Source organism: Pelobates fuscus, chromosome 5 (genome assembly GCF_036172605.1).
Source record: "Pelobates fuscus isolate aPelFus1 chromosome 5, aPelFus1.pri, whole genome shotgun sequence".
Classification (NCBI taxonomy): domain Eukaryota; kingdom Metazoa; phylum Chordata; class Amphibia; order Anura; family Pelobatidae; genus Pelobates; species Pelobates fuscus.
The window spans coordinates 376,372,921-376,445,009 of NC_086321.1; the positions used below are offsets into that span (position 1 = coordinate 376,372,921).

General features: G+C 43.9%; 1 protein-coding gene across 3 annotated transcripts; it reads right to left on the minus strand.

Annotated features, from left to right (window-relative positions):
• Positions 1-1,544: 1,544 nt before the first annotated feature.
• USP36 (ubiquitin specific peptidase 36) lies at positions 1,545-44,072 on the minus strand. 3 transcript variants are annotated; one of them, XM_063456247.1, is made up of 19 exons: positions 44,009-44,072; positions 32,779-33,037; positions 28,439-28,654; positions 24,479-24,589; positions 22,425-22,527; positions 21,538-21,605; positions 21,366-21,436; positions 18,006-18,088; positions 15,148-15,259; positions 14,911-15,051; positions 14,646-14,746; positions 14,355-14,493; positions 13,628-14,248; positions 12,499-12,629; positions 10,468-10,998; positions 9,090-9,244; positions 8,839-9,003; positions 5,809-5,924; positions 1,545-5,540 (listed from the first exon to the last, which is right to left on the minus strand). In XM_063456247.1, exons 2-19 carry the CDS (start codon positions 33,026-33,028, stop codon positions 5,412-5,414), a joined length of 3,243 nt encoding a protein of 1,080 aa, XP_063312317.1. In that variant the 5' UTR covers positions 33,029-33,037; positions 44,009-44,072; the 3' UTR covers positions 1,545-5,411. The 3 variants fall into 3 exon arrangements, with proteins under 3 accessions (XP_063312317.1, XP_063312320.1, XP_063312318.1); XM_063456250.1 differs by lacking the exon at positions 44,009-44,072 and adding an exon at positions 40,858-40,897; XM_063456248.1 differs by lacking the exon at positions 44,009-44,072 and adding an exon at positions 33,545-33,649.
• Positions 44,073-72,089: the final 28,017 nt, after the last annotated feature.

Here is a 72,089-nt window from a genome sequence, read left to right on the forward strand (position 1 = left end):
TAGATTTGTTGAGATACAGATCAACAGTAATCCACAGCCAAAACGTTACTGACTGCTATTTGTGTTTAAATCATTTTGTCTACATCAATAGCGGAATGAGTAGCTATTTCATAACAGGCTCATCATGCAAAATATCCTGTGTTTGGTCTTGAAATTGTGCTGTGTATGTATGATTTACGGGTTTTAATACTTTTATTTAGCATTTTACAATTACCTACAAATAGTAAGAATCAGTAAAAATCTAAATATTTAAATCAAATCTGTTATTTTGGTCTGAAACCTGAATAATTTGTATATATTTTCATATCAAGTGAATAAACACACTAGTTTATCACTGGTTTAGTAACACACACAGACCTTTCTATTAGACACCGAGAGGATGGAGAACGCATGTTTCTTCTAATGTAAGTTATTGAGTTGAATCAAAGCACAAGGTAACAACGTCAGACATGTGTCTTTTTGCTCCTACAGGAAAAACATTATCTCTGTGGCTCCGAACCTTCCCGTGGCAGCTTAGTGCTTTTGCTTCAGTTTATCACTTCCTGTTTTAACTATCCGATGCTCCTGGTATCAGTTTCCTGGCTGCAACTAGGTTACCATCTATATAGCACCATAGAGCAGACCAGTCCGGGACTTAGGGATTACCCATTTAGAAAGAAAAAAGCAAACACCTTGACACAACAAGGTAATGCCTAAATCCTGGACTGGTTGGCATGCCCTGAGGACTGGCTTGGAAACCATTTATGGAAAGGGGGTATTTAGAGGTGAAGAAGGCCCTGCTCAAACTATTTTACAATCTGAGGATTTGATGTATGCAGATCGTTAACGCACTTGCCCAAGCACGCTTACTGGCGAGGTGGTTTGACCGGGATTCGAACCTGGGTCTCCCAGTAGTAAGTTATGTTACCACCGTTATAGACAGCTGATATATATATATAAAATGATATGTTCCTGCTTTTAATGTAGCTATTTGCAGGATTGGCTGCAGAGCTTTGTGAAGAGATCTAGAGATTACCGTTACAAAAATGCAGCAAAGTAAAAAACAAACAAAAGGGAATTGGGGGGCACACCAGAAACATATGTTTCACAGAAATGGTGCTGCTGTAGAGACCACAATATATTCAAAATGCAGTTAAAGGAACAGCAGGAATACGGTTTTAAATTTTACAAGTACTTAAAATCCCCTCTCTCAGCCAACATATATGGGGACTCCGTTCCACCATATGGCCATACAGTACCCCAATATCGTGGGTCTTACACCAATTCTAATGAAGGAGATAAATTAAATAGTGCTAAATTATTGTGTGCGCTAATTCCTCAATCTGTAATGGCACAAGACATGGGGTTCTAAACCCAATGCCTGTCTCCCTATCAATACTGACACACACTGAACCAGAAACGGAGGATTATGGACGCTCTATGAAATGTTCCTGGTGTTTTAAAACTTTTCAGAGCAAGCTTTCGTTCCATACCCCCAAGTATTGAATTTTATACAATCTTAAAACAAGTCACATACCCTTCAATAATAACTACCAGACAATGGATTCCACAAATATCTTCTTTATTGCAAGATGGGATTATTTTCCCACATGTAACAGCAGAGGATACATCTTGAGTTAATCTTACACAGCCCTTCTAGAACACAGAACATCTCGATTAGCAGTCAAAGATATTTATAGAATATATACATTTAAAATGTCTTGTAAAACAGGCAGATTAATTAACGTTGAAAATCAGATTGCCAGGGAGACAATCCGTGACATCGGGAATCCTTTCTTTCCTTGTAAAAAAAATAAAAATAAAGTTTTCAAAGCTTATCTAAAGTCTAAATCACAAAGTGTTAAATCGTCAGTAATTTCTTTTAACATTGACTTAGTGATTTTTATACGAAATAAATTAATCACGATCATATTAAAGATATGCTTTGCATGGGGGATACTAATCCAATATGCAAATAGTAGGAAGTTTTTGCTTCAGTGAACGACCCAAGCGACAGTCTCTAGTTTGGCATATATTAAGGTTATGATGAACTCTGGTGCTGTACTTTGCCAGTTAGAATTTAGATTTCATTTTAAATTACTAGTACAGTATAGAAAATATATGTCCTATTCTGAGGTTTTCTGTGCAGCTCTGCAATGTTGGTTAAATAAACGGAAATCCAGTGAAAGGTGAAGAGATCATCATTAATGTTGATGGCTCGATTTGTTAATGTAAAATCAGAACAGATCAGATTCTGGGAGTGATGGACATGAAGCTGCCATAGATGGCAGAAATTTGGGATTTAAAAGTGAAGCAGTGTTTTAAAAGGCAGGATAATGTTCAGTGCTCGAGTATTTATGGTAGTACTCCCAGAACCCCTCAAATTGGGACACGTGGCGTAATAAAGGCCTTAATCGTTCACAAAGAGATATCAGTCCCTTGTTCCTGTTATAGACATTCAATATCCCACCGATATAAACTTTTCAAAAAAAATATACAAGCTCTAGTATAATAAAATTATTTAACATTTCAATGATTTTGGGTGGTTGTAAAATTGCGAGCCTCTCTCGAGACCTTACCCTGCAGTCTGTTATATAACTAACATATCCCCATACAAAACAGGGGCACGGCTCAACTCTAAAAAGAAAGAAAAAACATAACAAAAAGTGTAAAATAGCTTTTGCAGGTTTGCCGCTAGCCAGAAGAATTGCACTCATAAGATAAAATAAAAAAATGGAGCCTCCTCCTGTTATCCTGGGAGGCAGAGATATTTTGCTCTCTGTGCTCCTTAGTAGACACCTCGTTTCTCTTCTCCAAAAATAACTTAACGGGGACCAGCAGGTACAAGTAGAATTACTTTTATTATAAAAAAAACAATAGTTAAATAAATAACGCAAACGGTCCAACATCTTTCATCCTGTACACAGTGTTTCTTCAGGGATGCCCATATTATGAAAGATAAATACAACCATAAAGAAACATAATCTACCAATCTGCTATTATAATAGGTTGTACGTATTTGCTTTGCGTAACGAAGTGTCCCTTAAAAAGCACTTTGTACAGGACGAACAGCTTTGGACCGTTTGCTTTTTTTTTTTATACAATTATTGACTTTTTTATAATATAAATAATAAATATTTTATATTTGTACCTGCTGACGTTCTTCTCGGAGAGGAGAAATGCGGTGTCTAAGGAGCACAATACCCAGCCCACCAGGATATCGGAGAGGTACCACAATGCTGACTTGTTCCTTTTAGTCTGGTGTGAGTCTAGTAGTTTACAGCTCAACAGACCTCACAAACCTGCTTCAGCCAAGCTATATGTAAACTCTACCAGAGTAAAGAACCAGGTCTTGGGAGCTGAACCAACAGGTGAAAGCCACTAGTGAAATCTTGGACCGTCTTAAATAGGCAGAAAACAAACATTCACAGGAGTAGTGGTTGCATAGGCCTGCCCTAATGATGGCTGTGTTTGTATTTAATACAACAAAAATTAGAAAGTAGTGGTATGACTAGGGGTCAGGCACTTCCCGAAGGTAAAATAACTAAATGAAAATAAATAACAATTCCGACATTACAGACTAATTCACGTAAGGAATGAGTACATAACCACACGGCCCTTTAACATCCAAAGGGAAGTCACACCTAGTACATAACTGGGGATTCCATTAAATACGTTCTCTGATGTGCACTATTGCAATATTCTGATATCATTTCCAATATTTATATACAAATATATTATACTTTATCTGCTTCATGGGATACCCTCTCCCTCACACAAATTTTGTAGTGAAATGCAATCTGAGTCTTCTCACTGTGTGAATTGCCTGTGTATGATAATCATTCGAATGTATATACAGGCTGCGTTAACCGTGTGTCTCACAGTCCATGAACTAAACAGCGCAGGGAGTTTGATACATAAACGGATTTCACTAAACGTTCCGATGTTAAAGGGTGGCTGCCATCAATCTGTCTGGGGTTAATGAGAAATGGCAGAAGAGTGAGGATTTTGAAATGATAAATTATGACAAATATTATTGGGGTACGATTCAACGTTATCCCTTTGAAAAGGGTTGCAGCATTTGGTAATTATAATGTTTATATATAGCAGCATCAGACATTATGTTTGAGTTTAGGGCCCGTCAGTAGAGGCTGGGATGGCCAGAAACCAGTTATACTTACAAGTGGCATATTCGCTAAACGGTGAACTGAAATAAACTGAAAACACAAATTCAACATCTAGGCAAAAATATTTCCCTTTTAACATATTCTCCAACTCAGGAAAAGTCACAGCTTGGCTATTAAGGGCTAACTTTTGCAATTTGTTTTTTTAATTGACAGCAGTTCGGTGTGAATAAATTTTTAGTTTTAAAACTTCAAATAGTGGTAACGGAAATGAAAAAGTATTAAATCTCATCAAAACTCCACCAGGCACCTCATCTAGCAAACAACTCCAAACAAATCCCTTAATCGATTCTAGTAAGAAATGGAGCGTTCCCACAAAGGCAAGATTTTGGGAAGGTGCATAGAGAAGACCGCAAACGACCACCTTTAGTCTCGGGTTTTTAAATGATCGCTATATAGTGGATATAGAACATGAACTAGAGCAGTGTTAGGAATACAGGCTGCGCTAGTGTGGCTGTTAAACGACAAATCTCAAAATTGTTTGCAGTTTGGCAGGTGCCTAGTGACCTGCTGCCTACCCCAGTGCTAAGTGATCTGGAGGAAGAAATGAAAGCAAAAGCTGATTATGTATAGAGTAGACCTGTTGAGGATGTCTCAAACCTCTCCTGAATTAATAGCTAGCGTCATCTGAGCATTCCAACATAGGTTTAATCTACGTCAGGGCTTTAAATTTCAACATGAAATACCGACCAGGTGTGGATCTCTCCTCGCTGGTTCTCAATTTTCATAAAAAAAAATCAAGTGGAAATGTTGAGCACTGTCTACATATATTTGGTGTTGTCATGTGGTCAGCCAATATTCTCTCCTCTTCATTGACTGGTACATACTAAGTTTTTTCTTGCAGATACGTCCTCTTATTTATTGGTAGAAGAATACAGACGAGTGCCTCTTGAACTGACAAGCTGCACTACGAGAGGATAGGGGTAAGGGTTACTGGTAAAGGACTCCTAAACTGAATGGTCAGTGAAACAGACGGATAAACCAAAATAACAGCACTTTGTGGGTTTATACATTCCAGACTGAAAGACACACTCTTAACAAGAATTGGAACACTCCCATCTTCTCTCTCTGATCCTGCTGAACAATGACACATGTATGGGCGTCTATACAGGTGTTCTGGCACAAGACGTGTATTTCTGCAAAATGTTCCCTTTTAAAATGCAGCCATGTAGACACAACTCCTCTTGTCCTCTTGCTGTTTTATGTTGTTGTATATTTGCTGATTCTTTAAATAATTTTATTTTCCATTTAGAACCGGTATGCCAAGCTGGAGAAATGTCGTGGACGCGTCACCGACCAGAAGTTGCGCCGGTTCTGCAGAGATTGGAAACTGTTGTTCATTCGCCATCTTTCCCTCTTGAACTTTATCTTTTTCACCTGTTTCAAAGAAAAAAAAGCTGTTATAAAGAAAGCAAATCTTCTATATGCCAACAACGTATCCCCATGGCATTACTCATCTGTAAAACTTTTCTAGGGGCTCATTCCAAGATAGTGTTTTTAACACAATGGGGTCAGGAATACACGTTTGTGTTCCTGACCCTATATTGTTCCTTTAAATCTTATTGTTCTGTAAAAGAGGTGTCGGATTGAAGGTGATTCCACCCTTTTCTAAATACTGGGACATCATTCTATCCCCCAACATTACCTTTCCGCTGTCAAAGTCTTCATCCCATTCATCTGTCACCCTATCATATCTGGCGTCTTCTGCATCATAAGCTGCATCTCTGCTCACAGCAGATGCTTCGCCGTCCCAGGTAAGCACTGAGGAGAAAAGCAAGAGGTCACATCACAGTTTGTCCCCCACAGATTGCTAACAAGGCAACAAAACCCCAGGGATTCTACATACAAATCCTAACTACATCAAGGAAGTGCTGCTTAAACATTCTTTAGCTCTGGATCAGTAGTGACTGGACTAGTGATACGATAAAGACTGGCCGTTATTATGCTTTGTAGCAGCTGTGCTTTCTGAATGACCACAGATGTTTCAAATTTATACCACATTCTAACATGGCACAGATTTAACCCCTTAAGGACCGGACTTTTTTTGCGATGTTGTACATTTGCGACCAGGCATCTTTTTACACTTTTGTGGTGTTTGTGTTTAGCTGTAATTTTCCGCTCTCTCATTTACTGTTCCCATACAAATTATATATTGTTTTTATCAGGACAAAAGGGGCTTTCTTTACATACCATTATTTATATAATCTCATGCAATTTAATTTTTAAAAAATGAAAAAATATGATGAAAAATTGAAAAAAATACACGTTTTTTGACTTTTATGTGAAAAATCTTATTCATCTACAAAAGCGAATGAAAAAAACTGCTAAATAGATTCAAAATTTTGTCCTGAGTTTAAAAATACCCAGTGTTTACATGCTTTTTGCTATTTTTTTGCATGTTATAGGGCTATAAGTACAAGTAGGATATTGCGGTTTCAAAACATACATTTTTAAAATGTATCAATAGTGACATTGTAACACTATTATCTGTCATAAATCTCTGAATAACATCCCACATGTACATATTTTTTTTAAAGTAGACAACCCAGGGTATTCAATATGGGGTATGTCCAGACTTTTTTAGTAGCCAGTTAGTCGCAAACACTGGCCAAAGTTAGCGTTCATATTTGTTTGTGTGTGAAAAAAGTAAAAAACTAAATTGAACGCTAATTTTGGCCAGTGTTTGTGACTAAGTGGTTACTAAAAAAGACTGGACATACCCCATTTGCAATACCTTGGGTTGTCTTCTTTTGCAAATGGTATGCCATCATGGGGGTAATTCTCATTCCTGGGCTACCATACGATCTCAAAGGCACGTAACCAACCTGGCCATTTTCAATGTAAAAATATTTGACCCATATATTTGACCCTGTAACTTTCAAAAACGCTATAAAACCTGTACATGGGGGGTACTGTTATACTCAGGAGACTTTGCTGAACACAAATATTAGTGTTTCAAAACTGGAAAATGTATCACAACAATTATATCATCAGTAAAAGTGCTGTTTGTGTGTGAAAAATGCAAAAAAAGTCACTTTCACTGACAATATCATCGCTGTGATATGTTTTACTGTTTTGAATCACTAATATTTGTGTTTAGCGAAGTCTCCCGAGTAAAACAGTACCCCCATGTACAGGTTTTAGGGTGTCATAGAACGTTACAGGGTAAAATACAGTGATAGCAAATTAAATTCTCTGGACTTTCGGCCTGGGTTGGCAGGCAGGTCCCTTAAATTGCAATCAATAAAATAACTTCATTATGTAAAAATATTACATAAATACGCACGTAGAATTTAAATATATATGCATATTTATATATTTGAAGTCTACGTGTATATTTATATAATTATTTATGTAATTTTTTATATGGACATATGAATAGTTCGTATTCTTTTTATTTATTTATATATACATAGATATATATACAATTTCATTCTAAGTGTATTTTGATATAAATATATATATATATTAATATCAAAATACAGTTAGAATAAAATTTCGTATAGATATAATTTTTTTTTAATTTTGTATTATTATTTTTATTTTTTTTTATTTAATTTAATTTACTTATTATTTGTATTTTATAATAATATATATATACAATATATATAGTTATTATATATATTATATATATACGTGTGTAATTTAATTATAAGTGTATTTTTATATTAATATATGTACATATTAATATAAAAATACACTTAGCATGACATTATATATATGATATATAGACATATATTATATAGGTATAATATATGTCTATATATCATATATATATATATACACATATATAATAATATTTTTTTTTTTATTAACTTTAACTTTAATTTTTTTTTCATGATTTTACAGTTGCAGGGAGACTGCCTGTCAGCACAGACAGTCCCCCTGCAGGCAGACACTAGGACACCTATTGTGACCATGTGGTCGCCCTGTTGGGCGATCACATGGCCACAGGGGTCCTAATTCGCCATGGGGAGACTGTCTGGGCTGCAGGCAGTCTCCCCACAACGGGAGCACCACCGATCGCCGCCGGGGGAACGACGGCGATCGGGTAAGTACATTTTAAATTAAGGACAGTTCAGGACCGTCGTCGGTCGGCAATGGGAAAATGCCGATGACGGTCCTGAACCATCCCGCGTCCTTAAGGGGTTAAAATATTTTTTTTTGTAAATCTTGTTTTTATTATGGCAATCATATTATGGGGTACAGAAAAGAGAAGGAGGCACTGTGGGGGTAATACAAATCAAAGTTAACAAGTCGAATTTTAGTACACTCCTACTTAAAACAGCCATATTGTCGTAATCCAGTAAAGCGGAATAATACACATTGATAAAGAGATAAGAAAATGGGTACACAGTTTAGCGAACCCTAGCTCTAATGGCTAATTTTGTTTGTACTTTATACAAGTTGTGGATCCTGGGATCCGGTTGGTAACTCGTGTGAGTAGTAACTTTGCAGTAGGTAAAGCGGTGGCGAGCCGTAACTAGGGGTTCACCTCACTGCCTATTGCGTTTGTGGTGTAGAAGTCTCGCTTAAGTGCATATAGGTTAGATAAACAGATTGAACTCTCTTTTGGGTCTTTCCCCATTGTTAGTTGTTCCCGGGTCTGCGCCCACAGATTTAAAATATTAACAGGAATGTCAGGCACGGTTAAATTATTCATAGTTCTTCTTACCTTGTTTCCCATATGCTTTGTCTTTGGAGCCCTTAATTAGCTCCTGGACCACATGTGACTCTTTGGTGCCGTCCCATGCAGGTCGTACTGCTTTCTCTGGTTTTGGCATCTCTGTGGGACGCTTGTAGCCATCCCGGACCTGACTGTCCCACACATAAACTTGGGCTGAGAGGGAAAAGAAGACATCACGTAAGATGAAATAAGCTGGTTTAGAACCCTAGTGAACCCATCCATGCCTAGTGACACCGTACCGGAGGTCTTCTCTTCCTTTACAGGTTTCTGCTCTTTGGAGACGTCCCCTCCCAGGTCTTGCGGGGTCTCCTCTTCATGCAGGCGTTTCTTTTTCTTCTTTTTTTTCCTGACTACTTGATCAACTTCCCTTTCATGGTCAGAAATGTTACAATTGCTAGAAAAGAGAAGTTTATACATCATTTGATTCAACAAGGAAAGAACACTAAGGTTTCTAAACAGGTCACGCTTTGGATGCGTCTGAATAAAAAAAGTCAGCATATATATTATAGAAAACTTTTTCCAGTTTTTATGCAGTTTCAGGATTTGTGGTTAGGCTTTCTGGAAATAAATCTTAGGGGGTGGAAAAGCTATTTTTGTATGTTCTTAAATATATAAAGGTAAAATGTATAAATTAGCGCTAAAGTATACATATAGTGTGTGTCTGGTGTACAGTGTTTTGCCATACATGTAGTCTAGAATGATGGTCAGCGTCCTTGGATTAAGACCAAGAACCAGGGAATAAGTCAATGATCTGGGATTAGATCAAGGGTCTGTTTTGTTGCTAGTTCTTCTGCCAACAGCCTCTAGCATACATGAACGAAACGATGGCTCTGGAATAAGGTCAATTCTGGAATTTCCCATTTTTAAGACATTTTAACAGAGAAGAGAAATAGATTTTAGACATGTCACATTTACACAAAAGGTTACAGGTCCCTTTAGCCATTAATACACTTTATTAATAGGGGGGGTCTCCGTTCTTTAGGTTTGTTTCGGGAATATTTCTGTTACCGTCACGGTGCCTGATCAGCACCTCCGTGCGACCGCACCATATCGGTGCGGTCAGACTATCGCAGTGCCAGATTAGCACCACGATGTGACCGCATCTGATGGGTGCGGTCACACTAAAGGAGGGAGAGGTTACTCATCTTACCTCCAGAGCCTCTCCCTCCTTGCAGTTTGTAATTCAGTGGCCGGGTCCAGTGTTAGGAAGGCCACCGCAAGTTGGCGCTATTTAATAACGCCGCCCACAATGACGTCACTAGTCACGTGAACGTGCGTGTGGCGTTATATTTTTGGTGTGCACGCACGTTCTGATGTCATGGGACCCAAATCAGTCAATAGCAGGATTTACTGGGTTATTTAAACCCAAGCCTGCAGTTGATCAGTGCCCTTTCGTGGTTTACATCCTGTTGGTTATCCGAGAGCGCGTTCATGATATTTGGTTATCTTGGTTTGACTTGACTTCCCATATTTCTGGTATCCCTGACCATTTACGGTTTATTCTATTACGTTAATTCCGGCCATTCTAAGGCCCAGTAATACGTTGTTACTGTTTGTATTTGTTACGCGTTTTACTTAATTCTGCGTGTTGGGCCACTGGTTCGTCCTGACAGTTACCTTTCAGAGGGTGCATGGATCTGGTCATCCAGTTCTTGCTCATCTTTCTCTCTTTTACGCTTTCTTTTACGTTCTGTCTTCTGTAGATTGTTGATTTCTGGTTTTGGGGAGCTGGTGGACTGACCGGATTGGATTTCACGTTTCTTTTGGACCTCTCTGTCCAAGGTAGAGATATTCTGAACAGCGATATCCATTTTCCTTTTTCTCCTCTTTCGCTTCTTTTTGGGCATGGTTCCCTCCGCGGCCCCATTGCTGCTGAGGACATGTACACTTGATTTTGATATTTTTTCTGGCTGTGAGGGACTGGGTGAGGTTTCAGCCTTGGAATTCTTCACTGTTTTCCCCTGAGTGGTTGGGATGGGTGAGGTTTTATTGGAAAGATAGTGAGATGATTGATTTACTGGGTTGATGTGGTCAGATCCCCCTGGAATTTGTTTTAGCGGCTTCGTGCTGTTTTTGGCTGGCTTTTGTTTACAAGCATCAAGCATGGTACAAATTCCAGGAGAACCCTCTGCAGATTTGGAGTGTCCCCTGTCAGAGAAAAAAAATATTGAAGATGTTAACCAATACAAAACAGCCTGTAAAGCAGTAAACTATAGAGTGCCTTAGGTTATATCCTTTCAGACCTTCACATCGTTCTCACTGCGCACTACGTTTTAGAAAGGGTTCTGGTGTCAAGCCACACAGAAACTTAACATAAAACAGTAAATGCAGTGAGAAGAAATGCACTGTGTTAAGCCTAAATATCCTCCATCAGATTTTCATCTCATTTGTTCTGCTGTGTGCCTTCAATGTTTCTAATTCAGCCTGCCACAGCAGGTCACGCTACTGCTATCACTCTCAGCCACAGGGGAAGGCATATGATGAGAGTTGTAGACAAATGGGGAGCCTGAAGTAAAGCTGGCTGGCCTGGAGTTAGATCATCAGAAATGCTCGTTAGAGGGATGTGAAGGTCATAGGAGGCCATCCCTTGCAGCTGGGATTTATTGAAATCTGCCAAAACTCAGACACCACTAGATAAATATTTATTTATGGCGACGTAGGAACGCTGCTCAGGAATCCTTTCAGAAAGCACACCAGGAAAATTTCATGAAAACTGCATTAATACAGTGAAGAATTTCCAGCTTTCAGATCTCCGAGCTAAAATATACCCCAAACAATCTAAAAATCATGTCAAGTTATCATCATTTAAAACTCTCCAACGCGCAAAAGCACAAAATAAAGAAATACATACTTTGGTGCAGATCCCTTACATTTTGTTTTGATTCAGCAATCAGAACATGTGCGTAATATGGATTTACCGGATGCACAGGGCGGATCTCCCTTTTGGGAGTCAGATTATTTGGTTTTTGTAACGGTAACCTTATGTTATTTTGCTATAGTGCAATATATTCTAACAACGCATCCAAACCGTAGGCTGGCTATAGACCATGTGCTTTATTAGTATACTGGAGCAGTGCCTTTTTACTTTCAAGCAGAGCTTAAAACTGGGATATTAATTGGATTCCCCCGACTCCATAGAGCCCCACATCGTTGCTAACACGTGGATACATTCGATTCTTATCAATCTGGGATTGGGAGGATACAACCTACAGTCTCTGTTGGACGCACTATTTGCAGCTCACACCCGACGTTTTTCTATGAGATTTGATACAATAACCTCCTTGGGTAACATACCCATGGGTACGCACAGTGTCAAGGATTTTCATCTTGATTTGAGAGGCCTGATTTTTTTTTATAAAATCAATTGGTCCATTTTTAATGCAACATTGTAACAATTTTTGTGCAACATTTGTAATGAGCTATAACTGCCATTGTGCATAATGTAACTGTTTCATATACTATATGCACATAACAGTAACCCCAGATGTTACAGGGGCTCTCTAACTAAGCACCTTGTATGGTCGGATTTCAGCTCACAGCAGGGATCTCTTTACCCTTTGTAGTATTACAACGCTGCGGAATATGTAATAACTAATGAAGGTTAAACTGGCTTTCAATTCACACACATGACAATTTCGCTTGACTTACCCATGCATATGGAGCAGTCTAGGTGTGGTGGGACCAGGGGAAGCGAAGGTGGGACGAACGGAACTGGCAGTGTGGGATGGAGACGGAGTGGGGTAAGCATCATTTCTGCTTCCCCTCTGCGGATTGCTGCCCTGCAGTTATTGACATAAATAAAATCTTGGTGGTATAAACAAAAAAGGGTTTTGTGGCAAAAACAAAAAACAAAACAAAAAAACAACAACCAAGGAATGATGAAACCAGACCAAAAGAAATGGTGAAAGTGGAATAGTGATGGTGAAATGGAAGAAAGAGGTTTGTTTTGTTAGAAACCAAAAAAAATCTAAATTAAAATTTAAACAGAGATCGGTAAAGGGGTTGCCTTGTCTGTGTGCTAGCATTATACGGTTTGTTGCAGGGAAAAGACGTGGGGAAAATACTGGTTACACAAACAGAAAATTCCTACATCTCAACTTCCATTTTGCCAAACTATTCCGGACAATGAAACATCGGGAGATACAAAGTGACTCGTTAACCGCCACAGAGTGTCCATAATTCTGAACGAACAGGAAAATACTAAGTCCCCCAGCCTCTTTCTGGTACCCCTGTGTGCTCTTTTTATATGAACTCCTGCTCAAGAGGATATGACTAGGGGTAGCACATGGTAATGTAAGGAATATTATCTGTTCTCTTTATTCCTGTATTTTTCTTGATTCCTAGCGACAAAGACTGTTGACCAACAAACCTTAGTCACCAATATCCATCAGATTTGCTTTGCTAGTAAAATATATAGCTTGTTCTGCTTTTGTGGTTTGTTTGTTTTTGTTTTACATACCCCGACGGAATCAATTCTCACAAAACACTCTTGTTTACAGGAAAAGTGTTAACCTTTAATGCTGAGTTCTTAGAGGGATGCCAATGACAATCTCCCATTCAGTTCACAAAAGCTGCATTACATGTGAAGCCAGCTCTAACATATTAGAAGGCTGACGTGAGGCTAAATGTATTAAATACAAAACAGCCGGTGAACTAGGCTATCACGACAATACAGACATCTAAAGTCTTCTAACAGAGAGACAAGGCAGAACAAGACAAGAACTATCAAGCATTATCTGTTACCATAATTATAAAGACTGAGGACATGGGGACTCACCTTTTTGGCAGATAGAGCTAGTTTCTTGGCAGGTGGGGGTGACATGGTGGACAAAACCTCACAAACGCTGGCTAGTGTGGGGGATCTGCATTTCAGAGAACTAGTGCCAGACTGCTCGGCTTCCAAAACCCCAGAACTCTGCAGGGAATTCGAGGATGTTGCAGTCCTGACCGGGGAAGGGCTGGGAGAAGAGTCCTGGCCATTTGTGAGGGACTCCGATTTTGATGCATCATCCCCCTCCTCTTGAAGTAGAGGTTCTTTGCCACCAACTGTGTGAGGTTTTGGGTTTCTTGTCAAAGTTTTGGGGGAGGTAGATGGACTGGGACCAGTGGCCTCCCAGTTCTGTTTTGGAATATCCTGTCTGTTCCTTTCAGTCGTTGCCCCCTGAGTAGCTTTCAATTGAGGGTGAAGAGGCTTCTTTACTCTGCTTACTGGTTCATCCAAGAAGAATGGGTTGTGAAGTGACTTGGAACTCAGCTTGGGGAAAGGTTCAGCACTCATAGGCCTTGGACGGGGCATTCCATTCTGCTCTTTATTCCCTGATGGTTGTGGGGTGCGGGAGACTGGCACTCCCATTTCTTCCAAACCTGGTGATTTCTTCAAATGCTGTCCTTCGGGCCTCTGGAAGGTAAAACAAAACATAAAAATGCTGAGACAATACCTGAGAAACATAGGCTAACCAAAAGCATGGGGTGCACCGCCAAATGTCTTGTACAAGATCACCCACCTTTCCAATGAGTGGGGAGTAAAGGTTTCCATTAGACATGGTCTTCTTTATGCTGGGAGGAACAGAACTGGGACGTGCAATTTGTGAGTGAGGAACCTTGCACATGGATGCATCAGGACTTTTTCTAGATTCTGGAAGCCTGTTGAAGGGTGAAATGAAATTCACATGTGATGCTAATCATTCTACTACAAGACCAAAAAAATTAGAAATTAGAATAGCTGTTTATTTTATGGTAGCAAGTGTAATATTAGGGCTTGTAAAAAGACTGAAACTTTGGCAGAGTGGACATACCTCAGGTAGAAGAGGACATACGCTTGTTGGTTCAACACAACCTTAATATTACTGGCATGAACCAGGGAATCATTCATCTGATACCACTGTCCGTTGCTTGCCTGGAAGGGTAAAAGCACACTTTTAAACTGGATGCACACCGGCTGAGACAGATAAAGGGCGTTTGGAAATATCGTCCTGATTCTCTATGAATACAGCATAACTTTGGGTACAGTGTTACAGCTTTTCATAGGACATGGAGAGGAGATGTACTGAAAGGACTCACCTTGACATAGCAGTAATAGTGCCCAGCATGGCAACTGTACCCGGAATGCACCAGCACTGCATAGAGGGCATACATGACAGGTTCCCCATTACTCTGGGACATATATGGGCGGATGTTCAAAAATTCAGGGTAGCCCACATCCTGTAAGGGAAATGAAAAGTGAGTTAAATGTCATAAAGACGTTAACATATCCTCCATATCCTTTGGACCCCACATGTGGTTGTACAATGTTCTCACCTTACTGATTTTGCCACCACTAAAGTTTGCAAACCGTTTCAGAGACAGAGTGAGGACATTGGACGCTCGATGAACACTGAATCTCTTACTAGCTGGAACCTTCTTCTTGCATCTAAAAAATAAAGAAACCACAAAAAAACTTAACAAAAAGTCAATAAAATAGGGGGCAAGTGATTTCATTAAAGGGACATTTCACTCTCTAAACACAAAAATAAATAAAAATCACAGTTTAGAGATATACCCCAATGAAAACATGCTTTAACCCCTTAAGGACACATGACATGTGTGACATGTCATGATTCCCTTTTATTCCAGAAGTTTGGTCCTTAAGGGGTTAAAGGACCACTATAGGGTCAGGAACACAAACATGTATTAGTGTTAAAATCCCCATCTAGCCCCCCTGGCCTCCCTAAATATAGAAAAATCTTACATGTATTCAAGTTTGGAGCTGCTGCCTCTGAACTATGACATCATCAGAAGTGGTGATCTGAGCCAATCCCAATGCTTCCCCATAGGATTGGCTGAGACTGCCATGGAGGCAGATCAGGGGCAGAGCCAGCACAAGTCAAACACAGTCCTAGCCAATCAACATCTCCTCAAATAGATTAACTGAATCAATGCATCTCTATGAGGAAAGTTCAGTGTCTGCATGCAGAAGGTGGAAAATGGCAGTGCTGTACATTAGGAAGTACAGACTCTCCTCACTTACCGACCGGGTTCCGTTCCTACGACCCGGTCGTAGAACGAATTGGTCCGTAAGTAAGGAGCTAAGCGATTCCCTGCTCTGGTACGTTCATCTATGTTCAGGGAAACTTCCCTGAACATAGATTAGAGGGATTCCCTGTTCTTGTGCGTTCGTTTATGTTCGGGGAAGCATCCCAGAACAAGACATGAGCAGGGAATCCCCACGACGGCTCGCACTTACGCCTGGTCGTTCGTGCGAGCCGTCGTAAAACAGGTAGGTGGCTAAATAAGGACCAGATGTACTGACCCAGGAAGCACCTCTAGCAGCCATCTGATGAGTGGCCAATGAAGTTATCACTAGGCTGTAATGTAAACACTGCATTTTCTCTGAAAAGACAGTGTTTACAGCAAAAAGCCTGAAGGTAATGATTCTACTCACCAGAACAAATGCAATAAGCTGTAGTTGTTCTGTTGACTATAGGGTCCTTTTAATTTAATTATGCAATTTTTTTTCATTAGGGTATATTTAAAATCAGCTTGCAAAATCTTGCAAACTCTGGGCGACATTCTAATGGAAGAATGGTCAACAGGATGTTAAATAAAACAAACATTAAGGTAAAGTGTAGAGTGTTATTCATACAACCAATATTAACCTCTTAATAAAGTGCTTGTCTGTTACTAACTGCCTACACACTAAACACTTTAGAGCGATCATTGTGGCACACAAATATCTTTTAAGGAGTAAGCCGTTTAGAATATAATTACTGCTTTGACAAAGTGGAGGGGCGAAATGCGATGGCATACTCGGTCATTGGTTAAACATCACGGTGTGGATATGCCCCAATCAAAATAGGAATCTTTGGAGACAAGGAGTTCCACTATTGCACAAGAGTGATTAGTATGTATGCACTTAACAGAGAGGTAATTTAATATATAATGGTTGCATTAATAACACTCTACACACCTTACCTATATGTTGGTTTTATGTATTTTGAACAGCTTAAGTGTCGTATACTTTGGGGGACACAGGTGTGAGTGTTTGGTTTAAATCAGACCTAATATAAGGAAGATTTAAATGCTTTCCAATAAATCACTCTTTATAAATAACATCTTAATGGGTGTCTACTGGCGAGACGAATATTCAGAAGCATAGTGCAGCTTTGACAACAACTTGTGAAAATACATTTTCATGCTTAGAGTATATTTTAGATGTATACAAAGAGTTTATTTTTAGCCTTTTAATAGCCTTTTAGCCTATAATACAAAAAGAAGAACTGTCCTATGACAGCCCCCGTTATGTCCCAAATAGTACAAGATAACACGGCAGTACCCAGGAACAATAGTCAGGGATATTTTACACCCCACTAGCCTGACCTCCACAAGTCACCAGCCTGAATTTAAGGAGATCGGGGACTAAGGACATTCGGGAATGTGTGAAATGGTCTGATGGAGAGCTTGCTTGTCAAAAACAAGAGAAAGGGATGATTGTGGAATATAAGTTATAAACTTTAATATTATTAATTCTATGGGCTATATTACTGTAACCGACAATGTTTACAGAAAAACAATGGCCCAAATCTCCCCAAATGTATGTGGTTAGATGGAGAAACAGTAAATTAAGCAAAAAACAGATGTTGGAGAAAATACAAATTTCTACTTAAGGAAATAGTAGCACAGCATTATAAACCTTTTTAGACCTTTCAAATGAGTATGGCTAGGGAGAACACATCCAGGACTGGGGAGAACGCACTCAGGGCTTGGGGGCTGAAGGGGGGGGGGGAAGACGCACTCAGGGCTGGGGGAGACACATTCAGGGTTAATACGGCTGAGCGCAGTTACTGGGTGGATGACATGTGAATTCTCACCCTGCTCTATCTCCTTTAGATGTTCTTCTTTTGTGGTTTGGAAAGTCTGTATCAGTGCTTCTTTACCTTTTTAAAAGGGACCCAAATGATGTACATGGCAATAGTTTGGTAACCCATTCTTAAATTGGAAAATGTACTCAGTGCCTCATTAGTAAATGGAATACAATATATACTTAATAATTCTGTCTGTCAGATAAAGGATATCATAAAACAATGTGATCCCAGGAATTTAAAACAATATATTAATTTATTTACTCCACAGTCTGCATATTCCCACTAAAACCCAGAGTCCAGACACTGTACTCTTACTTGGCACACATGTAGGCATTCTCTCCACTGAGGACATCGGACTTCACAAAGAGCTCCAGAGCGCGGACAATGTTCACTGCATGCTGCAGATAACACACAAACAGAGAGAAAAAGTCAAACGACAAATAGACATTTTATATATACACATACATACATCCTATCAGTCACAAGTTTGGACACACACAGCCACACATACAGGTACAATACATGTCGGAACTAGTGGGCAAGCGGTAAGTTAGCCATCCCTCAGAACTGATAGCTAGCTCTTATATTCAGCTCTTAATGGTGCGCTACTGCTCTGGCTGCATTTAGCAAAATGTGTGACTGCGCATGTCCAAACCTATGACTGATAATATCCAAAATATACATACATTTGTGTACGGGATTATGGAAGGGGGCGCACATTTAAAGTGAGTGTAGTTTTGATAAATAAGAGTCGGTTGAGGTGTGCCGAAACCGACGAGAGGTTAGGCCTGCAAAAAGAGGGCCCACCTGGATATAATGATATGTAAAGAGGGTGTGGTGGGAGGGGAATTTCCGGAATCGACGAAGACAGGTAAGCAAGGGGTTTGCTGGGTTTACATAGGCCTTAAATCCCTCCCACAACTTCAGGCATACGCCTTCTATTTATATACCTCCACTAAAAAACAGAAGAGGGGTAGCACAGGTAGTTAGAGGAGGTTGGGAAGTAGATTTGGCGGTTACATTTTCAGCACTTTATGTAAACATCATATACAAACACAAAGATAAAGCACCGCGCTTACAGCAGCAGTAGCTTAGTATCCTAAAACAGCTTAAAATACATAGTAAAAACAAAGAGAACGTTACCTGCGCTCTGGCCTAAATCCCTATGTACATTTAACCCCTTAATGACCAAACTTCTGGAATAAAAGGGAATCATGACATGTAACACATGTCACGTGTCCTTAAGGGGTTAAACAAAATGGAGGCTCTTTAGTTTTATTCCAATGGCCATTTGAATATATAAGCTCACCAGCCACGTCAAGGCAAGACTCAATAGGTGAGTTCCTACACTAGTCATTAGATATGCTGATATCAGCCAAGAATCTCCAGTGAGACAGGAAGGGGTATTTTATAAACCCTTTCACATTTAACCCTTTATAGGGCTTCTACACATACAATAAACTTTGCTGGTATCAGACAAAGTGTAAACATCTCTAATGAGACATGAAGGGGTGTTTTATAAACCCCTACATACCCTGAATAGGGCTATAACACATACAAATCACCTTGCCGGTATCAGCTAAAAGGCAAATTTCTCTGTTGATACAGGAAGGGGTGCTGCCCCTACATACTTATAAACTCGTAATAAGACAAACGTGGGGAGGCCGGCAGCAATGTAACATAGCTGTGTGATACAAACATCATATACAAATACCCCTTCCTGTCTCACTGGAGATTCTTGGCTGATTTCAGCATATCTAATGGCTAGTGTAGGAACTCACCTATTGAGGCTTGCCTTGACGTGGCTGGTGAGCTTATATATTCAAATGGCCATTGGAATAAAACTAAAGAGCCTCCATTTTGTTTAACCCCTTAAGGACACGTGACATGTGTTACATGTCATGATTCTCTTTTATTCCAGAAGTTTGGTCCTTAAGGGGTTAAATGTACATAGGGATTTAGGCCAGAGCACAGGTAACATTATCTTTGTTTTTACTATGTATTTTAAGCTGTTTTAGGATACTAAGCTACTGCTGCTGTAAGTGCGGTGCTTTATCTTTGTGTTTGTATATGATGTTTGTATCACACAGCTATGTTACATTGCTGCCGGCCTCCCCACGTTTGTCTTATTACGAGTTTATAAGTATGTAGGGGCAGCACCCCTTCCTGTATCAACAGAGAAATTTGCCTTTTAGCTGATACCGGCAAGGTGATTTGTATGTGTTATAGCCCTATTCAGGGTATGTAGGGGTTTATAAAACACCCCTTCATGTCTCATTAGAGATGTTTACACTTTGTCTGATACCAGCAAAGTTTATTGTATGTGTAGAAGCCCTATAAAGGGTTAAATGTGAAAGGGTTTATAAAACACCCCTTCCTGTCTCACTGGAGATTCTTGGCTGATATCAGCATATCTAATGGCTAGTGTAGGAACTCACCTATTGAGTCTTGCCTTGACGTGGCAGGTGAGCTTATATTCAAATGGCCATTGGAATAAAACTAAAGAGCCTCCATTTTGTTTAAATGTACATGGGGATTTAGGCCAGAGCGCAAGTAACGTTCTCTTTGTTTTCACTTTATGTAAACAACTCATGTCTTTGCCCGGCTCTAACCTGGAATCCTGTCCACTATTCCAAGTGTGAAGAATTTAAGGTGAGTTAACTTTTTTTTTTTTTTTGAGATAAAAAATACAAAATAAAAAACAACCCAAGAACAGTTTAAGACATTAATGTAAAACAGAGAAACTCGCTAAGCAGGTTGGAGTGACCCTTTAAGTAGTAGCAGTGTATGAAATACACATTCACAGAGTATATATATCTCATTAAAAGTGAAGTTTCAGCAATAATGTTAATCCCCCTAGCAACAAAACTAGAAACTGTGGCCAGCTAGTATAAAGCCACACGGCATTTCAAAACACACCACTTCCTTTCCACAATACTGGTGATTAGCTTGCTTAGAAATCAAAGAATTAAAAATGTGGTATCCTCTCTCAATCACTGCACAGCTTTTATTTTTTTTTACTGAATAATACATTTTCTTCATTTTTCTACTTTGCGATATGGATGCACTAGCCATTCTTGTAATGTTACCAGATAACTGGATTTCTCTTTTTGGCATAAAATGCTTCATTTGACATTGCTTTATATTTTATTCGATGTTTTACATGGTTTCTGCTGTCTTGATCAGTGAGGCGAGTGACTCACTGCATTTAGCAGCTCTGACACCTTCTGGGGTCTTTGCATATTTAGCACGGTGACTTCTTTGTTACTTGCAGTGAGGTGGCTGCGAGTTGCAGGAAAGGTGAGCTTTGCTCCTGTCCCTCACGGCTGCTGCCATCGTTCTCCACAACGACCTGTTCAGATCCTGGAGCGTTATCTGCCAGGAGCCGATGTCAGGGATGTGTGCTCACGCAAGTTCAAGGGTACAACACTGACATCTATGGAGGAACTCACGAGGCCGCAGGGAAAACTTGAAAACACAAGCTCTGTTTTTTGTCAGGTATTGGAAAGATACATAAGACAAAGTAGTCTTATGGTTATCTTTCAACTGCTTTGGAAGTTCAGTGTAATTTCAACAAGTCTTTATGATTTGGGGGAAGGGGGGGGGGAGTGGTGGTGGTTGTTACAGAGTCCCTACAACCAAACAAGCTTCAGGCGGACAAAATGGAAAACATACCCGTATTTCCAGTGCAATATCCAGATAAGGGTCGTACGTGTCTGACACGCTCTTACAAACAGAACATTTCACTGGAAGAAAAGTTGCAAAAAGATGTAAGTAATATGTAAGTACAACAGCAAGTGTCAACGAACACAATATCACAGTGAAAGCGACTGTAAGCATCACTCACCCCGAGAACGTAGGTAACCCCCGAATATTTGGTGAACTAAAGTTGTAGCCTGACTCTGGCGATCCAACCTACATGGAGGAAGAAGAAAAAAAGTATTTAATGAGGTGGGGTTTTGTGGACGTCCATGGTCTGCGCTCCACACAAGAAATAAAATTCACCAGGAAATTGATATAGTAAGTATACAGAATTATAATTCTGACTTTTAGAAATGATTCCTCACAATGAGCATCATTTCATATTGTTATAATTCATGAATGGATTTGCAGTGCCCCCTGCTGTGTTATTTAACAATGTTTAAAAGGACAGCTCCAATCTCCATAACCAATGCAGCCCAAATGTTTTAACAGGTTGACAACTTGGGTACCACTGGGCACCTGCTGCCAGAAACTCCTGCCAATGAGCAAAGCAAAGCCTGTCCATGCAGGGCCGCTCTAAATGGAGAATAAAGCTCACTTGACGTGCCACTTCCAGAAACACTGCATCACTGATTCTCAGTGTTGACTCTCAAACATTCACAAGCGCCAACGCTGAGCTCAGTGTAAGCCACCGGATCTCCTGGACATGTGCGTGATTTCATACATATGCCCGGGGAAGTACAAAAAAACAAAAAACCCTGTTTCTGTGCACCATCATCTTAGAAACTTTACGATGGAGGCGCTAAGAAAGAAGACTTAGTTTATCCCTTTAAACTATCTATTGCTATCTATATTCTAAGTACAATACCATTTATGTAACAAAGAAATGAGAAAACACACACGTTGGCAAGGCCCCGGATAGTACATTTTGAGGGATGTGCAGAGTGCTAAACACACAGGATAACTTGCCCCAATGTTAAGACAGTGGATTAATACGCAGACAGCGGCTGCAGAACTTGTTTGAAGACTTACCTAGCATAGCCATTAAGGCAGGCCTTCTGCATAGCATCTATTGTATAGCGCAAGAATTCATGCGCATCCTCCTGGCTGCCAAAGCGGAAATGACGAGCAATTTCTGTAAAAGAGAAAAACGTTAAAGAAGCTCTTTATTGAGTAAAGTTTCCTAACAAAGGGACACGAAATATGGAGTAAGAAATTATAGATTGAAACCTGCATTTTGACACAATGCAATGATATTATATTATATATACACATAGTGAATAACAAGCATGGGATTAATTCATTTTATAATTTCATTGTTCATTGGGGTGAAATGTTGTCAAACTGTGTAACTTCCATAAAGGGACAATATAGTCACTAGAACAACTACAGCTTATTGAATTTGTTCTGGTGAGTAGAATCATTACCTTCAGGCTTTTTGCTGTAAACACTTTTCAGAGAAAATGCAGTGTTTACATGACAGCCTAGTGATAGCTTCACTGGCCACTCCTCAGATGGCTGCTAGAGATCCTTCCTGGGTCATGGCTGCCTAAAACGCATCCAAACATTCAGTGTCTCCTCCCTCTGCATGCAGACACTGAACTTTCCTCATAGAGATTCATTGATTCAATTCATCTCTATGAGGAGATGCTGATTGGCCAGGGCTGTGTTTGAATCATGCTGGCTCTGCCCCTGATCTGCCTCCTTGTCAGTCTCAGTCAATGGGGAAGCACTGTGATTGGATCAGGCTACCACTTCTGATGATGTCAGCAGGCAGTGGGCAGGTCTAAAGGAAAGAGCCAGATCTAGCTGCTCCAGACTAGAATACAAGTAAGATTTTGCTATGTTTAGGGAGGGATGAGGGGACCAGGGTTTCTAGATGGTGGTTTTAACCCTATCGTGTCAGAAATACATGTTTGTGTTCCTGACCCTATAGTGTTCCTTTAACCCCTTAAGGACACATGACGTGTGTGACATATCATGATTCCCTTTTATTCCAGAAGTTTGGTCCTTAAGGGGGTTAAAGGACCACTCAAAGTAACCTGATGTTGCATAGACTCTCCTGGAGGAATCCCACAGTTTCACATCAAACCATTTATGAATAGTTTGACAAAAGCCAGGGTTCTTTCTGGCCCCAATGGACTGTTACCATCTTGGGGAAAAAAAAAAAACACTTCAATTCTATTTTATCCAGCATGGACAACTGTCTGAGTTTGGGTGAAACCAGCACTTTTAGCCAATTAATATCTTCCAGGTTGGACGACTTATGGTGATTATGCAGATTATTGCCAACGTGGTCGAGCTGCAGGTTGTCCATTGGCGCTAGACAGTGCCAGGAGACTCTGTGCATCCTAACCACTACAGTGAGATTTAGGACCAGGTTGCTCAGAGCGTCCAGTGAGCTATTAACTCCTATCCTGGGTCTGTGTCCTCTCCCCCATTCGGTTCCAGACCAATACTAGTGTTTTCCCCACAGGAAGAAAGGGAAATTATTCTTCTGACTGAATGCCTGGACCTTGAAAGCAGTTAATTGCTTCACTGTTCTGACTGTAATAAATAAAATTGCTAGTTTTGTGTAACAGGATAGGTGTTATTTTCATTATAGTTAAGATTAGCGCTATACGAGTTCCTGTCCATCACACGGATTATCGAAAAGTATCGTTTATATACCCAATAAATATACAAAGCCGAGGGGGTTGTAGTTTACAAATCCCAGCACGGCGTAATCCCCACTGTGACTAGCAAAGGATAAACTTCAGAAGGCACACAAGATTATTCGCTATGTACCCAATGTTAGTGGAATGAAAACGGTATTGCACCATTTAGGCCAAAACATGTGACTCAGAAAGGTTCTCAAACTTTTTAGTCAGTTTGGCTATTTTTGCCCAAATTCAGGTTCCTATTTACTACAAATCGATGTTTATTGAATAAACCAAACCAATTAGAAAACCTTTTGGGCTGCCCCTAGTGGCCAGGAATGGAAGTTCTACCACAACTGTATCTCTTTCTTTTCCCTGCATTTCACTATCGTCTCCCTCTCTTTGTGAGGTCATAAAGCATCTGTGCTGTTCCATAGACATCCTTACTTTTTAACTCTCGGATGAACGAGACTGGTTTGATGGCGTTTCCGCTGTTTGCAAATGCCTGGATGAGGTGATTCTGCATGATGCAGAGCATGCAAAATCCGCCCTGCTGACCTGAAGGAGAGAGGAGTTAAAGAGCAGAACGAGAGTTAGGTTTCCAATAGATTCCACAGAAATATAACTATATATACACATGTTTATAGTCTGTTTGTAGTGTCCTCTCGCGAGCCGCGGCAGTAAGACTGTTGCTGCGCGTTGCCATGGCAATGCATGCAGAGCTCGCGGGAGAAGGAGAGAACCTGCTGCTGGAGGTGGAAGATGAGACTTCTGGGACTTATTTCACTATACAAGCTGCACTGTGCCACTGGGCCAGAAGGAAACCTCGTATTCCCACTCCCTGGCCATAGGTAACAGGCAGATAGGGGGAATAAACAGTTATTACAAAATAAATAATGCTCACCACCCCACAGCATTTATCCAACAACAAACACCGCATCCACTATACACACACACACACACACACCCCGCATCCACTATACACACACACACACACACTGCATCCACTATACACACACACACACACACTGCATCCACTATACACACACACACACTGCATCCACTATACACACACACACACACCCCGCATCCACTATACACACACACACACACCGCATCCACTATACACACACACACACACACCGCATCCACTATACACACATACACTATACACACACACCATCCACTATACACACACACACACACTTCATCCACTATACACACACACACCCCGCATGCACTATATACACACACACACACTGCATCCACTATACACACACACACACCGCATCCACTATACACACACACACACCGCATCCACTATACACACACACACACCGCATCCACTATACACACACACACACCGCATCCACTATACACACACACACACACCGCATCCACTATACACACACACACACACCGCATCCACTATACACACACACACACACACACACTGCATCCACTATACACACACACACACACACACACTGCATCCACTATACACACACACACACCGCATCCACTATACACACACACACACACCGCATCCACTATACACACACACACACTTCATCCACTATACACACACACCCCGCATGCACTATATACACACACACACACTGCATCCACTATACACACACACACACACACACACCGCATCCACTATACACACACACACACCGCATCCACTATACACACACCGCATCCACTATACACACACCGCATCCACTATACACACACACACACACACACACACCGCATCCACTATACACACACACACACACCGCATCCACTATACACACACACACACACACCGCATCCACTATACACACACACACATACACCGCATCCACTATACACACACACACCGCATCCACTATACACACACACACACACCGCATCCACTATACACACACACACACACCGCATCCACTACACACACACACACACCGCATCCACTACACACACACACACACCGCATCCACTACACACACACACACACACCCTGCATCCACTATACACACCCTGCATCCACTATACACACACTGCATCCACTATATACACACTGCATCCACTATATACACACACACACACTGCATCCACTATACACACACACACACACACTGCATCCACTATACACACACTGCATCCACTATACACACCGCATCCACTATACACACACACAAACCGCATTCACTATACACACACACACACACCGCATCCACTATACACACACACACACCGCATCCACTATACACACACACACACCGCATCCACTATACACACACACACACCGCATCCACTATACACACACACACACCGCATCCACTATACACACACACACACCGCATCCACTATACACACACACCGCATCCACTATACACACACACCGCATCCACTATACACACACACCACATCCACTATACACACACACCGCATCCACTATACACACACACCGCATCCACTATACACACACACACACACACCCCGCATCCACTATACACACACACCATCCACTATACACACACACACCATCCACTATACACACACACACCATCCACTATACACACACACACCATCCACTATACACACACACACCATCCACTATACACACACACCATCCACTATACACACACACACACACCATCCACTATACACACACACACCCCGCATCCACTATACACACACACCCCACATCCACTATACACACACACCCCACATCCACTATATACACACACACACACACTGCATCCACTACACACACACACACACTGCATCCACTATACACACACACACACCGCATCCACTATACACACACACACCGCATCCACTATACACACACACACCGCATCCACTATACACACACACACCGCATCCACTATACACACACACACACCGCATCCACTATACACACACACACACACCACATCCACTATACACACACACACCGCATCCACTATACACACACACACACCGCATCCACTATACACACACCGCATCCACTATATACACACACACCGCATCCACTATATACACACACACCGCATCCACTATATACACACACACCGCATCCACTATACACACACTGCATCCACTATACACACACTGCATCCACTATATACACACACACACACACACACTGCATCCACTATATACACACACACACTGCATCCACTATATACACACACACACTGCATCCACTATATACACACACACACTGCATCCACTATACACACACACTGCATCCACTATATACACACACTGCATCCACTATACACACACACACACAAATACACACTGCATCCACTATACACACACACACACAAATACACACTGCATCCACTACACACACACACACACACAAATACACACTGCATCCACTACACACACACACAAATACACGCTGCATCCACTACACACACACACACACAAATACACACCGCATCCACTATATACACACACACTGCATCCACTATACACACACACACTGCATCCACTATACACACACACACTGCATCCACTATACACACACACACTGCATCCACTACACACACACACACACTGCATCCACTACACACACACACACTGCATCCACTACACACACACACACTGCATCCACTACACACACACTGCATCCACTACACACACACTGCATCCACTACACACACACACACACTGCATCCACTACACACACACTGCATCCACTACACACACACACACACTGCATCCACTACACACACACACACACACTGCATCCACTACACACACACACTGCATCCACTACACACACACACACACACACACACACACTGCATCCACTACACACACTGCATCCACTACACACACTGCATCCACTACACACACTGCATCCACTTTATACACACACTGCATCCACTATATACACACACACACACAGCATCCACTATACACACACACAAATACACACCGCATCCACACTGCATCCACAATAAATACACTCTGTATCATATTTGACAATTTTTGCATATGTGTTTGTATCACGTCTACAGTAAGGGAAAATAATTGATTTTTTTTTTTTAAATCTTATACTAACATTTCATATTGTTAAATAAATGAAAACTACAAATTGCGTAAATTAACATGATTTAAATTTTACCGTTTGTCTTTTGTGATGTTTGCGTCTAATAAATCTGGTAGGAATATTTTTCAATTAAAAAGAGCCAAGTAGTGAAGGGGGTTAAAGGGACCCTCCAAACACCATAACTACTACAGCTGAGTCAGTGCATTATTACAGCTCAGTGTTATTACTACATCATTACTGCTCATTGTAGTCTATCCAGCGCCCTCCCGCAATGCAGACAGCGCAGTAATAAGGAAAGCTCTTGGTAACGTCATCTTTAAAATGTTCATAGTAACTCAAACACTCACAGTTGCGGCTGTGTTCCTTGGAAAGCAAGTAGTTGGCCAGCGGTGGAGTGTAGGTCAGACATTGGATAGTTGAGTTCAAGAAGCATGTGTTCCCCAAATTCTGGAGGCCGGCTCCCACTCTGGATACTCGCTCCCACTTCATGGAGAGCTTTTCTGTTGGGAAGAGAACTTTCTGTGGCAGTGGGATGCCATCTGTGCCCAGAGACAAGTCAAAGCCTGAAACGGAGAGTTTAAATGGTACAACTACCAGGAACAACATGGCAGCGGATTTGTCATAAACACGATATCCCTAATGGAGTTCTGCTTAAACCGTATGGATCATGCAGTCAACACATGATAACACATTACATATAATGACATTTAATCCCAGCATACTGAGTGAGACATATTAATAATACATGTATATACAATATTACGGATGTAACCATCTACCACAATGAAGTCAGTTTGGCAAAAATAAATAATAATAATGCGGTCGACAAGACATGTGGACGGTGACTGTACTGTACAGGTGAGAATGTCGAAGTTTTACTCTGTAGATCAGCAGCACAAGGTAAAAGTTATACAGTTCTCTCATGAAGGATCTCATGTCATATGTAGATTGCATATATTATATATATTAATTTGCCCCCCAAAAATTAATCTCTATGAAGTTGTTGTGGTACAAGGAGGTCCTGGGCACAGGCTTATCTTAAAGCGGCACTGTCATGTCCAAATCACGTTTTTTTTTAACCCCCCTCCCGCCTCCACTACATCTAACTGACCCCCTAGTCATCCCCAAATGCCCCTAAGCCCCCCATAGTACCTATTTTTTATTCTTTATTTTCTGCCCCGATCTTTATTCAGGGCGCTGCCATCTTTGTGTGGGTAGGTGAAGTCCCTGTGGGACACGTCATCTGCCCACACTAGATAGCACTGAGATTCCCGCACATGCCCAGTGAAACACCTGGACATGCGAACGGGAATTTCATCTATTCATTCATCAGACAGACGAATGAATAGAAAAATCAGACGAACAAACTTGTTCGTTCAGTTTGTAACAAGGAGGGAGCTACCGGTTTGCAGCTCCCTCCTTGTAATATGTAAAGATAGAAACGGCAGGGAGCTGTGCTCCCCACCACTTCCTAAGCCCCCCAGGTCCCCCCTCACTCTATGGGGGTCAATATGACCCCCATAATAGCACAAGGGAGATTAAAACCTCCCGAATGCCCCTACTCGCTATACCGCGAGTAGGGGCATGTCCACTAAACAGTGAGCAGCCTGTGGCTGCTCACTGTTTAAAAAAATAACCTACTAAATAACAATAAGTTGGGGAGGACCTACTGTCCTCCCCACGGCCCCCACCCCTAAAAAGTGGGTGGGGGCCCTATATAAGAATGGTGGGGGGAACTACTGTCCTACCCCCCTTGGCCCCCACCCCTGAGCGGTGGCCCTAGAAAAACAATAAGGGGGGGGGGGGGGGAACTACTGTCCTACCCCCGGCCCCCACCCCTGAGCGGTGGGTGGGGGCCCTAGAAAACAATAAGGGGGGGGACCTACTGTCGTCCCCCCCGGCCCCCACCCCTGAGCGGTGGGTGGGGGCCCTAAAAAAACAATTAGGGGGGGAGACCTACTGTCCGTCCCCCCCCACGGCCCCCACCCCTGAGCGGGATTTTTTTTTGCGCTCTGGTTTTTTATTTTATTTTAAGTTCGACGGGTATAATGGCTTTTTAATTGGCCTTTTTTTGGGCTGAAAAATTAAGATTTTAGAAAAAAGAAGACGCCAAATGGTAAGTTTAATTTTTGTTTACAGGTTAGTTATTTTATCCCCCCCTCATTATTTTTAGGGTGAGGGGGGTAGGTAGGGGATAGTTTTATTTGGGTGGGGGGTGGTGACTAGGGGCTTGGGACCCCTAGTCACCTTGATTTGGGGGGGGGGGGGGGGGGGATTTTTATTTAGGGCGGTTAGTAGTTTTTTTTTTTTCTGTTTAATAGACATGCCCCTAATCTTTACTTAGTATTAGTAAATGTGGCTGATTTAGGTCTTTCAGCCTTTTAGTAGATAGCTCTCTAATACCGTGGGAATTAGGGAGTTATCTACTAAGCGGCTGCAAGATGCAGCCACAGCACGAATAGGATCAGAGTTTCATTCATTCAAATGAAATTCCGATCCGAACAAAGTCCCGAATTGCGTCCTAACACGAATGGAGAAACTCTTCTCATTCTGTTAGGATGCAATTCGGCAGTTTTTCCGGCGTTCTGTCTAAGTGAGAGGACGTTCAGCAATCATGACAGGAAGCATTGTGGGAACAGGGAGGAAAGCTAGGAATCATGGGAAAATTTCTCTGACAAGCGGAAATTAAGCACACTTTGCTCCTCCGCTGGTCAGAGCTGGTCAAGCGGAGGAATCCTCTATAAGAAGAACAGATCCTGAGAGAGGGGGAGAAGAGGAAGATATTGAGGAAAGGTAAGTTCGGCATGACAGTGCCGCTTTAAGGGGTTAAACTGTTAACGAATGGTTTAACCCAAAGCTTTGGACGACGACGACCAATCGCTCTACCCAACAACTTCCTTTCTTGGTCTCAGGCTTCAATCAGGAAGGCTCATATCAGGTGCCGATGATCCTGGTAGGTTTGCGGATGCTCTCACGTACCAATAGTTCCGCATTCAGAAAATGAAATGTGAAAAAGGCACGGTTTAACTCCTTAAGGTAAGATGGCTCGCCAGAACCTCCTCGAACCATAAGAAATTAACTGCGATTAAGTTGTTATGGTGCCCGGAGGGTCCCTTTAAAAGAATCCCACAAATCAATCTATACATTGTGTTAGAGAACTGTCAGGCAATACCAGCGCAATGTATAGATTAAATGCATGCGTATACATCCTTCAAGGAGGACAGGTCATTTTAATATCTTAACTACTGCATATGGCAAATTACGACTACGGTCATTTCCCCCATGACTTTAAACTAAGTTGGCCTTTATTGTGATTAAAAAAAAGAAGAGAAAACAAAATGATCATGACCTTGAGGAAGTCACTAATTTCTTATATCCAAAAACACTAGGTGATCGGGGGGACGGCGGAGGGGGGGGTCCACTTTTTTCACTGGACAGTTTCTATATAAATAGCAACTATACCGAAAGCTGTTTCGTCCAGCTCAGTGCAGATAGTTGCATTGTAAAACAGAAAAAACGCTTATATATACAGACAGGTTTAAAGGGTCATTAAAGGGACACTATAGTCACCAAAAGAACTTTAGTTTAATGAACCAGTTCTAGTGTAAAGATCATGCCACTGCAGTCCCACTGCTCAATTCTCTGCCACTTAGGAGTTAAATCACTTTGTTTATGCAGCCCTGGCCACACCTCATTGCATGTGACCGGCACAGCCCCCATAAACACTTCCTGTAAATAGTCATCTAATGTTTACACTCCCCTTTATTGCAAATCCTGCTTAATTTATAGATTTTCTGATCTCCTGCTCTGTTAATAGCTTGCTAGACCGTGCAGTAGCCTCCTGTATGTAATTTAAGTTCAATTTAGAGAGCAGGAGATAACTTTTAAAGTAAATTACATCTGATTGAAAATGCAACCATTTTGCTTTCATGCATGCTGTGCCAGTCACAGCCAGGGGAGGTGTGACTAAGCTGCATAAACAGAACCAACAGTGATTTAACTCCTAAATGGTAGAGAATTGAGCCATGAGACTCATTAAAAACTGCTTCATTAAACAAACGTTGTATTGGTGACTATAGTATCCCTTTAAGCAGAACATGAAATGATAAAGAGACAATACTACTGTATAAGGTTCTGGCCTAGCAAAGCAATGATTAAAAATGTTTAAAAATGCATGTGCTCAAAGAAACTCTGCAAAATGCAGGTTTCGTCATCCACTTGCTTAAAAAGGGACACCCCAAGCATCCTAACATTACAGCTCTTTGTATCGCAGCAGCTTATTATACAGGTTAATGTTACAGAACAGGTGCAGTCCCTCTTGTTCTAAGCAGTTTGGAAAAACATTGAGAATTCCCCCAGCTTGCCGCCTGTGTGTGAGATTTTGAAGATATTTCGCCTTCTTCATTATATTCCTCCCCCCACAATATTTGTATGGATAAGGGGAATTTGGTTGTGACAAATTACGTTAACCGTTCAGGAACTACTGAATAGACTCAGCCCCAGTCTCTGTTATCCATACCAATATTTGACCTAAATAGAGGGGACGACGGGCTTTGGGTGCCTGAGAATTCTCTTCAGTGTCAAACCATTTAAAAAACAAAACAAACAAAAAACAGTTAAGGTAAAGGATACACATAAGAATAGCTCAGCATAATTCTATACATGGTATATACAATACTGCACGTACTTTGCCTCTGGATCTGGGGACCGTCAAGGCTTCTTTGGGGGGTGCCAGTTTGGAATGTGGGGCTCAGCAACACATATTTGCTCTTTAAGCTTTCTAGCTGATAGTAGAAGCTTTTGCTGGCCGGCTCAAACTCAATCTTCTGCAGAAGGATCTTCTTAGCGGACGAAGAGAGCAGCTTGCCCAGCTCGACGTCCTCAGAGTCCTTTCGGCCCGGTTTCAGGGCATCTTTCAGCTTCTCCACGATGGGCATGGTTCATCACTAACAGGAGAGAGAGAAAAAAGTTAATTAGCCCGGACAGGTCCAAACATAGCCCACTGCTCCATGGCCAGCAAACTGTGGCCGGCTGCGTCTCCTCACTTCTCCCACATCAAAACACTCACTTAGCTGCTCCTGAAAAGGTATATTGCCTGAGGCTTTCTGAAGGACAACAAATAGCAAGTCAACGGTTTAGGAGGCAGGTTGACAATGTCACAGAGTTATCTCCCCCTCTTAATGAAAACAAATGTAAAAAGCCCTCACCTAACAATGCTTGTCCCCCTGTGTGCCCTTGTGACAGCCTTGTCTCTTGAGCAACGGTTACAGGGAAGAAGTAGGATTACGGATGCTGCTGAAAACCAAGGTCAGGGAGCTGACATGGGATTGTGAATCATTCTTGCGTTTGATAGGCCAGTGTTTAAACAATACTCGTGTGGATGCAGCCTGCCTGCATCAGGACCAGCCCCTCCCCCACTCCATCACAACAAGCTCCCTCTAGGTAAAACTCACACATTGCAAGACTGTCTATACGGGCTCGCTGCTGTCTCTTCACATACGAGTGTCGTAAAATGAAAGCAGGTCCAAGCACCAAGAAAACATCTGTGACAATCTGATTGTTACTGCAGTGAAGGCATGCCCTACACAGAGTGACAGAATCCTGAGCCAACCGTGGAATCGAGGTACCAGCTACATACAGACACTACATGGGGTGTCTCAGCCAATCGCTGCAGCATAGGGGCGGGAAAAGCAGGGAAAATGCTCTAAACGCCTACACACACACGGGACACACAAAACAAACACATTGTGGCACCAAAGATATTACACAATGTACATGCCGTTACAGGTAGTGATCATTACAGTAATCAACTGGACAATATTTCTTATCATGGCTGAAGCACGATAATCTGCATCATTACAAAACAAAACACACCATAGCCTCACAACAATCAAAGCATTGAGATGTTATTGCATAACAGTATATATAGCATGACAGTACCAAACCATCATAACAAGCACAGCATCACAGTGTCAGTATCAGTCATTAAGTGGGCTGTACGCAGACACTAGCACATTCGTTCCCATTACACCAAGGCTTAGAAAAAGGCATTGAAAAGGTTAATGAATTAAATGGAAACAAGAGCATTAAATACAATGAGACAGCTAGACTGGCAGTGTTAAACCCTGCAGCTCTCTCAGCCTTGACATGGAGTTTTAATGGTCGGATGTCGAGTCAAAATGACCAAATCCCAGGGCACAGAGGCAGAACTCACCATTCTAGATTAGATTATTAATGGTGCACTTTCATATTGAAATATCAAAACATGGGTCTTATTTAATTGCGACAACAAGCGTAAACGGAATTTTACGGGGTGATACGGGGGGCGTTATTTTATAAAATCAGAATGTTGACGATTTATTAATCCGATAAGGATCAATGACATTCCAAGACATCGTGAACATTCTGATTTTTTTTAACACGTTGTGTCAGCAGCGAGTGCCCTGACAATACCACATGAGACATGTGTCTGTTAGGACACAAACATTACCAACCACGAGGCACCCAAAAAACACACTACGTAAATATTATCTTAATATTACACACATTCATCTCTAGAACCCCAAAACTTAACCAGAGTAACATGAAGCACAATAGCCGCTTAAAACAGGGCTCAATCGTGCATTAGGACTTATAAACCCAGATGCTCGAATAGTAGCCGATAAGAAAAAGAGCGTGTTTGTGGTCACATGGGCATTACAGGAGTTACAGTTCTATAACAAAGGGCAGCATGCGTGCGCTCACTGATCTGGGGAATATTAAATGAAATTACAGCCCTAGTGTAACAGAGAAACACACTGAGCACACGCTTAAGCTGCTTGCGGTGAGAAAGAAGAGGGGCTGAGGGGCAGCCTGCAGACACGTACTGCTCACATCTACTATCAGCAATGTACAGGACAATGCACATGCTCACCGTGACCCAGGGCATCGGTAGGCAACTGTTAGTCACCAAGACAGGCTAAATCCTGAGGTTTGTCAAGCTCTGCACGGTATAGATGGTCAGGCAATGACGTGTGAAAAAGTGGGACTTCTATTGGCTTTTATTAAGAGAGAGAAAAACATTGGTTTCACTGAGGGATAAATTGCAGCATAACCTCAATAGACATCAAAAACGCAACTGTTCTCGATGGTAGCCAACAAGATCTTGTAGCTTTAAAAGAGAACGACTGTACAGGTTATCATAAAGTGTAAAACGCGCTGGAAGGATCTGTCTGAATGCCAAGGCATAATGATTCCAACACTCCTCATGCACGATTTGCTTTCTATAGCACAAACAGCTGCTTGTAAAGGTTTATGGGATATGAGCAGGGTTCCCATTCAAATCAATAGAAGCATCAGGACTTCCTGAGATATCTAGTCGCTCCAGATGTAGCAGACCCGAGAGAACATTTAGATGTATATTTGTAATTTAAATCATGTTTAATACACATACAATGGTTGTAACTCCACCAAGGTGTCTCCATCATTTCAGAGGGGCTTCTCCTGCACCCTGGAATGGCAAGGTTACACGATGTATAGATATTTAAAAAATATTTGTAATTCTTTATTTTTACATCGACAGTAATCACAAGCCAAACAGGAACATAGCATTTACAATAAGGTCACGACATACTTCTACAAAATGTTGATAAGCCAAGAACCAAGAACCACAGCAATCGAGAAGGCATCCCCAGGCTGTTATCGCTAGCACAATGCCTGTCCACAGCACGATTTTATATTTTTGTTAAGTAAAACAAAGAACTTAAGAATAAATAAAAGTTTAAAGGGTAGCAAGAACATTGAACCAAGCTTCTGATCCCCCGCCTCTGGTGCAATATAACCGTCTGAATGGACCTCTTAATCTATGTTGTAAATGCCTTCCAGGCGATACGCTTATGTCCATTACCGGTCATCTGCCGGGTTTCAGAGGGTCTCAACCCCCCCTCCCCCCCTCAGATCGTCCACCCACAGGAGCATTCAACCCCCTGCACTGGTTAAAGCCAGGGCCACCTCACTAGTACTCAAAAGCACCAAATTGTCTGTGTGTCATACGATCTACAGCCTGTCTTTATAATTGTGCCAGGGTTCCCAGATTGTGTGGAATGAGTCAAGGAAATTAAGTAGACATCAGGTGATTATCTTCTATTTGGGCCCTCACCTCTCCTGAGGACGGGGTGAGGAGGGGGGTTGTAGCCTGTGGGCTGCCAGGGTTCTTCTCGCTACTAAAGTGATTTTGTTGCATCCTTTTTGTTCACGGTGGGTCAGTCCCTCTAGGGGCTTGGAAAGCAAAAACAACCATGGGTCCAGCTCAAACGCCCTACCGAAGATATCCTTAAGAACAGGGCTTGACAAATTTTTGGGAATCTAGGAGCCAGCTAAACAAGTTAGGAGCCAGTCATTTTCAACGAGAAAATGCAATTCTTAAAGGGACACTATAGTCACCAGGACCACTACAGCTTGATGTAGTTGTTCTGGCGTCTATAGCCTGTCCCTGCAGGCGTTTCAGTGTAAACACTGCCTTTTCCGCAAAAAGGCAGAATTTACATTGCTGCTTAGCAACACCTCTAGTGACAGTCACTCAGACGGTCACTAGAGAGTCCTGGGTAACTGCTGCACCACGTGCAGCACCCTGGTTCAGTGTCTCCAAGCTCTGCATGGAGGTGCTGAATGTTCCTCGTAGTGATTCATTAATTTAATGCATCTCTATGGGGAGATGCAGATTGGTACATTTGCTGCGCATGCACAAAATCCTCCCAATGCTTTCCTAACGGAAAGCATTGGCTTAGCTGAAATCATAAAGATTGATAATCTCAGCTATGGGAAAACTGGCACGGCGTGAGAAAATGGGGAAAAAAGGTGAGCACACACACACTGACAGGTTCACATACACACTCACGCTGCCAACAGGTTTGCATGCACAAACTCTTGACAGACTCGCTCGCACACACACACACACACACAGTCTCTTGACAGGCTCACATACTCTTGCGCTGACAACAGGCTTGCACGCACACTCTGACAGACTTACACACACACATATAATCGGTCACACACATACATACAGACAGACATTGACAGGCTCACACACTGACAGGTTTACACACACACACACACACAGACATATTCTCACACACACATACAGACACACTGACAGGCTCTCTCTCACACATATACACACACTTTTTAGTTTTACTTGAAACTCACTCAGCCCCCCTACCTTTGGGAGAGGTGAGAGGGTCTTTCCTGGGGTTCAGTGGGGCTGCTCTCTTCCTGTGTGCGAAGGAGCAGTACTCTGCCTGTAGCTGCTCTCTGCTCCCTCGCACACTCTAATGATGCCAGGGCCGGAATGACGTCATATTCCGGCTCCCGACATCATTACACAGCGCGAGGGAACAGAGAGCAGCTACAGAGTACTGCTCCCTCGCGCGCAGACCAAAATGCTCCTCCTCCTACCTCCATGCTCCCGCGGGCGGCCGCCTGCCTCCATGCTCCCGCGGGCGGCCGCCTGCAATATTCCATGTGACGGCCGCTGCCATACTAATTAAGAGAGCTGGCACATCCCAGACGCCAGGGCGAACTTTTTAGTCGCCTTGGCGACCTGGCGCCTGGGATTTGTCGAGCCCTGCTTAAGAAGGGTCTGAACTTCCCCCCCAGGAGCGTGTCAAAGCAGGGCAATCCCACCACATATGTGAGTATGTCCCCCTCAGCCCATACATCCTCTAACAGTCAGAGGGGCGTACACCCATTTTAAGCAGCTGTACAGGGGTGGTATGCCACCTGCAGCATACATTTGTTCTTGTGAGGTGACACACACGGAGACCTTCGGTGCAGCTTCCCATATATCCTGCCATTCATCACCATCAAGGCCCCCCCAAGTCTCTCTCTCTCTCACTGATCGACATATCGCAGGGGGCTCCACACATCAGCGTGTTAACATATTGCTGTGAATATTTCAGTAATAAGGCCCTTACGATGCTTTCCCCGATGACAAAGCATCTCAAGGAAAGTGGGTTTAGTTCTTTAGTCCCTAGTACCTCCTTTTTTTGGGGCGTAATCCCTGATTTGCAAGTATCTAAAATAGTCATGGTTGGTAAATTGGGCTCTCTGTTTCAGGGTGGAGAGTCACCAGTTCATCATGTTCCCAGAGGTTAAAAAGCCTCTGTAGTCCTGCGTCTTGTAAGTTCCCAAATCCCGGAGGAGCCATTAGATAGTGTACACCTGGCACTCACCAAAAAAACCTGGAAAACTGTAGGTAGTGAAATGTGATTCTTTACTCCAGAGAGCACATTGCACATGGTGATCGTGGCCCTGCGTGTAGTTACCTCACCATGGAAATCTAATTCACTGAGGTACATAAGAATGGCTCTGCTGTTGATGTGATGGCATATAGCAGTGGGTCTTTAAGTGGAACAATATGCATTGTGGTGGACCGCCTGGCACCCCGACTGGATACCTCTGCCAATCGCTGCTTCCTAGTATCACTGTGTACTATAAGCACCGCACCGGACACCATAAGCACCGTAGTCCCCATAGCCGCCGCAGCCGTTCCTTCCCACCCTATACCAACATCTGGATCCAGCTCCCAGTGAGAAGACCTCTCCTCCAAGAGAGTATAGCTGTATAGTAATCCAAAGAGCAGTATAGCAAGTGATTATAGCAGGTATAGCTTTCCCCTCACACATGAGACGAGGCTCTGTGCTGTGGGTGAACTGATTTATTAGGAGCCATACACGGCTATTTACGCAACTCCCCATGCAAGGGGTTTCCTAAATCACATTCCAGGGGAATTCCCGGCTGGACCTGATAGAGAACTAGTTGCAAGCAAACGTCTAAATTAAATTATCTCCCTGTACAGAAAACATGCAATTTAACAATACCTCAAAAGTACCCCCAAAACATATGAAAACTCCACAGCCCCTGATAGCCCCGATCTGGGTAACCAACATATCCAAAAATCACCCAGATCGGTTCAGGGGTTCAGGATTTTCATGGAAGTCAATTATTTGACCAACCGTGCACATGGTCCTATGCCCGAACATGGTCAATAGTCTTAGTCTGGAGCTTGTTCCCCTTGTTCGTGGGAACGTTTCCACCGAACAGTGCCCTTCTAAGTTGTGTAGAACCGAATGCAGGTGATGCTGGAAGTCTAGCAGTGTTTTGGAGTTTCTGTGTCCGATTTCAGTTCCATGAGATTCATTCCCAAACACCGCTGCCTGCGTTCACGGGAACAAGACGGCCGCCACCTCGTGGTTGTTTATGCGAACAGCAGCCACCCAGACGGAACAATTAGAACACTGCGGTGGAACGTGTTACAAACAGTCAATTAGGCTTAACAAGCTCCTGGGTGGTCCATGGTTCGTGTGCCTGTTCGGTTCCCAAACAGAATAGATAAAGTGTATGAACAAAATCTTTTATGAGCCTTTTGCATGGCCCATAGTCTTGAGGCAGGAAGCTGGCAAGCAGGCCCCTCCAAGAACACGTGGCAGAGGCATTTCTGCAACATGCACCATAACCACAACAGCTCACTGTAGTTTGTATGATGTAAAGAGTCTCTGTTTGTGGCCCCAGATGTTTATTGTCAAGCTGCTTTGGTATGAGAAAACGCAGGGCTCTCCCTAGTGCCCAGAAACGGCCCCTTCTTCAGCTAGCTGCACTGAAAATTAATAATTTACATGATGTCTGGCATTATAGGCTGAGGGTGCTGTGGGTGGTATAACACCACCAGACTCTCCGCACTATAGTCTAGAGCAGACCTTGCAGTAGGAGTCTCTATGTAGAGATTACCCCTCTTTTGACAGGGATTTAAATGATATTACATTAACTTGGTGACTCAGTCCAAGTGTAAAACCACTACCTAGGAAATCAGAAAGACTACAGTAATCAATGTATTGTGGGATCTGTCAGGTCCGACATTTAGGGTCTGACTGAAATAACATGGGGACCACTAAATGCATCTCAATGACGTAGTCTGGGTGCAGTGACCCTGTAATGTAAAACCTTTGGCAGATGGATTACACACACCTCTAGTGGCTGTCTTCCTGACAGTCACTAGAGGCTCTTTCTATGCAAAAAACGCGTGAAACCTGATCATGTGATGTTCAATGTCCATGAGGATGTTATCATCAAATACAGCTCTTAGCAAAGCACCAAATTCAATCCTTTCCTAAGAGAAGCACTGGACGGCACACTCAACACACGTTCATCTAACAGAAGCATTCCATTGGACAATTGCTGAGGAAGCAATGCCTTTACTATGATGTTGTGGCAGGCGAAGTGGGCAGCAGCACCAAAGGAGTCCCAGTGCTAGGGAAAAAAAGTAAAAATATTTTTCACTAATTTGTATTTCCCTAATCTAATAAGGGTTGGGCGACTATAGATTTTATTCCCGATGCCATAGTGGTCCTCTAATGGGGCAACCTAAGCACCATAGATCCCTCTGTACCATTCCCTGGGCAAGAATCAACTTCTTTTTAATGGTTTCAAACATACCCAGGTGTCCATGGTCCGGGCCCCTCTTCCTAAAGATAACTGTAGCCATGTTTGCAGACAGGACTACAACGCAGGTGGGCAAAGAATCCAGGTTAGTGCCAGTTTTTTTCGCAAACTGTTTGACTCTTACCATAACAACTACATAACTTTGTAGTGGTTTGGGGGCTTAGACTGTCCCTTTAAGAGTGACTGCAATAGAAATATGTCTGTGAATATCCTCAATATATTTTAAAGTATTTTAGTGCAGAACAACATAAGAAAAAGATTTTTGACACCTACCAAAACCCATATTTGTTACCTGACAGGGTTTCTGAGTGAGAGAAAATGCCTGGTTGCTTGGTTACACGTCCTTTTGATTTATCCTTGATGGTGAAGTGCTACACTGTAGCTGGGGTAAGAAATTACAAGTGTTTAAGTTGAAGAATGTCACAATGATCTGTTGCATAATTGACTGTGTCAGTGAAAACCAGACACATCACTCAGTGGACAAATGATCTACATGCATTTGGGTCTCATTCCTGTTTACATATAGTATTATTTTATATGGTACAAACTGTCTTTAGTAAACTACACAGCCAGTGGCTTCCAGCATCAGACTAACATGTATAAAACATACGTTGTACTGTTCCACTTAACTGTTACAACCAATATAAGAGCACTGAGTGATGTAGCATCTTAATGCCTTTATGAATTTCAGACGTGACGTTTGATCATGGAGTGAACTTGTTCATTGAGGGGAAAACTCAGCGTTCAACATTCGAGTGAGGTCCCTGTAAAATCTCCTCGGTGGATGTGTTTAGTTTTGAATTGAGCCACAGGAGCCAGGATGTTATTTATGGTGTTATGACCCAGAAACACCATATAACAGTCTGGAAAGCCTGGCTGATTCAACTAATGTTACTGTACTGTGAGAACACATCTGTTTAAGAGTATTTTGGATGGTTGCACATCTACAACTAAATATTAAGATGCAAGTGATGGTTGTAGCCGCTTTTTGTGTGATTTTGTTTCTCGATTTCGTATAATGGAGAGCAAAAAAATGGGTCGCAAGAGTATTCTGAGAACGGGCAGCAGCTGAAATAGCCTGCCCTTCGGTGGGTCCCCGCTCAGATCTCAAGCTGGTTTTAGCTCATCTCGTGCCATTACAGAGAGAATATATCTGAAGCATATCAGACTGGTCCCACCCATATGGGCAGTCCAGATCCGAAATGCCTGCAAGTTCCCTCTGTACAAGAGATACGGCAACCCCAGACGATCATTTCAACCTTGTTAGGCATCATCAGTGAGGTATAGCTGATATCCCTATAGGCACCGAGAGCAAGGGGTCCACGTCAGTCAGCGTGCTTTTAATACCAATACAACAAAAATTACTGATGGCTTCTGGACTACAAATCTTATTATGTACAGCCAGACTGTGAATGACAGGCAATACGGACCACGGTAGCTGAGACGTAACCAGTTATTAGCTATATTGGTTCTCTCATACGTGGGATCCACCATGCATTACTGGACAGGTACCATTCCACATAATGCAGGAAAACCAATTAAAAGAGCCACGCCACATATCTCATTCGCCCTGGAGTCATGGTGGAGCCTGTGAATTATACATAGTGCATAGTGACTGAGGCAGCCCCAGCCTTATACCTGTGGGGGTCTAACAGTCACTGGCAGCACTGAAACAGTTAAACTACTCTTGGTGTATTGTGAAACACCATCCAGACACTGAGTGTCCACTCTGTTAGTGAGGGATGGTGCCACCTAAACCTCCAACCCCAAATCTGTAAATGTCAATTCAGTTACCCTGTGAGTGTGCACTGAGTGAGATGGTGACCCTGTGAGTGTGCACTCAGTGAGGTGATGGCACTGTGAGGCTGTGCTCAGTAACCCTGTGAGTGTGCACCCGGTGAGGTGATGGCACTGTGAGGCTGTGCTCAGTCACCCTGTGAGTGTGCACTCAGGTGATGGCAGTGTGAGGCTGTGCTCAGTAACCCTGTGAGTGTGCACTCAGCGAGATGGTGACCCTGTGAGTGTGCACTGAGTGAGGTGATGGCACTGTGAGGCTATGCTCAGTAACCCTGTGAGTGTGCACTCAGTGAGATGGTGACCCTGTGAGTGTGCACTCAGTGAGATGGTGACCCTGTGAAGCTGTGTTCAGCAACCGTGTGAGTGTGAACTCAGTTAGGTGATGGCATTGTGAGGCTGTGCTCAGTAACCCTGTGAGTGTGCACTCAGTGAGATGATGGCACTGTGAGTGTGCACTCAGTGAGATGGTAACACTGTGAGTGTGCACTCAGTGAGGTGATGGCACTGTGATGCTGTGCTCAGTAACCCTGTCAGTGTGCACTCAGTGAGGTGATGGCACTGTGAAGCTGTGCTCAGTAACCATGTGAGTGTGCACTCAGTTAGGTGAAGGCATTGTGAGGCTGTGCTCAGTAACCCTGTGAGTGTGCACTCAGTGAGGTGATGGCACTGTGAAGCTGTGCTCAGTAACCATGTGAGTGTGCACTCAGTGAGGTGATGGCATTGTGAGGCTGTGTTCAGTAACCCTGTGAGTGTGCACTCAGTGAGATGATGGCACTGTGAGTGTGCACTCTGAGATGGTAACCCTGTGTGTGCACTCAGTGAGGTGATGGCACTGTGAGGCTGTGCTCAGTAACCCTGTCAGTGTGCACTCAGGTGATGGCATTGTGAGGCTGTGCTCAGTAACCCTATGAGTGTGCACTCAGTGAGATGGTGACCCTGTGAGTGTGCACTCAGTGAGGTGATGGCACTGTGAAGCTGTGCTCAGTAACCATGTGAGTGTGAACTCAGTTAGGTGATGGCATTGTGAGGCTGTGCTCAGTAACCCTGTGAGTGTGCAATAAGTGAGATGGTAACCCTGTGAGTGTGCACTCAGTGAGGTGATGGCACTGTGAAGCTGTGCTCAGTAACCATGTGAGTGTGCACTCAGTGAGGTGATGGCATTGTGAGGCTGTGCTCAGTAACCCTGTGAGTGTGCAATAAGTGAGATGGTAACCCTGTGAGTGTGCACTCAGTGAGATGGTAACCCTGTCAGTGTGCATTCAGTGAGGTGATGGCACTGTGAGTGTGCACTCAGTGATGGTAACCCTGTGAGTGTGCACTCAGTGAGATGGTAACCCTGTCAGTGTGCATTCAGTGAGGTGATGGCACTGTGAGTGTGCACTCAGTGATGGTAACCCTGTGAGTGTGCACTCAGTGAGATGGTAACCCTGTCAGTGTGCATTCAGTGAGGTGATGGCACTGTGAGTGTGCACTCAGTGATGGTAACCCTGTGAGTGTGCACTCAGTGAGATGATGGCACTCTGAGGCTGTGCTCAGTAACCCTGTGAGTGTGCACTCAGTGAGTGAGAGAATGACGCTGCCAGGCGGAGGCCGGGTCAATGTGCGATATTAGTACATAGCTGAGATAGCTCCCATGTGTTACTCACTGCGCCTCGCGCTCCCTTGCTTGCTTGGGATCTACTTCCGTCTTCCGGCCCGCGTCACATCCGGTGGGGCGGGAGGGGGGGGGTAAGGTCTGCTTAAAGGGCCAGTAACCCCCCTGCACTCAGAGATATAATTTATCAGGGCTGCCAGTCAGACCCAGCCTGGCTCCCTGGGCATTATATATAATATATACTGATAGCAGCATAGTAACATTACTGACTGCTGTATGTGGCATTCACATGCTGCTGGAGGACAATCAGTTAAAGGGCCACACTCAGTGTGCATGGTAAGGCTGTGCAGTATGAGGAGGTCATAGAGTAACCTGCACTCAGAGATATCATTTATCAGGGCTGCCAGTCAGACCCAGCATGGCTCCCTGGGCATTATATATAATATATACTGATAGCAGCATAGTAACATTACTGACTGCTGTATGTGGCATTCACATGCTGCTGGAGGACAATCAGTTAAAGGGCCACACTCAGTGTGCATGGTAAGGCTGTGCAGTATGAGGAGGTCATAGAGTAACCTGCACTCAGAGATATCATTTATCAGGGCTGCCAGTCAGACCCAGCATGGCTCCCTGGGCATTATATATAATATATACTGATAGCAGCATAGTAACATTACTGACTGCTGTATGTGGCATTCACATGCTGCTGGAGGACAATCAGTTAAAGGGCCACACTCAGTGTGCATGGTAAGGCTGTGCAGTATGAGGAGGTCATAGAGTAACCTGCACTCAGAGATATCATTTATCAGGGCTACCAGTCAGACCCAGCATGGCTCCCTGGGCATTATATATAATATATACTGATAGCAGCATAGTAACATTACTGACTGCTGTATGTGGCATTCACATGCTGCTGGAGGACAATCAGTTAAAGGGACACACTCAGTGTGCATGGTAAGGCTGTGCAGTATGAGGAGGTCAAAGAGTAACCTGCACTCAGAGATATCATTTATCAGGGCTGCCAGTCAGACCCAGCCTGGCTCCCTGGGCATTATATATAATATATACTGACAGGCAGCATAGTAACATTACTGACTGCTGTATGTGGCATTCACATGCTGCTGGGGGACAATCAGTTAAAGGGACACACTCAGTGTGCATGGTAAGGCTGTGCAGTATGAGGAGGTCATAGTGTGGTGGAATCTCGGTAAAAATAAATTTAGTAGGCCGAGATTACCACGTGGCATGTGTACGTGCATATGCTGACGTATCGATCAGGCGGTTGCACGAGGCAAGATACGATCAGTAGTGTATGGAGCATGTGCAAGAATACAGGAAGTAGTATTCCCCTCCTCCATTGTGCTGGACAAGCCATGCGGTGAAGCAGGAAGTTAATTCTTATTTGTATTGATTGGTCAAGAGAATGTGCGGGTGGAGCTTAATATGGGAGGAGTTATGTGCCTATATAAGGAGCCTGCACTATTGTCCAGGGCTCAGAACTTGCTGTATTTTGGCGACATTAGTCCCTCTGAGTCCCGATCGGTGAACCGAATAAAGAATCTCTTCCTTCCTGAAGAAACCTGTGTCCATCTCTCTGTGCTTGGCTTCCGTCAGTTTCTCCGGTATCATTTGGTGCATTGGCCGGGAAGCTCATCGTTCAACGGTAGCTGAGAGGCAGAGGCGTGAGACGGTCTATCTTTGCCCACGTTCTCTACGGCTGCACCCCTGAACTTCTGCGTGGACCTCCCTTCGTCTCGGCGCCACTGGTCTGTTGTCCAGGAGATCATCGGCCTCTACGTAAGAAGTGCTGGGGTGTCCCCGTCGATGAGTGTGAACTCAGGTTCAGGAACGAGGAGGTAAGACGACCGCTGTTTTAGACGGCGGACCCACTAGGGGTATACCGATTGTGCGGTAGGCCCATAAGGGGTTTAAATCTGTGTATGGAATCTGCCCCCTCTGTCGGAGGGAAGGAGCGAAGGCGCACCGCTCAATCGAACGCTCTTTAGTAAGACCGTTTGATTTGGTTTGGAGTCAGGCGGGGTTCTGTGTAAATAGCCCTAGCCGGACACCGGTGTCTTGTCTAGACTAGCGTTCTAGGGTGTACAATTTGTTCGCTAGGTCGGAGCGACCGGGAGACTAAGCAGACTCTGATGTACATTATCGTTTGCTAGATCTCAACCTATCTTGGCTAAGTGGGAAGGCGTGTAAATTTGGAACCCACTAGACTATTGATAGAGTAGAAAGACTAAAAGGGTTCTGTTGTAAATTCCGCCCTCTAGTTCGCTATATGTGGTGCTTGGGCAGTGTGGCTAACCAAAACGGATGTAGATAGTTTTAGGTAGTCCATCAAGGTACTGGCCAATAGTTTAGTTGGGATTGTATATGTGTTAAAGATTGTTAGTAAATCTTGTTAGATAGCGCAAGCTCAGCCGTCTAGCGAGAGTGTTAATAGTGTGTTGCTGTATTATAGTGCACGGTACCATAACCCTGTATATTTACTGACACTGTATATAAGTACTAATCATTGTCGTTTATTGCATGTTTAACACCATAACCACTAATAATTGTATTGTGACCTTAAATTGTGCTTTGACCTATGCTAACCGTACTGTAACCGCTGTTTGTAAAAGACGATGTTACTGGGGTGTGTTATAGACGGGTAATTCATATATAGAGAATTATAGCGTGGGTGACTGTATAGTTTCGCCAAAGGGCATAATATTGATTATTTAGTGACTGGTGTAACAGCTGTGTGTGATACCGGAGAAACTGACGGAAGCCAAGCACAGAGAGATGGACACCGGTTTCTTCAGGAAGGAAGAGATTCTTTATTGGATCACCGATCGGGACTCAGAGGGACTAGCGTCACCAAAATACCACAAGTTCTGAGCCCCGGACAATAGTGCAGGCTCCTTATATAGGCATATAACTCCTCCCATATTAAGCTCCACCCGCACATTCTCTTAACCAATCAACACAAATAAGAATTAACTTCCTGTTTGACCGCATGGCTTGTCCAGCACAATGGAGGAGGGGAATACTATATCCTGTATTCTTGCACATGCTCCGTACACTACTGATCGTATCTTGCCTCGTGCAACCAACTGATCGATACGTCAGCATATGCACGTACACATGCCACGTGGTAATCTCGGCCTACTAAATTTATTTTTACCGAGATTCCACCACATTCCCCCCTTTGATGCCTCTTGATATTTTACAATTACTTGAGGCATCACATAACCTTAGTTTTGCTTACACCGCAAGTTACCTTGAACCAGACCAGACTTATCTTATGATGTGAATCTTTTAACACTCATCTTCCTGCATTGGTTCTCCTTGATCTAGAGCCTTATACTTATATATCGCCATTATCTGTGCAGCAGCCTTCCTCTCTGCTATACTTCCTATCAGGCTTTGCACAGACCTAACTACTAAGGGTATAAGACACGGCAGGAGTAGACACAACATTAAAATCAGTAGGACTCCACCTACCACTGCCTTAAGCCCTGCAAACCACTCATACCAGCTACCAAACCAACTACTTGGATTATACCCTTTCCATACCTGAGTAGGCACATGCGCTAGTTTAACCATATGGCTAGTAAGCTCAGCTATTGCTTGCCCTTCGTCATCTATTTGAAGACAGCAATTGCTTAGGTTAAACTTCCCACATACACCTCCCTCTACTGCCAAAAGGTAATCCAAGGCTAATCTATTCTGGTATACTGCTGTCCTCATCCTGGTATTATGTTTCACTAGGAGATTGAGCGCTTGTGATGTTTCATTAGTGATAATCTCAACCACCGCCTGTAATCTTATAATGCGGTTGAGCATATAAATAGGGGTTCTATAACCAAAGGTACCATCTTCTGCCCACGTGGCTGGCCCATAATAATCTATGATACGCTGGGGAGGCCATTCATTATCTTCCCAGGTGCCTATCTCTAAGGGTCCCCTTTTCTTCCTATGATTCACATCGTACACTTTAACACTTAAAGTCTCACCTGTTTCAATCGGTAACAAGAAGAAGGATGGTTTGAGCATACCCAACACACATGCCCCTTCCCAGTCCTGTGGCAACTCCGAATAGGCTTTCTTACCACAGATCCAGTACAAATTTGCTGGGGCTCTCCAGGTAGATGTGATGGATAAATCAAACCACACATCCTTTAAACTGGCATATCTAGCAAACGGGTTAGATGGTTCTGAGACATTTGAAGCCGACCACCAAGTTGTATTTTTAGTATCATCATCATAAGCTTTTTGCCCTAGACAAGTTAATTCTCCTACAGAAGTATTATACATTATTCCTTTCCTTGCTATGCAAACATAACCTATGATGGAGGTCTTTAATCTCCACTCAGATTTACCTCTAACACTCAAATGATAATCGGCTTGTGTAGATATTAGTTGGTCAACTGCCTCAGAACCGGACATTACCTCCTTTGCTTCCCAAGGCCATTGGTCTCCCATGTTAGTACCTCCACACACATAGCAGTTGGTAACATTAAGACTACCGGCAATACTTTCGGCTAAATCTATGAACAGGTTTTTAGCGTTATGGGGGATCTTATTATCTATACTCATCTCTTCATAAAAGGAATGGTATACTTGATGAGTCTGGGAGGATACCGTATCAGTCTCTATTCCTATAAACAATAATGTCCCAGGATCTAAACCCGTCCCGTATATCTGAAACCCAAATAAATTTCCATACTTATCTAGGAACTTGTCGGGGTTATTAATAAGTATATGGACTGGGTTGCATTCCATAGACTTACAATAAGGGCTAGTCGGCAACTTAGTCACTATCATGTCTTTATCTACTGTCTGTCCCCAAGTCGCCCACCCCACACAAGACCAATATGGGCAAAAGTTATAGTCTTTATTTGGGCATCTAGGACTTACATATTTATTTTTACTACTGGGACAAATATATTTATCATTAGACCCATACGTCCTCTCCCATCTAAGATCCCCACATACATTCCACGGTTTTCTACCACTTGATATCGCCTTACATGCATCAAATAGCAGAACACCCGAAGAATATACGGATTCTAACACCGTCTTATTAATTAGGGTCCCCTGAGGATCTCCATTCCTGAGAGTCAACCAAATTGTACGAGGTTGATACTCTGGACTGAAGCACTTAGGTTCTCCTACTCCTAAATGGCACACACTATAGTCTATATTTAGGTATCTACATCTTGATACCTCTCCTTTACATTCGTATTGTGAATGCCAAATTAGGGTTTGGGAAATATGGTTACCTGTTCTCGTAGTCTTAATGCATACCTCACAGCTAGGAGTGTCGGTACCTCTACCTTCCTGAATATAAAAACACATGTAAATAAACACAATCAAAAGCACATCTTTCGCCGTCATCCTCAGTCTTCGTCCGTGCGATGGAACCTCAGCTTCCAGGATGTGAGGGCTGCAGGGAATGGAGTTCTGCTCGTCTTCACAGGTGTCCCTTCGAGACTTTCCTGGCTTATACACTATGTGTTGGTAAGCGGACAGGCTTTATTATGGCCTTCTCACTCACACCTGTAACAATAAAATTTGTAATCCACAATAATTCCTCGTTACTCCGACTGAGTAGTGCGTTTCAACCGGATCTTGCAGGGATTCTCTGGATCTGCTGTAACTTGCCAAGAATCGACTGCTGCTGGTTTAACCCTGGAGTGATGTATCCACGGAGTCACTTCGGCTACTTTTATCGCTGTAGGGGTAGACAAAAGAACAACATAAGGACCTCTCCACTTGGGCCCTAACGGTACATTATTCCACTCTTTAATCCACACTTGGTCTCCTGGATGATAACTATGAACAGGGGGATAAATATTCACAGGTAATCTATCTTGTACCCATTTCTGTACCTCCTCCATAGTCTTACCCAACTCTACAACCTGCTGCCGGGTAATTCCTTCTCCCAACTGACTCAAATCCCCCCTTAAGTTACCAAGTACGGGAGGTGGTCGCCCATACATAATTTCAAAAGGAGAGAGGCCCATCCTTCTGGTAGGGGTACTGCGGATTCGCAATAGAGCTATAGGTAAGAGAACGTTCCACTTAAGTTGGGTTTCCTGACACATTTTAGCCAACTGGTTCTTAATAGTTCTATTCATTCTCTCTACCTTACCAGAACTCTGGGGTCTATATGCGGTATGAAGCCTCCACTTTATACCAAGCATATGAGTCAGTTGTTGTAGGCACTGATGAACAAAAGCTGGACCATTGTCCGATCCTATAGAACAGGGTAGTCCATATCGGGGTATTATTTCTCGTAGCAGGAATCTCACAACTTCTCCTGCTTTCTCTGTACGAGTAGGACATGCTTCTACCCAGCCTGAATAGGTGCACACAATTACCAACAGGTAACGATGTCCACCCGATTTAGGCATCACTGTAAAGTCTATTTGTAGATCGGTGGCTTTACTGGTCCTTGTCTTGCATTATTCTTAGCACACGTTACACATCTGCGTACAATGGCCTGAGTCAAGTTGGACAATCTTGGTATGTAGAAATGTTTCCTGAGAGATTCTTCTGTACTGTCTCTCCCAGAATGTGTCCCGTTATGATAGTTCTGGACAATTTCTACTGCTAGTGATGCTGGTATAACTATTCTTCCATCTTCTAGCTGATACCACTTGTTCTCCAAATACTTTCCCGGTTCAGTCTTTAACCACTCCTCTTCTTGAGTTGTATAAACTGGAGTCCATTGAGACAGTGGGGTTGGTATTAGAGCAGCTATATGCCCCACATACTCCTGTCTTCCTGATTCAGCAGCACGCTTAGCTGCACTATCTGCCATCCGATTTCCTTTGGTTACATCACCATCTCCTCTCAGATGCGCTCGACAATGTATAATACCGACTTCTTTCGGCTCCCACACTGCTTCCAATAGTTGTAGGATTTCGGCTGCGTATTTGATTTCTTTGCCTTCTGAATTCAGTAGTCCTCTTTCTTTATACAAAGCTCCGTGGGCATGAGTGGTTAAAAACGCATACTTAGAGTCCGTATAGATATTTACTCTTAAACCTTCAGCCAATTGTAACGCTCGTGTTAGTGCTATTAATTCTGCCTTTTGTGCTGATGTTCCTTTTGCCAGTGGCCGAGCTTCTATCACCTTGTCTATTGTTGTTACTGCATATCCTGCATAGCGGATCCCTTCTTTCACATAACTACTGCCGTCAGTGTAATATTGAACATCGGGGTTCTGGATGGGAAAATCACGAAGATCTGGTCTACTTGAAAATACTTCATCCATTACTTCCAGACAATCATGTTGACTTTCAGTAGGTTGCGGCAAAAGGGTAGCTGGATTTAAGGTGTTTACAGTCTCTAAATGCACTCTTGGGTTTTCACACAACATTGCTTGATACTTGGTCATACGGCTGTTACTAAACCAATGATTTCCTTTGTAATCCAACAACGTCTGTACTGCATGTGGGACTCGTACATAAAGTTCTTGACCCAGAGTGAGTTTATCGGCTTCAGCTACTAGCAGGGCGGCTGCAGCTACGGCTCTTAGACAAGGTGGTAGTCCGCTGGCCACTGCATCCAGTTGCTTAGACATGTAGGCAACAGGTCTTTGCCATGATCCCAAGTACTGTGTCAATACTCCCACAGCCATTCTTCTTTGCTCATGTACATACAGGTAGAATGGTCGTGTGTGATCAGGTAGACCTAATGCTGGGGCACTCATCAAAGCCTTCTTCACATCTTCAAATGCCGTTTGCTGTTCTTGGGTCCATAAGAAGGGGTCGTGCTCTGTACCTTTGATGGCTGCGTACAGAGGTTTTGCCAGTATCGCATAGCTGGGAATCCATATCCTACAGAAGCCTGCTGCCCCCAAGAATTCTCGCACTTGTCTTCTATTCTTGGGTATTGGTATTTGGCAGACAGCTTCTTTTCTCTCTGGCCCCATAATCCTTTGACCTTCAGAGATATGGAATCCCAGATACTTGACAGTTGGCAAACACAACTGAGCCTTCTTTCTAGACACCTTGTATCCTGCCTTCCAGAGAATATGTAGTAGATCGTGCGTTGCTTGCTGACATTTTTCTTTTGTAACTGCTGCTATCAACAAGTCATCTACATATTGTAACAATACACATTCTCCTGGGATAGACTCGAAATCCAGTAGATCTTGCCTTAGAGCTGAACCAAATAGGGTAGGTGAATTTTTAAACCCTTGGGGCAGTCTTGTCCAAGTCATTTGGCGTTTTGAGCCCGTTACAGCGTTCTCCCATTGGAAAGCGAAAATACATTGACTTTCTGTGGCAATTCGGAGGCAAAAGAAGGCATCTTTGAGATCTAAGACTGTGAAGTAAGTAGCCCCGCCCGGAATTAAAGCAAGCAGGTTATATGGATTGGGTACAACTGGATGTATACTAACAACCGCATCATTGACTGCTCTCAAGTCCTGCACAGGTCGATACTCATCTGTACCGGGCTTTTGAACAGGCAGTAATGGGGTGTTCCAGGGGGAAGTACAGAATTTTAGGATACCATACCGTATGAACTTATCCAGATAGGATTGAATGTTCTTCTTAGCCTTCTGCGGGATGTGGTATTGTCTTAGGCTTACTGGATAAACCCCAAGTTTTAGTTCAATTTTTATAGGTGGAATATTGCGGGCCAGTCCTGGTGGGTTGTTCTCTGCCCAAACTCCTGGTATATTGAACAATGTCTCATCACTCCTAGGGTTTTGGCTAGTCAACACTGTATAAAGTCGCCACTCTTCTTCCTTTGGTACGGATAAAGTCATAATACCTGAAGGTCCATTAAACTTTAAGGATGTTGTTCCATTTGGTAGGAACGTAATCTGCGCTTGTAATTTTGATAGCATATCACGTCCCAGCAATTGGACTGGACATTCAGGCATATAAAGGAATTGATGTTTTACTACGTGGCCTCCCAATGTACAGAGTCGACTTTTAAGAACCGGTTTTTCAGCACTTCTTCCAGTTGCTCCTATCACAGTAATAGTCCTTCCAGATGGAGGAGCAACTAGATTAGTCACCACTGAATGTTCAGCACCAGTGTCGATCATGAACGCACTCCTTTTTCCCCCTATTGATACATCGACCATAGGCTCCGCTCGACCAAGGGGGATGGAGCCCGGTCGGTATCAATAGTCCTCCATGACCGTGTCAGCCAATCCCACAAAGTCCCTACCTTCTCTATCGCGGGACCTTTGCGCTGCTGGAATATACCTGTCCTCCCTAACACTTCCTCTGTTCCCATTACTCCCTCTATAACCATTACTCCCTCCGGGGCCTCCTCTACCTCTCGCTCTGCCTCTAAAGTTTCCGTAGCCTGCCCTGGGTTGGTCTCTCTCGTACTGCTCTCTTTGTGGACATTCGTTCCTCCAATGCCCTTCTTCCTTGCAATACGCGCATTGATCCCTACTCAAAGGCTCCCTACTCCATCTATTATTGCCTCTATCTGGGCCCCGTTTATCTACGCCTGCGATCGCTACCGCTAGCATATCAGCCTTTTTACGCATCTTGCGCTCTTCCTCTTTCTTACTTTCTGTATCCCTGTTCATATAGACCTTATTTGCTACCTCCATTAGTTGGGTGATGGACATACCTGCAAACCCTTCTAACTTTTGTAGCTTGCGCTTAATATCTCCGTAAGCTTGGCTGACAAAGGCGGAGTTAACCATTCGGGAATTGTCTGCGTCTTCCGGATTAAAGGGGGTATACAAGCGGTATGCCTCCAATAATCGGTCATAAAAGACACTGGGCGCTTCATCACTTTTCTGAATCACCTCAACTGTCTTCGACATGTTAATGGCTTTCTTTCCTCCTGCTTTCATGCCAGCAATTATAGCGTCTCTATAGGCTCTGAGTTGAACCATATCAGCACCATTTACGTTCCAATCGGGATCAGTGTTGGGATAATGTGTTGCGGCCCATGCTGCTGGATTAGCTTGGTTCAAAGCACGGGCTCTATCCTCTAGTGCTTTTATGGCTGCTTGATTTATTCTTGTCCTTTCCTCATTGTTAAATAAAGTCATTAGTAACTGCTGGCAATCAGCCCATGTCGGATTATGCGTCTGTACTATTGAGGTGAACAGATCAGTCATAGCTTGTGGTTTCTCAGTATACGAGGAATTATGGGTCTTCCAGTTTAAAAGATCGGTCGTGGTAAATGGGACATATACGAAGACTGGGTCAGCGTGTGCCATTTGACCTGCGGCATCGATATAAGCTGACCCGGGATTCAGACGAAGAGGCATCTGATAGTGCTTTAATTGTTGGGCACCAGTCAACTGTCGGGTTTGGATGGGGCTACGTAGAGAGGCGTCAGTCATGGGTTCCGGTCGGGGAGAGATAGGGTATGGGGATGTGGGAGGTTGGTTTTGGGAAAAGGTCGTAAATAAAACACTTCGAGCCGAGCTAGATGAAGCTTGACCGGAAGTCTGAAGTGGCGCCAAATCAGGATATTCGTTTCTAATGGGGGTGGGTTCTGGTTCCGGAAGGGGAGATTTAGTACGAGGGGGGGTGGGTCCTGTACTGGAGGAGGAAGCGGAAGTGGATGGGGGTAATGAGGGGAGGGCTGCAGGACTTCCTGCGTTTGCGTCACTTCCTCTTAACGGAAAGTAAGGGGGCGGCAAAGGGATCTCGGACTCAGGGGGCGTGTCCAAAATGGGCCTAACACCAGTCCTAGTGGACGAACAAGTCCTAGCTACCATGAGGCGACACTGCTCCTCGTGGCATGTCTGGAGCCATTTTGGCGAGTCATTTACGGCCTGTCTCCAACAGTCAATATAAGGAAACTGGCCGTAAAGTTCAGGCCTACCTGATACAGCCACGTGTAAGCGCTGTACCAGAGTTAGATCCAAACTGCCACGTGGCGGCCATGCCGCAACCAAAGTAGGCCACTCCCTAGTGCACAAAGTAACTAAACGCACAGGAGACATCTTAACCCCAAAATCACAAGTTTTGAATCCCTTTTTAAAATTCTTCACCATACAACCTAAGGGATCCGGAATCGTTGACTGCGACGCACCCATACTTAACAATGGAACGTCGTCGACAACGAATACTATACACGCGTACTATTCAACAGTCACACCCGTTTCCTCTGGCAACAGCACCACGTGGTACGGTTACCAAGTGAAACGTACACAATAACAATAAACACTCAGGGAATTCCCGTACACACACAGCTGTTACACCAGTCACTAGATAATCAATATTATGCCCTTTGGCGTAACTATACAGTCACCCACGCTATAATTCTCTATATACGAATTACCCGTCTATAACACACCCCAGTAACATCGTCTTTTACAAATAGCGGTTACAGTACGGTTAGCATAGGTCAAAGCACAAGTTAAGGTCACAATACAATTATTAGTGGTTATGGTGTTAAACATGCAATGGACAACAATGATTAGTACTTATATACAGTGTCAGTAAATATACAGGGTTATGGTACCGTGCACTATAATACAGCAACACACTATTAACACTCTCGCTAGACGGCTGAGCTCGCGCTATCTAACAAGATATACACTTTACTAAAACAATCGTTAACACATTTACAATTCCCAACTAAACTATTGGCCAGTACCTTGATGGACTACCTAAAACTATATACACCCGTTTTGGTTAGCCACACTGCCCAATCACCACATATATAGCGAGCTAGAGAACCGAATTTACACAGGCGCCTCTTAGTCGCACTATCAAAAGTCTAGTGGGTTCCAAATTTACACGCCTTCCCACTTAGCCCAGATAGGATGAGAACTAGCGAACCGAATTTACACAGGCGCCGCTTAGTCTCCCGGTCTCTCCGACCTAGCGAACAAAATGTACACCCTAGAACGCTAGTCTAGACAAGACAACGGTGTCCGGCTAGGGCTATTTACACCAGGACCCCGCCTGACTAACCAAATCAAACGGTCTGACTAAAGAGCGTTCGATCGAGCGGTGCGCCTTCGCTCCTTCCCTCCGACAGAGGGGGCAGATACACAGATTCAAAAACCCCTTTGGGCCTACCGCACAATCGGTATACCCCTAGTGGGTCCTGCCGTCTAAAACAGCAGTTGTCTTACCTCCTCGTTCCTGAACCTGAGTTCACACTCATCGACGGGGACACCCCAGCACTTCTCACGTAGAGGCCGATGATCTCCTGGACAACGGCCCAGTGGCGCCGAGACGAAGGGAGGTCCACGCAGAAGTTCAGGGGTGCAGCCGTAGAGAACGTGGGCAAAGATAGACCGTCTCACGCCTCTGCCTCTCAGCTACCGTTGAACGATGAGCTTCCCGGCCAATGCACCAAATGATACCGGAGAAACTGACGGAAGCCAAGCACAGAGAGATGGACACAGGTTTCTTCAGGAAGGAAGAGATTCTTTATTGGATCACCGATCGGGACTCAGAGGGACTAGCGTCACCAAAATACCACAAGTTCTGAGCCCCGGACAATAGTGCAGGCTCCTTATATAGGCATATAACTCCTCCCATATTAAGCTCCACCCGCACATTCTCTTAACCAATCAACACAAATAAGAATTAACTTCCTGTTTGACCGCATGGCTTGTCCAGCACAATGGAGGAGGGGAATACTATATCCTGTATTCTTGCACATGCTCCGTACACTACTGATCGTATCTTGCCTCGTGCAACCAACTGATCGATACGTCAGCATATGCACGTACACATGCCACGTGGTAATCTCGGCCTACTAAATTTATTTTTACAGAGATTCCACCACATGTGTGTACGGGAATTCCCTGAGTGTTTTTATTGTGTTATTGTGTACGTTTCACTTGGTAACTGTACCACGTGGTGCTGTTGCCGGAAGAAACGGGTGTGACTGTTGAATAGAACGTGTGCATAGTATTCGTTGTCAACGACGCTCCATTGATAAGTATGGGCGCGTCGGAGTCGACGATTTTGGATCCCTTAGGTTGTATGGTAAAGAATTTTAAAAAGGGATTTACAACATGTGATTTTGGGGTTAAAATGTCTCCTGTACGTTTGGTCACTTTGTGCACTAGGGAGTGGCCTACTTTGGTTGCGGCATGGCCGCCACGTGGCAGTTTGGATCCAACTCTGGTACAGCGTGTACACGTGGCTGTATCAGGTAGGCCTGAACTTTACGGACAGTTTCCATATATTGATTGTTGGAGACAGGCCGTAAATGACTCGCCAAGATGGATTCGGATATGCCACGAGGAGCAATGTCGCCTCATGGTGGCCATAACTTGTTTGTCCACTAGGACTACGGTTAGGCCCATTTTGGACACGCCCCCTGAGTCCGAGATCTCTATGCCGCCCCCTTACTTCCCTGTAGAGGGAAGTGATACAAGTACAGGAAGTTCCACCCCCACTCGCCCATTGTCCCCATCCACTTCCGCTTCCTCCTCCAGTTCAGAATCCACCCCCCATACTAAACCTCCCCTTCCGGAACCAACCCCCGTTAGATCCAATTATCCTGATTTGGCGCCACTTCAAACTTCTGGTCAGGCTTCCTCTAGCCCGGCTCGGAATATTTTATTCACTGGCCTTCCCCACAATAGAGCCTCTACATCCCCACGTCTTACTACCCCCCGACCGGAACCCATAACCGACGCCCCTCCATGTAGCCCTATACTAACCCGACAACTGACCGGTACCCAACAACCCAAACATTATCAGATGCCTCTTCGTTTGAATCCTGGGTCAGCTTATCTCGATGCCGCAGGTCAAATGGTATATGCTGACCCAGTCTTCGTATATGTCCCGTTCACAACTACCGATCTCTCGTACACTGAGAAACCACAAGCTATGACCGATCTGTTCACCTCGATAGTTCAGACACATAATCCGACATGGGCTGATTGCCAGCAGTTATTAATGACATTGTTCAATAATGAGGAAAGGACTAGGATTAACCAAGCGGCCATTAAAGCGCTAGAGGAAGAAGCCCGTACTTTAAATCAAGCCAATCCAGCAGCATGGGCCGCAACGCATTATCCTAATACCGATCCCGAATGGAACGTTAATGGCGCAGACATGCGTCAACTAAAAGCCTATAGAGACGCTATAATTGCTGGCATGAAAGCCGGAGGGAAGAAAGCCATAAACATGTCGAAGACAGTTGAGGTGATTCAGAAAAGTGATGAGGCGCCCAGTGTCTTTTATGACCGATTGTTGGAGGCATACCGCTTGTATACCCCCTTTAATCCGGAAGACGCTGATAATTCCCGAATGGTAAACTCTGCCTTTGTCAGCCAAGCTTACGGAGATATTAAGCGCAAGCTACAGAAGTTAGAAGGGATTGCAGGAATGTCCATCACCCAACTAATGGAGGTAGCAAATAAGGTGTACATGAATAGGGAATCAGAAAGTAAGAAAGAGGAAGAGCGCAAGATGCGTAAAAAGGCTGATATGCTAGCGGTAGCGATCGCAGGCGTAGATAGACGGGGCCCAGATAGAGGCGATAGTAGGTGGAATAGGGAGCCCCTGAGTAGGAATCAGTGCGCGTACTGCAGAGAAGAAGGGCATTGGAGAAGCGAGTGTCCGCAAAGAGAGCAGTACGAGAGAGACCCACCCAGGGCAGGTTATGGAAACTTTAGAGGCAGAGCGAGAGGTAGAGGAGGTCCCGGAGGGAGTAATGGTAATAGAGGGAGTAATGGTAACAGAGGGAGTGTAAGAGAAGACAGGTACTATCCCGCAGCGCAGAGGTCCCGCGATAGAGAAGGCAGGGACTTTGTAGGATTGGCTGACACGGTCATGGAGGACTATTGATACCGACCGGGCTCCATCCCCCTTGGTCGAGCGGAGCCTATGGTCGATGTATCAATAGGGGGAAAAAGGAGTGCATTCATGATCGACACTGGTGCTGAACATTCGGTGGTGACTAACCTAGTTGCTCCTCCATCTGGAAGAACTATTACCGTAATAGGAGCAACTGGAAGAAGTGCTGCAAAACCGGTTCTTAAAAGTCGACTCTGTACATTGGGAGGCCACGTAGTAAAACATCAATTCCTTTACATGCCTGAATGTCCAGTCCAATTGTTGGGACGTGATTTGCTTTCCAAATTACAAGCGCAGATTACGTTCCTACCAAACGGAACAACATCCTTAAAGTTTAATGGACCTTCAGGTATTATGACATTATCCGTACCAAAGGAAGAAGAGTGGCGACTTTATACAGCGTTGACTAGCCAAAACCCAAGGAGTGATGAATCCTTATTCAACATACCAGGAGTTTGGGCAGAGAACAACCCACCAGGACTGGCCCGCAATATTCCACCTATTAAGATCGAACTAAAACTTGGGGTTTATCCAGTGAGCCTACGGCAATATCACATCCCGCAGAAGGCTTAGAAGAACATTCAATCTTATCTGGATAAGTTCATACGGTATGGTATCCTAAAATTCTGTACTTCCCCCTGGAACACCCCATTGCTGCCTGTTCAAAAGCCCGGTACAGATGAGTATCGACCTGTGCAGGACTTGAGAGCAGTCAATGATGCAGTTGTTAGTATACATCCAGTTGTACCCAATCCGTATAACCTGCTTGCTTTAATTCCGGGCGGGGCTACCTATTTTACAGTCTTAGACCTCAAAGATGCCTTCTTTTGCCTCCGAATTGCCGCAGAAAGCCAATGTATCTTTGCTTTCCAATGGGAAAATGCCGTAACGGGCTCAAAACGCCAGATGACTTGGACAAGTCTGCCTCAAGGGTTTAAAAATTCACCTACCCTATTTGGTTCAGCTCTAAGTCAAGATCTACTGGATTTCGAGTCCATCCCAGGAGAGTGTGTATTGTTACAATATGTAGATGTCAGGGTACCTGAAGTCTCTACCTCCGAGAGAGGCAGAGACTTAGACGTCTATCCCTCCGGACGGGCTGTTTCCTCTGTTCCTTGCGGTCCTACCGGTCACGTAAACGCCGGCCGCGAGGGAGTCACTTCCTTTTGTAGCAGGACGTCCGGAAACCGACGGCATGACGCCAGCCCGGAACGACCTGTCACTCAATCCTTTAGAGACTAATCAGATCTCGTCGGAGGCGTGTCTCTCTCTCCGAGCCGGGGTATTTAAACTTGCTTCTCCCATTTGCTCATTGCCCTGTCGTGGTTCTAGCCTGTCTAGTCACACAGTGCTCTGGTATTTTCTGTTATCCCTTTGGTTCCGACCCGGCTTGTTTGACTTACTCTGTTTACCTCTGTTATCCTTGACCCGGCTTGTTCCTCGCTTACCTGTCCTCTCGTTCCCTCGACCTCGGCTTGTCTCTGACCATTCTCTATTCTCTCCGTACGTTAGTCCGGCCATTCTAAGGTCCGGTATACGTATCCTGTACCTGTTTGTACTCTGCGTGTTGGATCCCTGTCCCGATCCTGACATTACGACAGGGCCAATGGATCCTGCAAGTACAAACAGTCAGCTTGGTCCTTCTGATCCTAGGTTTGAAGCCATGGAGCACAGAATGGATCAGATGGCGCTAGCACTACAGGCGTTATTGTCTCGTGCTAATAACCCGCCAGAGGAGACGCGTACTACTTCTATTTCTCCTGTGAGCTCAGGCCTAGAGGTAGCCACTGTAGGTGCCTCTTCCCGTATTACACCACCAGTACGTTATGGTGGCTCACCTGAGAAGTGTCGTGGTTTCCTTAACCAGATCAGTATCCACTTTGAATTACAACCTCGCTCCTATCCTACTGATAGGGCAAAGGTTGGATTTATTATTACCTTACTCATTGAGAAATCTCTGAGATGGGCCAACCCACTATGGGAGAACGATAACCCGTTAGTATATAACTATAATGCCTTTGTAGCTGCCTTTAGAAGAACTTTTGACCCCCCTGGTAGAAAGGTCAATGCAGCCAGATTACTGTTGCGCCTGAGACAGGAGAACCGAACTCTCGTGGATTATGCACTAGAGTTCAGGTCTCTGGCGTCAGAAGTCAAGTGGAATGAGCAGGCTTATATAGATGTATTTTTGAACGGGTTATCAGACGTAATCCTTGATGAGGTTGCTACTAGAGAACTCCCTGAAAATTTGGAGGATTTAATTTAGTTCATTTCTCGTATTGATGAGCGTTTAAGAGAGAGACAAAACACTCGAGAGAGGAACCTTAGACCTTCCTTTAAATTAGCTCCCGCATTTCAAGGTCCTGATTCCACTACCTCACTGTTTCCTGAACCTATGCAGATAGGCAATACTCGCCTCTCAGAAGAAGAGAGACAGTACAAGAGAAGAGAGGGATTATGCATGTATTGTGGAGTCAGAGGTCACTTACGCCTGAATTGCCCTAATCGTTCGGGAAACGCTCGCACCTAAGTTTCTCTAGAGGACAGGCCTTGGGTGTTTCTATTTTGTCCTCTACTCATAATTATAAAGAGCACAGGCTTCTGCTACCAGTTTCTTTAACTTGGGAGAAGGGAGTACTAAAGACTATGGCTTTGATAGATTCCGGAGCTGCTGAGAATTTTATCGACCAAACCTTTGCTACTAAACACACTGTCCCATCCCAGTTAAGGGATACACCCTTGGCCGTTGAGGCCATAGATGGTAGACCTTTGCTTGAGCCTGTTATTTCTCGTGAGACTATACCCGTTAACTTAACTGTTGGTATCTTACACGAGGAGAACTTATCACTTATGCTCTTTTCGTCCCCTTCGGTCCCCATAGTCCTGGGGTACCCATGGTTAAAAAGACATAACCCTATTATCGATTGGGAGTTAGGGGAGATACTCTCATGGGGTCAGGGCTGCCAGGAGAAGTGTTTACGCAGGGTTTCCCCATTGGCTGTAATAAACACACCGGGTAGTTCCACTCAGTCTACAGAGGGACAGATACCGTTCATCTACCAGGACTTAAAAGCAGTATTCGACAAGAAGAATGCCGATACCTTTCCTCCACACAGGTCATTTGATTGTAAAATTAAGCTTTTACCTGGTACTATGCCTCCGAGGGGCAATGTATATCCTCTATCCACTCAAGAGAACTCAGTTCTAGAGGAATATATTTGTGAGAATCTAGAAAAAGGATTCATTAGGAGATCCTCTTCCCCCGCCGGGGCTGGTTTTTTTTTCGTTAAAAAGAAGGATGGCACTTTGAGACCTTGTATTGATTACCGAGGGTTGAATAAGATAACCATCAGAAATGCCTATCCCATTCCTTTGATTACCGAGCTGTTTGATCGTTTAAAGGGCTCTAAAATTTTCACCAAGTTAGATCTCAGAGGGGCGTATAACTTGGTGAGAATCCAGGATGGTCAGGAGTGGATGACAGCGTTCAATACCCGTTATGGTCACTATGAATACACGGTTATGCCATTTGGTCTTTGTAATGCTCCGGCAGTCTTTCAGGATTTGATTAATGAAGTTCTTAGGGAGTTTCAACATGATTGTGTCATTGTATACCTGGATGACATACTTATACACTCTAGGGAGATTGAGACCCACCACAGACAAGTCAGAAAGGTATTGCTCAAACTTCTGCAACATGGCCTATACTGTAAATTGGAGAAATGCAGTTTTGACCAGTCTCAGATAGACTTTCTTGGGTACGTGATTTCTGGGGAAGGCTTTAAGATGGATCCTGACAAACTCCAATCTATTTTAGACTGGCCATTGCCTAAGGGACTCAAGGCTATTCAGAGGTTTATTGGTTTCTCTAATTACTATAGGCGCTTTATTAAGGGATACTCTTCTATTATTGCGCCTATTACCAATATGACCAAACAAGGGGCTAATACTAAGACCTGGTCTACTGAGGCTCTTGTTGCTTTCAAGACGCTCAAGGAACTTTTTGCTTCTGCTCCAATTTTGGTTCATCCTGATACGACTCTGCCGTTCCTACTCGAGGTCGATGCCTCTGAGACGGGAGTAGGGGCTGTTCTGTCACAAAGGTTAGGTGTGGACAAACCGCTACACCCTTGTGGGTTTTTCTCTAAGAAACTATCTGGTCCTGAAAGCAGATATGACATCGGTGACAGGGAACTGTTAGCGGTCATTATGGCTCTTAAGGAGTGGAGGCATTTATTAGAGGGGACCTTACATCCTGTTACTATTTTAACGGACCACAAGAACTTGTCCTATATTGGGGAGGCTAAACGCCTATCCGCCAGGCAAGCTCGTTGGTCCCTATTCCTGACTCACTTCAATTATGTGCTTACTTATAGACCTGGTTCTAAGAACTCCAAAGCCGATGCTTTATCTCGCCAATATGAACCGTCCACTATAGTTGAGCCAGTTCTTTCCTCGATAGTTCCTAAATGTAATATCATCGCTAACACGAATCTCAGGATTCATTCTCCGTTGCTTACCGAGATCATAAAGTTACAACATCTAGCTCCTAAACAGACTCCTGGGGATAGACACTTCATTCCTCCTGCTCTCCAACTGGAAGTGTTGCGGTGTTTCCACAACAGCAAGGTAGCTGGGCATCCTGGCATTCGCAAGACGTATGCTTTAATCTCCAAAGATTTCTGGTGGCCTGCTTTGCGTAAGGATATTAAAGATTTCATCGATACTTGTGAGGTCTGTACTAAGACTAAGCAACCTCATACGCTTCCATGTGGATTTCTGCATCCCTTAGAGGTTCCAGAGAAACCATGGTCCTGTTTAGCTATGGACTTCATTGTCGATTTGCCTATCTCTAAAAAACAGACTGTTATCCTCACCGTGGTTGACAGATTCACCAAGATGGCTCACTTCGTTCCTCTGCCTAAACTCCCGTCTTCACCCGAATTGGCAGAGATATTCGCAAGGGAGATTTTTCGTTTACATGGGATACCCTCCCAAATTGTATCTGACAGGGGTTCCCAATTTGTTTCCCGTTTTTGGAGGTCCTTCTGCTCTCAACTGGGCATCAAATTGAATTTCTCTTCTGCCTATCATCCTCAGTCTAACGGAGCTGCTGAACGCACCAACCAAAAAATTGAACAATATTTACGTTGTTTTGTTTCGGAACACCAGGACGATTGGGTTGGTTTGATTCCTTGGGCGGAGTTTGCACACAACAATCTCGTTTGTGATTCTACTCATTCAAGCCCCTTCTTCATGAATTATGGCTTTCATCCATCTATTCTTCCCTCGGCCTCCCCTTCCCAAGGGATACCGTCGGTTGATGTTCATGTTGCCAATTTGAGGAAGTTGTGGGATCAGACTCGACAAATTCTTCTGCACAATTCTATGCTGGTTAAGAAACACGCCGATAAACGTAGAAGGGCGGCTCCGGTGTTTGTTCCAGGTGATAGAGTATGGTTGAGTACAAGAAACATCCGTTTAAAAGTACCTTCCATGAAATTCGCCCCTCGTTATATTGGACCTTACAGGGTGCTGACTCGGATTAACCCAGTTGCGTATCGTTTAGCTCTTCCAACTGCCTTACGCATCCCTAACTCATTTCATGTTTCATTGCTGAAACCACTAGTCTGCAACAGATTTTCCTCCACTACGTCCTCTCCTCGCTCTGTTCAGGTGGAGGGTCAGGAGGAGTATGAGGTTAACTCTATTATCGATTCTCGAATCTCCCGGGGGAGAGTACAATATCTGGTCGATTGGAAGGGATATGGTCCTGAGGAGAGGAGTTGGGTACCTCAAGAGGATGTTCATGCTCCTCGTCTCCGCAGGGCGTTTCACTCCCGCTTCCCATCTCGTCCCGGTTCCTTCCGCCCGGTGGGCGTATCTGAGAGGGGGGGTACTGTCAGGGTACCTGAAGTCTCTACCTCCGAGAGAGGCAGAGACTTAGACGTCTATCCCTCCGGACGGGCTGTTTCCTCTGTTCCTTGCAGTCCTACCGGTCACGTAAACGCCGGCCGCGAGGGAGTCACTTCCTTTTGTAGCAGGACGTCCAGAAACCGACGGCATGACGCCAGCCCAGAACGACCTGTCACTCAATCCTTTAGAGACTAATCAGATCTCGTCGGAGGCGTGTCTCTCTCTCCGAGCCGGGGTATTTAAACTTGCTTCTCCCATTTGCTCATTGCCCTGTCGTGGTTCTAGCCTGTCTAGTCACACAGTGCTCTGGTATTTTCTGTTATCCCTTTGGTTCCGACCCGGCTTGTTTGACTTACTCTGTTTACCTCTGTTATCCTTGACCCGGCTTGTTCCTCGCTTACCTGTCCTCTCGTTCCCTCGACCTCGGCTTGTCTCTGACCATTCTCTATTCTCTCCGTACGTTAGTCCGGCCATGCTAAGGTCCGGTATACGTATCCTGTACCTGTTTGTACTCTGCGTGTTGGATCCCTGTCCCGATCCTGACAGTAGATGACTTGTTGATAGCAGCAGTTACAAAGGAAATATGTCAGCAAGCAACACACGATTTACTACACATTCTCTGGAAGGCAGGATACAAGGTGTCTAGAAAGAAGGCTCAGTTGTGTTTGCCAACTGTCAAATATCTGTGATTCCATATCTCTGAAGGTCAAAGAATTATGGGGCTTGAGAGAAAAGAAGCTGTGTGCCAAATACCGACACCCAAGAATAGAAGACAAGTGCGAGAATTCTTGGGGGCAGCAGGCTTCTGTAGGATATGGATTCCCAGCTACGCGATATTGGCAAAACCTCTGTATGCAGCTATTAAAGGTACAGAGCACGACCCCTTCCTATGGACTCAAGAACAGCAAACGGCATTTGAAGATGTGAAGAAGGCTTTGATGAGTGCCCCAGCATTAGGTCTGCCTGATCATACACGACCATTCTACCTGTATGTACACGAGCAAAGAAGAATGGCTGTGGGAGTATTGACACATCATGGCATCATGGCAAAGACCTGTTGCCTATATGTCTAAGCAATTGGATGCAGTGGCCAGCGGACTTCCACCTTGTCTAAGAGCCGTAGCTGCAGCCGCCCTGCTGGTAGCTGAAGCCGATAAACTCACTCTGGGTCCCACATGCAGTACAGACGTTGTTGGATTACAAAGGAAATCATTGGTTTAGTAACAGCCGTATGACCAAGTATCAAGCAATGTTGTGTGAAAACCCAAGAGTGCATTTAGAGACTGTAAATACCTTAAATCCAGCTACCCTTTTGCCACAACCTACTGAAAGTCAACATGATTGTTTGGAAGTGATGGATGAAGTATTCTCAAGTAGACCAGATCTTCGTGATTTTCCCATCCAGAACCCCGATGTTCAATATTACACCGACGGCAGTAGTTATGTGAAAGGGATCCGCTATGCAGGATATGCAGTAACAACAATAGCTCGGCCACTGGCAAAAGGAACATCAGCACAAAAAGCAGAATTAATAGCACTAACACGAGCGTTACAACTGGCTGAAGGTTTAAGAGTGAACATCTACACGGACTCCAAGTATGCGTTTTTAACCACTCATGCCCACGGAGCTTTGTATAAAGAAAGAGGTCTATTGAATTCAGAAGGCAAAGAAATCAAGTACGCAGCTGAAATCCTACAACTATTGGAAGCAGTATGGGAACCGAAAGAAGTCGGTATCATACATTGTCGGGCGCATCTGAGAGGAGATGGTGATGTAACCAAAGGAAATCGGATGGCAGATAATGCAGCTAAGCGTGCCGCTGAATCAGAAAGACAGGAATATGTGGAGCATATAGCTGCTCTTATACCAACTCCACTGTCTCAATGGACTCCAGTTTATACAGCTCAAGAAGAGGAGTGGTTAAAGACTGAACCTGGAAAGTATTTGGAGAACAAATGGTATCAGTTAGAAGATGGGAGAATAGTTATTCCAGCATCACTAGCGGTAGAAATTGTCCAAAACTATCACAACGGGACACATTCTGGGAGAGACAGCACAGAAGAATCTCTCAGAATACATTTCTACATACCAAGATTGTCCAACTTGACTCAGGCCATTGTACGAAGATGTGTAACGTGTGCTAAAAATAATGCAAGGCAAGGACCAGTAAAGCCACCAGGAGTTCAGTTTATGGGGGGACTCCCCATGTCCGATCTACAGATTGACTATACAGTAATGCCTAAATCTGGTGGACATCGCTACCTACTAGTAGTTGTGTGCACCTATTCAGGCTGGGTAGAAGTATGTCCTACTCGTACAGAGAAAGCAGGAGAAGTTGTGAGATTCCTGTTACGAGAAATAATACCCCGATATGGACTACCCTGCTCTATAGGATCGGACAATGGTCCAGCTTTTTTTCATCAGTGCCTACAACAACTGACTCATATGCTTGGTATAAAGTGGAGGCTTCATACGGCATATAGACCTCAAAGTTCTGGTAAAATAGAGAGAATGAATAGAACTATTAAGAACCAGTTGGCTAAAATGTGTCAGGAAACCCAACTTAAGTGGAACGTTCTTTTGCCCATAGCTCTATTGCGAATCCGCAGTACACCTACCAGAAGGATGGGCCTCTCTCCTTTTGAAATCATGTATGGGCGACCACCTCCCGTACTTGGTAACTTAAGGGGGGATTTGAGTCAGTTGGGAGAAGGAATTACCCGGCAGCAGGTTGTAGAGTTGGGTAAGACTATGGAGGAGGTACAGAAATGGGTACAAGATAGATTACCTGTGAATATTTTTCCCCCAGTTCATAGTTACCACCCAGGAGACCAAGTGTGGACTAAAGAGTGGAATAATGTACCGTTAGGGCCCAAGTGGAGAGGTCCTTATATTGTTCTTTTGTCTACCCCTACAGCGATAAAAGTGGCCGAAGTGACTCCGTGGACACATCACTCCAGGGTTAAACCAGCAGTGGTCGATTCTTGGCAAGCTACAGCAGATCCAGAGAATCCCTGCAAGATCCGGTTAAAGCGCACGACTCAGTCGGAGTGACGAGGAACCTTGTGGATTACAAATGTTATTGTTTCAGAGATTGGTAAGTGAGTGAGAAGGCCATAATAAAGCCTATCCGCTCACCAACGTGTAGTTTAAAAGTCAGGAAAAGTCTCGAAGGGACCCCTGTGAAGACGAGCAGAACTCCATTCCCTGCAGCCCTTACATCCTGGAAGCTGAGGTGCCATCGCACGGACGAAGACTGAGGATGCCGACGAAAGATGTGTTTCTGATAATGTTTTTATATGTGTATTTTTATATTCAGGAAGGTAGAGGTACCGACACTCCTAGCTGTGAGGTATGCATTAAGACTACAAGAACAGGTAACCATATTTCCCAGACCCTAATTTGGCATTCGCAATATGAATGTAAAGGAGATGTATCAAGATGTAGATACTTAAATATAGAATATAGTGTGTGCCATTTAGGAGTAGGAGAACCTAAGTGCTTCAGTCCAGAGTATCAACCTCGTACAATTTGGTTGACTCTCAGGAATGGAGATCCTCATTAATTAATAAAACGGTATTAGAATCCGTACATTCTTCGGGTGTTCTGCTATTTGATGCATGTAAGGCGATATCAAGTGGTAGAAAGCCGTGGAATGTATGTGGGGATCTTAGATGGGAGAGAACGTATGGGTCTAATGATAAATATATTTGTCCCAGCAGTAAAAATAAGTATGTGAGTCCTAGATGCCCAAATAGAGAATATAACTTTTGCCCATATTGGTCTTGTGTGGGGTGGGCAACTTGCGACAGACAGCAGACAAGGACATGATTGTGACTAAGTTGCCTACCAATCCATACTGTAAGTCTATGGAATGCAATCCGGTCCATATTCTTATAAATAATCCTGACAAGTTCTTAGATAAATATGGTAATTTATTTGGGTTTCAAATATATGGGACGGGTTTAGACCCTGGGACAATATTATTTATAGGGATAGAGACCGATACGGTAACCTCCCAGACTCATCAGGTATACCATTCCTTCTATGCAGTGGTGTATCCTGGTTTTGTGCTGCCCTAGGCAGGACAAAACTCAGGCGCCCCCCCGTGCCACCCCCACCAAACCTTTCCCCCCGCCCCGCATTCTAAATACACACACACACACACACTCGCTAACAGAAACACACACACACTAACAGACACACTCACACTCACTAACAGACAAACAAACACACTCACTAACAGACACACACTCACTCACTAGCAGAAACAAACTAGCAGACACACACACTCACTGACATACACACACACTCACAGGCAAACACACTAACAGACACACACAGTCACACACTAACAGACACACACACACTAACAGACACAGACACACACACACACACACACTGACACACACACACTAACAGACACAGACACACACACTAACAGACACAGACACACACACTAACAGACACAGACACTGACACACACTAACAGACACTGACACACACTAACAGACACAGACACACACTAACAGACACAGACACTAACAGACACACACACACTAACAGACACAGACACTAACAGACACAGACACACACACTAACAGACACAAACACTAACAGACACAAACACTAACAGACACACACACTGACACACACTAACAGACACAGACACACACTAACAGACACAGACACACTCACCCACCCACATTAACACATTTTTTTTAAAATTTATTTTTAACACTTTTTTAAATTTTTTTTAACACTTTTTTTAAATTTATTTTTAACACATTTTTAAAAAAAAATTTTAACACGTTTTTTTTTAAATTTATTTGTAACACATTTTTTTTAAATTTATTTTTAACACATTTTTTTTTTTTTTATTTAACACCCGCCCCCCAGCCTCCTTACCTTTGGGAATGCTGGGGAGGGGGGTGTCTCTTCCTCCCTGGTGGTCCAGTGGCTGCTGGGCGATCGGGCGGCACTGCCTGGCGGGCGGCCGGCGAGGGAGCACTTCCCCTGAGCTGTCTGCTCAGCTCCCTCGCGCGCCTCAGAGTGAGGCTGGGAGCCGGAATATGACGTCATATTCCGGCTCCGCCTCCCAGCCTCACTCTGCGGCTGGCGAGGGAGCTGAGCAGACAGCTCAGGGGAAGTGCTCCCTCGCCGGCCGGCCGCCCGCCCGCCAGCCAGGCAGTGCCGCCCGATCGCCCAGCAGCCCGCCGGCATGTCTGTTAGCCGCAAGGCTAACAAGACATTTGCCTTGGGCATTTGGGGGCGGCTTTTTTTGCCGCCCCCTGGAAAATGCCGCCCAAGGCAAATGCCTTGTTTGCCTCGCGGCTAATACGCCCCTGCTTCTATGAATAAATGAGTATAGATAATAAGATCCCCCATAACGCTAAAAACCTGTTCATTGATTTAGCCGAAAGTATTGCCGGTAGTCTTAATGTTACCAACTGCTATGTGTGTGGAGGTACTAACATGGGAGACCAATGGCCTTGGGAAGCAAAGGAGGTAATGTCCGGTTCTGAGGCAGTTGAACAATTTATATCTTTGCAAGCCGATTATCAGATGAGTGTTAGAGGTAAATCTGAGTGGAGATTAAAGACCTCCATCATAGGTTATGTTTGCATAGCGAGGAAAGGAATGATGTATAATACTTCTGTAGGAGAGTTAACTTGTCTAGGGCAAAAAGCTTATGATGATGATACAAAGAATACAACTTGGTGGTCGGCTTCAAATGTCTCCGAACCATCTAACCCGTTTGCAAGATATGCCAATTTAAAGGACGTATGGTTTGATTTATCCATCACATCTAGTTGGAGAGCCCAGCAAATTTGTACTGGATCTGTGGTAAGAAAGCCTATTCGGAGTTGCCACAGGACTGGGAAGGGGCATGTGTGTTGGGTATGCTCAAACCATCCTTCTTCTTGTTGCCCATTGAAACAGGTGAGACTTTGGGTGTTAAAGTGTATGATGTGAATCACAGGAAGAAAAGGGGACCCATAGAGATAGGCGCCTGGGAAGATAATGAATGGCCTCCCCAGCGTATTATAGATTATTATGGGCCAGCCACATGGGCAGAGGATGGTACCTTTGGATATAGAACCCCAATTTATATGCTCAACCGTATTATAAGATTACAGGCAGTGGTTGAGATCATTACTAACGAGACCTCACAAGCGCTCAATCTTCTAGCGAAGCATAATACCAGGATGAGGACAGCAGTGTACCAGAATAGATTAGCCTTGGATTACCTTTTGGCAGTAGAGGGAGGTGTATGTGGGAAGTTTAACCTGATCAATTGCTGTCTTCAAATAGATGACGAAGGGCAAGCAATAGCTGAGCTTACTAGCCATATGGTTAAACTAGCGCATGTGCCTACTCAGGTATGGAAAGGGTATAATCCAAGTAGTTGGTTTGGTAGCTGGTATGAGCAGTTTGGAGGGCTTAAGGCATTGGTAGGTGGAGTCCTACTGATTTTAATGTTGTGTCTACTCCTGCCATGTCTTATACCCTTAGTAGTTAGGTCTGTGCAAAGCCTGATAGAAAATATAGCAGAGAGGAAGGCTGCAGCACAGATAATGGCAATTTATAAATATAAGGCTCTAGATCAGGGAGAACCAATGCAGGAAGATGAGTGTTGAGGGATTCACATCATAGACAAGTCTGGTCTGGTTCATGGTAACTTGCGGTGTATGCAAACCAAGGTTAAGTGATGCCTCAAGTAATTGTGAAATATCAAGAGGCATCAAAGGGGGGAATGTGGTGGAATCTCGGTAAAAATAAATTTAGTAGGCCGAGATTACCACGTGGCATGTGTACGTGCATATGCTGACGTATCGATCAGGCGGTTGCACGAGGCAAGATACGATCAGTAGTGTACGGAGCATGTGCAAGAATACAGGAAGTAGTATTCCCCTCCTCCATTGTGCTGGACAAGCCATGCGGTCAAGCAGGAAGTTAATTCTTATTTGTATTGATTGGTCAAGAGAATGTGCGGGTGGAGCTTAATATGGGAGGAGTTATGTGCCTATTTAAGGAGCCTGCACTATTGTCCGGGGCTCAGAACTTGCTGTATTTTGGTGACATTAGTCCCTCTGAGTCCCGATCGGTGAACCGAATAAAGAATCTCTTCCTTCCTGAAGAAACCTGTGTCCATCTGTCTGTGCTTGGCTTCCGTCAGTTTCTCCGGTATCAATAGAGTAACCTGCACTCAGAGATATCATTTATCAGGGCTGCCAGTCAGACTCAGCCTGGCTCCCTGGGCATTATATATAATATATACTGACAGGCAGCATAGTAACATTACTGACTGCTGTATGTGGCATTCACATGCTGCTGGAGGACAATCAGTTAAAGGGACACACTCAGTGTGCATGGTAAGGCTGTGCAGTATGAGGAGGTCATACAGTAACCTGCACTCAGAGATATCATTTATCAGGGCT

Excerpts from the sequence above, each read along its gene's own strand:
- USP36 (XM_063456247.1), bottom strand. The coding sequence starts at position 33,028 with ATGCCCATCGTGGAGAAGCTGAAAGATGCCCTGAAACCGGGCCGAAAG. Across the intron at positions 21,606-22,424 it reads TGCCTTAATGGCTATGCTAG|GTTGGATCGCCAGAGTCAGG; the intron begins GTAAGTCTTCAA and ends TCCTCCATGTAG. Across the intron at positions 9,245-10,467 it reads ATCCATGCACCCTCTGAAAG|CAATTGTAACATTTCTGACC; the intron begins GTAACTGTCAGG and ends TCTCTTTTCTAG.